This window comes from Castor canadensis, chromosome X, assembly GCF_047511655.1.
Source record: "Castor canadensis chromosome X, mCasCan1.hap1v2, whole genome shotgun sequence".
NCBI classification, from domain to species: Eukaryota; Metazoa; Chordata; class Mammalia; order Rodentia; family Castoridae; genus Castor; species Castor canadensis.
In genome coordinates this window covers 1833366-1903608 of record NC_133405.1, presented here as the reverse complement: position 1 = coordinate 1903608, position 70243 = coordinate 1833366, and the positions used below count along the sequence as shown (strand labels likewise).

General features: G+C 50.3%; 2 protein-coding genes and 1 long non-coding RNA gene across 9 annotated transcripts in view; 2 read left to right on the top strand and 1 right to left on the bottom strand.

Moving 5' to 3' along the window:
• The window catches only part of Atp2b3 (ATPase plasma membrane Ca2+ transporting 3), a 70543-nt gene extending 36177 nt beyond the window's left edge, over positions 1–34366 (top strand). For 2 of the 6 annotated variants that reach the window (XM_074064413.1, XM_074064412.1), the window contains 11 exons: positions 2942–3176; positions 6751–6930; positions 7047–7134; positions 7626–7732; positions 8828–9019; positions 10700–10913; positions 11210–11421; positions 12669–12776; positions 15372–15554; positions 20531–20617; positions 31352–34366. In XM_074064413.1, the coding sequence (XP_073920514.1) occupies positions 2942–3176; positions 6751–6930; positions 7047–7134; positions 7626–7732; positions 8828–9019; positions 10700–10913; positions 11210–11421; positions 12669–12776; positions 15372–15554; positions 20531–20617; positions 31352–31672 (1927 nt within the window). In that variant the 3' untranslated portion in view covers positions 31673–34366. Of the gene's footprint in view, positions 1–2941; positions 3177–6750; positions 6931–7046; positions 7135–7625; positions 7733–8827; positions 9020–10699; positions 10914–11209; positions 11422–12668; positions 12777–15371; positions 15555–20530; positions 20685–31351 lie in introns of all 6 variants that reach the window. The other 4 variants (XM_074064416.1, XM_074064417.1, XM_074064415.1 and 1 more) reach the window with 2 other exon arrangements.
• Positions 34367–39205: 4839 nt separating this feature from the next.
• On the bottom strand, positions 39206–51576 carry Ccnq (cyclin Q). 2 transcript variants are annotated; one of them, XM_020156486.2, is made up of 5 exons: positions 51327–51576; positions 48285–48468; positions 46487–46619; positions 43774–44001; positions 39206–39740 (listed from the first exon to the last, which is right to left on the bottom strand). In XM_020156486.2, exons 1-5 carry the CDS (start codon positions 51442–51444, stop codon positions 39651–39653), a joined length of 753 nt encoding a protein of 250 aa, XP_020012075.2. In that variant the 5' UTR covers positions 51445–51576; the 3' UTR covers positions 39206–39650. The 2 variants fall into 2 exon arrangements, with proteins under 2 accessions (XP_020012075.2, XP_073918558.1); XM_074062457.1 differs by having other exon boundaries at positions 39206–39680.
• A 33-nt stretch (positions 51577–51609) lies between these two features.
• On the top strand, positions 51610–67366 carry LOC141419542 (uncharacterized). Its single transcript, XR_012444189.1, has 3 exons — positions 51610–51756; positions 57924–58048; positions 66920–67366. It is a non-coding gene; the product is annotated as an uncharacterized lncRNA (long non-coding RNA).
• The last annotated feature ends 2877 nt before the right edge of the window (positions 67367–70243 follow it).

Here is a 70243-nt window from a genome sequence, read left to right as displayed (position 1 = left end):
GCCTTGATAATTTCTGAGATTCCCTCTAGGCATGTTTCTTATTACCCAATGCAAACTACTTGACCTCTTTTCAGAGGCACTACACAACTGCATCCTTCTTGGCTGGAGCCTTACAGTACTTCCTTTCTGGCCAAACCACAAGTTTTCCACTCTGTTCCTCCTTGCTCCTGATTCTCACAGTAAATTTGGTTAAAAGAAGCCAGTAGTACCCATGCCGTATTCTGAATGCTGTGCTACCTTGAAATTTCTTCCACTAGATAAACTAGTCCATCATCTTTAAACTCGGCCACAAGTCTCAAGGCATAGACAAAATGCAACCAAGTTCTTGGCCGGAATGTAATGCAAATGGCATCTAGCCTAATTCCCAACTGAGTCCTCGTTCCCATCTAAAGTCTCATGAGCACAGTCTCTACTGTCTGTATTCCTGTCAGCATTGTGGTCTTCTGAGCCCCACCAGAACTATCTGTTAAGCTCTGCTTACAGCATTCTAGGCTTTCTCTATTGTCGTCATTATTATTATTATTATCACTCTTGCCGTCCTAGTGGATGTGAACTGGTATATCGCGGTGTTTCCGATTTCCTTTTCCCCAGGACCAGAAGTATCGGTGAGGATGAGAAGTTAGAATTCTTCTCTACTGAAGGGGCTAATCCGATGAAAGTACAATATACGCATGTGTGAACTAGCAAGGCAAAGCAACCCCCAAAGAAGAATCCTTCTACATTACTGGGGAAAGCAAAATGGTGCACTCGTTTTGGAAAACAATTTGATGGTGCTTCAGGAAGTTAAACAGAGTTACCATGTAACTAGCAGTTCTACTCTTAGCTATACGTGATGGTTAATTTTTTAGTGGTCAACTTGACTGAATTGAGAGATGCCTAGAAAATTGGTACCAAGAAGTGGGTTGGGATGGGAGTGTAGCTTAGTGGTAGAGCACTTGCCTAGTGTGCTCAAGGCCCCGGTTCAATCCCCAGCACCAAAAAAAGAAGAAGAAGAAGAAGAAGAAAAGTAGAGTCATTGCTGTGGCTAGACCTGATGATATTGGTGGTGGGAGGAGTTTGGGACAGTTCGGAAGAGCAGGCTAGAGAGTTGGGTCTTTTTATTGCTGGGTTTGAAGAGTTCCTTCTGTGTCCTCAGTGCTAGCTCCTTGTCAGATGTATGACTTGTAGTTCCTCCCATTCTGTGGGTTGTCTTTTCACTCTCTTGGTAGTGTCTTTAGAAGCACAAATGTTTTAAGATTATGATGAAGTCCGACTTATCTATTGTTGCTGTTGTTTATGTGTGACTCCTTTTGGTTTGATTGGGTTTTTTGTTTGTGTTTGTTTTTGAGACAGGGTGTCACTATGTAGCCTGGGCTGGCTTCAAAGTTGCAGTCCTCCTGCCTCAGTCCCCCAAATGCTGAGATTACAGGCGGGCACCACCATACCCAGCATGGGGTTTCTTTTAGAGGTGATGAAAATGTTTTAAAGTTGACTGTGGTGATGGCTGTACATGTCTCAGAATATACTAAAAGCTATTAAATTATACATTTTAAATGGTGAATTGTTTGGTATGTGACTTGTATCTCAATAGAGCTGTTTCAAAAACCAAAGGGGGAAGCATGCAGCCTTGCTTCTGAGCACCCCTGCTCCCCCTGCACACTTCCCCTTGACCTTGGTCTCTTTTTTCCCTCCATTCTCTCTGCCCCACCCACATGGCTCCTCCCATACCCTCCTTGTGGTCCTTGGGAACAAAGTCCTCAACAGGACGCACAGGATTCCCTGCGCTCCACGCTCAGCCTGCCCCTCGTTCTCAGCAGACCTGATCATCAAATGTCCCCCCACCCTTGGCTGCCCCATCCAGAGCACTCTCCCCCTAGACAGCCTAGGCACAACCTCTCTGAGCCACGGCAAAGACCACCTCCTCCCTGAAGCAGTTCCAGCTGGATTGGGAGTAGAGGCTGGACTTGGAGACCCCAGACTTCTTTCTGTGCATCTTTGATTGTGGGCCACAGGGCCACCATGGCTAAAAGTCCAAGGTCAGTAACTGGGACTGAACTCCAACCCTGGCTCTGCTGTTTGCTGACTGTGTGAACGTGAGCGAGTTCCTCCCCCGTCCCCTCCCCTCAGCTTCCTCTTACGACATGGAGACCACAGAAATATTGACCTCCTGGGGGTGCTGTGCGAATTACATGGGTGAATCCATGTAACTGGGAAAACGTCAGTCCATGCCAGCTTTTGTTGCTATTTCCTTCTGCCCGACTCCTGGCCTTAACAGCCAGTTCCTCGTTCATCAGTCTCCCTTATGGTGCCTGCCACATGAGGCTCCTTTCACTTCTTCCACCACACCTGTCTCTGTGGCTGAATCTCCCTCCAGTCCTGTCCCTTCTGAGGAGCCCTTAGGGTCATCAGAGCTTGGGCTCTGATGGTTGCCACTGCCTTGTCTTGTCCTCGTTCTGTGGCATTTAGCTTTTGTCTGTGTTTCACACCCCAGCCCCATAGAGTCCATGAGCCTTGTTCTCCCATCTCCTACCACCCACCTTGTTCTCTTAGCCCATCCCAGTGTATGACTGTCCTGAGAGTACTGGAACAAACACTCCCAAACCTGGTAGCTTAAAACAACAGAAATCTATAACCTCACAGTTCTGGTGACCAGAAGTCCAAAGTCAAGGGTGGAAAGGGCTGCGCTCCCTCTGAAGGCTGGAGGGGAGGATCCTTGCTTGCCTCTCCCAGATTCTACTGGTGGCCAGCAATCCTTGGCACTCCTTGGCTTGCAACCACATCACTGCCATTTCTGGCTCTGTCATCACATGGAATTCTCCCCTGTCTGTGTGTCTCTCTGTCCTCTGCACTTTTTATAAAGACACCAGTCACTTGCTAAGGCCCCGAATCCAGTGTGACCTGCTGTTCCCTCTTGTTCCCTTCCTGCCTTCTTTTCGCTCCACCACCCCTCCCCTTGCCCCAGGTGCACCAACATCCTAAACAGCAATGGTGAACTCCGAGGATTCCGTCCTCGGGACCGAGATGACATGGTGAAGAAGATCATTGAGCCAATGGCTTGTGATGGCCTCCGTACCATCTGCATCGCCTACCGAGACTTCTCCGCAAGCCAGGAGCCTGACTGGGACAATGAGAACGAGGTGGTGGGTGACCTCACCTGCATAGCTGTCGTGGGCATCGAGGACCCTGTGCGGCCTGAGGTAGACACTCCTTTTCTGGGAGCTGCCCTGGTAATTGTGCCCTGGTCCCAAGGTTGTCCATTGGGTGGCAGGGTGGCCTTTTCCCACATCCAGCCTCCACAGTGTAGGCTTTAGCCACCGACATACATGAAAGGGCCACTTTCTCCTTGCCTTCACAGCTGACACACCTCTTCCTGCCCAAGTTACAGGTAGAGCAAACCAGCCAGCTTCTGGAATCTGTAAAAGGTGGTTAATGGCTGAGGCTCGGGGGCACGCCACATCAGGCCTTCCTCAGTACACTTGACCCCCTCGCTGGGCCTCCTTGCCCTTGCCTTACGTAGAGGTACTGTGCTGTCCACTGAAGGCCCCCTTCTGCTTGGCCCCTGAGAAGACTCGGGTTCCACCTGAGAGAGGGTGGCAGTGAGATCAACACTTGTAAGAGCAATGGACTTAAGGGGGTGATGAGGAGGGGGAGGCCCCATGTTCTACTGAGCTGGGAAGCCCGAGGGGATGTAGGTTTGGGGACACGGTGCGAGGTCTCAGTCGAGGGTTTGCTTGGGTCTGATTGAGGTTCAGGACATCCGTGTGTCTCGAGATGTTGAGCAGGCAGGTGGCCATAGAAGTGGAACACTCAGAGGAAAGGTTCTGGCTGGAGAGAAATTTCAGGAGCATCTTTATATGGGTGATGTCAGCGGGACAGTGTGTAGCTACAACAGAGGCCAGACAGGGAGGGAAAACCTCAAGACCATGTGAGTGAAGCAAACACAAAATGAAGGAAGACAAGCTATCGCAGTCATGGCCTTGACATTGGGAGGTCATTGGAGACCTCGACCTGACCAGGTTCTTTGCAATGGTTGTGTTTGTTGGCCTTTAAAGATGGGAGAGCCTCAAGAGAGGCAGAGTCTGGAAGGGGTCTCTGTTCCCAGATCCTACCCATTGGTGCCCACCTCACGTCAGAAGCAGGGCCACTTTGCCCATTAGCCTGAAAGCACATCATTGTAGGAGCTGCCCTGGGGCTGTGGGTGCAGCAGGGCAGGAGAAGACAATGCTCGCCACATCTAAACAGCAGCCATGTGTCATATCAGTGGAGCAGCCCTGTGCTCCGCATGGTCTCTGTCTGGGGGAAAGAACTGACCTGAGAGAAACCGACCTGAGCCTGGCCTGGAGAAGATAGGTAGATGGAGAGAGAATTAAAGTGTGAGCAAAGCAGGCCCAGGGAAGGCTGGCAGTGGGAAGAGCCCCTGGGTCAGCTGTGCAATATTATTTTTTTTGTAAGTTTGCATATCAGAAAATATCAAACACAGGCAAGTCATGAGAAGGATTCAGCAAAGACCAGCTTTACTGCGTGCCATGGTGAAGTAGCAGCTCAGGGCAGTGAGAGGCCATGTCCAGGCTGGGTGATGGCAGAGGGTCCCAGGGAACAGCGTCTTTCTAGCTTGAGAGTGGCTGAGAGAGAATTCAGGTGACAGATCACAGTGATAAAGCTAGATGGGGAGGCCAGGCAGACCCCCAAGGAGACCAGCCAACTGGGTGGTGGCCAAGGAAGGAGCACAGTGGGCACAAGTGAAGCCTTCATGCCAAAAGCAGACAGAAGGGCACAGGCCTTGGTTAAACCTGATGGGTGCTTGGAAGCATGGGGTGACTGCAGCCAGACGGTGGCTGTGCCCACAGGAGGCTTAGGGCCAGGCAATATTAATGCTGGAGTGGGGCCTGGCACTTTTGAATACCCAGCTTGCTGCCATGCTGTGGGGCCTTGAGGAGAAAGCAGAGAGCAGGGCTGAGCAGACAATAAGGGACAGCCTGTCCCACGAGGTGCAGGTCCCCCTCTGGAGGGGGCCTTCCTGCCAACCCGGCTGGGGGGTTGAGAGTCCAGAGAAGCCTGCTGCTCAGCGCTGGACGCTCAGGCTCCTCATGGCCACTAGGTGGCAGCAGAGGAGTGCTGTCCAGCCGCTTCAGGGAAAGGAGCTACTCCCTCACTTAAGAGTTATCTCTTTGTAACCCGTGGTCTTATCCAGGACCCCAAGATCCCCAATGAGCAGTAAATGACCCTATGCTGGGAGCAAGGTGACACATCACAGGGACTCAGGGTGCACAATCCTTCCTTGTGGCTGGACTCTTCCCTACCACCTTTGGTATGTGCTTTGGTGATCATAGAGTCACCCTGTCATAGCCTTAAGTGATGGTGTCTCTATTCTTGCCCCCCATTTCTTCCCTGGCTGCTCCCAAACTGCCTTATGCCGCCCCTTTCCCTGCCATCTTGCCTTCTGCTCCTGTGTACACACCCTATGCCAGCTCCCTAAGCCAGGGGACTGGGCCAATTCTGGGCGCCTGCACATTCTTGTACTCTCCTCGGGCCCAGTAACTGTCCCCAGGGCACACATGATCAGCCCATCAGTGCTGACAAGGAGCCCACTGAAAAATCAGCAGCTCAGGCCTGCCTTCCTCACCTAATTCCTCCAGCTCTAACAGCTCCCCCTTCCTGTTCCGTCCTCTCCCCTCCCCTTAGTCTCCTCTATGCATCTTGTCTCCTTTCCTCCTGCCACAGCCTCAGCACTGAGGAACCACATACTTTATTTGTCCTTTCTGTCCTCCCATAGCTGGGATGATGCCACAACCTCCTGGCTGGTCTCCTGGCTTCCCGCCCTCCACCCTGATTGGCCTGTTTGCACTAAATGCTAGGCGTTCTCCTTCCTGTTCCCTTGCTCCAGAATCTGACCTTTGGAAATGAAATGCATGCTATATAACTAAGCGATGCTCTATTTCTCCTACTGAGTAGATCGTGTACAAGTTACAGCCCCAAGAAAAAAGATGAATTCCTGAGGGAAATGGCTTTGGTTTCATATTGTAAAAAAAACTGACAAATGAGAGGAGCCCAGAGCTTGGCCACAAGGCAGATGACAGCCAGATGCCTACCCCCTAGTCAGGGCCCCAGAGGGATCAGCCTGGGCCAGGAGACCCCTTCCTCATTCTTTTTTTTTTTTTTTTTGAGGTACAAAATGACAGTTTTATAAGGAAAGGAGAAAGGAAAAAGGAAAGGAAAGGAAAAAGGAAAAGGGAAGGGAAAGGAAAAAAGAAGGGAAAGGAGAGAAAGAGCAGAGGCTCTCGTGTGTCAGGGACTGGAGGAAAGCAGTCCAAGTCCTCTCTCCTCATTCTTTAGAGTGCAGTCACCCTGCCAGCCCACCTGGGAACACAGCTGGTCCTGCTCATCAGCTCTGGGCTCAGTTTCACATCTGGAAAACAAGATTGACAGAGCTGGGTGATTACTATGGCCACCCAGGTGACCTTTCCACACAGAAGCTTCCAGTGGCTTCTTTGGACCCTGCTTTTGCTGCCAGGGCCTGGGTCTAAATCATCATTGCTTCCTGGGGCCAACAAGGAAAGAGGCACTGTGGAGGCGAGCTGAGGGACCAAGGGGGGCACCTGCCCACTGCAGGCCATACTCTGTGCCTCCTCTGGCTCCCTCCTCCCAAGAGTCTGCACTGGGCCTACAGACTTGGCTTTACCTCAGGGATCTGCACATCTAGATGTTGGAAAGGACTCAGCCCAGGCACAAAATATGCCTTCCCTTTCCACCCATTTTCCTTGTCCCTTCCAGGTTCCTGAAGCTATTCGCAAATGCCAGCGTGCTGGCATCACAGTCCGCATGGTGACCGGGGACAACATCAACACAGCCCGGGCCATTGCGGCCAAATGCGGCATCATCCAGCCAGGGGAGGACTTCCTGTGCTTGGAGGGGAAGGAGTTCAACCGGAGGATCCGCAACGAGAAAGGCGAGGTAGCCCTGCCATCTCAGGCCTGGTGCTGGCTGCTCCCCACTCTGCCCAACCCTCCCACCCCACCCCTACCTGTCCATCCACCTTGGCTCTGCAGCATCCATGTGCTTGCCCCCAGATAGAACAGGAGCGGCTGGACAAGGTGTGGCCCAAGCTGAGGGTGCTCGCCCGGTCATCTCCCACTGACAAGCACACTCTCGTCAAAGGTAACCAAGCATACACACCCTCTTCCCAAGGTGGCTGGCACCAGTGCCCCTGAATGTTGTGTCATTGCTCCTGGGCACTCTAAGCCACACTCCCAAATGAGTCTCTAAGGCCTGCCTAGGAAGCAGGGACCTTTGTTCTAGATCCATTGCTTCTAGAGACTGGTAAATAGAAAATGCCCAAGGAAGAAGGGCCCATAGAGGCTGCCCACTCACTGGACTAGATGGGGAAACTGATGCCCAGAATGGGGAGATAATTATCCAGCCACACAGTGCTGGACCCTTCCATTCTACCAAATCAAACCACCTTGTATTACTAGGTGAAGGACCTGGGTGAGAGGCGGGGCTGGGCTGTGCTATTAAGGCCTGGGTCTTGATCCTGAGGGTGACCAGGAGCACGGAGGCAACCCAGCCCTGCAGTTCCTTTGACCAGACCACAAGGAGCTGTGATAACAGATGGTACCAGTCTTACCCTCCTTTGTTCTGTATTCCAGGGATTATTGACAGCACCACTGGCGAGCAGCGACAAGTGGTGGCCGTGACCGGAGATGGCACAAATGATGGGCCGGCCCTCAAGAAAGCAGATGTGGGCTTTGCCATGGTAAACCACCCAGTTCCAGCCAGTTGATCACACAGATGACACCTTGTGTCTCGTGGACATTAGCTTTGTTCCAAAAAGTAGGAGCCAGTGTAGGGCAAATTGCAGAATGCTTGAAGGTTCTTTCACATCCTGGCCACTCGGGCCCATATGGGCTCTTCCTATTAAGGGACGTGTGTATGATTTGTCTCAAGACATTTGGTGCGATGACTCCTGAAGTGACAGTGGGAGCCAGCTACACCATTAAGAAGGGAGCAGGATGCAGGGCTTGTCGATGATGTCACTCAAAATAGACTCTTGGCCCCAAATGTGATTAGCACTCTCTCGTGGGCTCTTCCTCTGCGCTTCTTTCCTGTTGCTCATATATAGCTAGTTCTTCCCTTAAAACCCTGATCCTCCTGAGCAGGGTGGCTGCTAGGCGCTGCCCATATGAGCTAGCCCTGGCCCCACAGGAAGCTGAGTTTAGCTGATGAAGTCAGCAGCTTGGTGGCCCCTATTCCCACCCTAGCAGAAAGGAGCACCCTTCACTCACCTCGTGTACAGTGTAGCACAGCAGGGGTAAAATCTATTCTTCCCAGATCCCCAACCTGAAGGGGAGACCAAGCAGAGCTTCTAAGGGCAGCAGCTTTCACAAGGTTAGGCCTGGGGTGGGGTGGTGGCAGGGTTGAGCAGCCCTGTAGGGCTGTAGCTGGTTCTGCATTTGTGTATTGGAGCAGCAGGGCGAGGATGGGTTCCTCAGCCTGCCAAAACCATGCCACTGGGGCCTTTTGGGGCCTCCTTAGATAGCCAGCTTCTGTAGCATGCTAGGAATAGACACAAGGCTAGTGAGTGGCCACTTTGCAGCAGCTGGGCCTTGTGTAAGGCTGTGTGAGTAGCCATGTCAGCAGCTCTGTGCTTCTGGGCAAAGCCCCTTCACAGTGACGCACAACCACTTGTTTGTAGCACAAGAACGTATTGGATAAAAGCGAGTGCTGTCCACAGCTGGCAGGGCCTTGTTTGGTAGGAAAAGGCACACAATCAGCCCAGGTGGGCTGGATGGTCAAGTAGGGCCAAGAAAGGGGCCCCACGGGCACTCTGTGTGTTTGTGTGCCACCCCAGGGCATTGCAGGGACTGATGTGGCCAAGGAGGCCTCTGACATCATCCTGACCGATGACAACTTCACCAGCATTGTCAAGGCCGTCATGTGGGGCCGCAACGTCTATGACAGCATCTCCAAGTTCCTGCAGTTCCAGCTGACAGTCAACGTGGTGGCTGTGATCGTGGCCTTCACAGGCGCCTGCATTACTCAGGTGGGCACCCGGAGCTCTCCCTCCCACAAGCCATAGGGCCAGCAGGAGGCAGCTGGTTTCTGAGGGCAGCGGCTTGGTCTGAAGAGCTCAGGCCTGAGGGCTGGGTTGAGCGCAAGTTTTTCTTTGCTGTTGATTGTTTTAACTGAAGTCAAATTCACATACCAAAATTCACCATTTTGGGGGTGCACAATTCAGTAGGGTTGTTTTAGTATATTCAGTGTTGTGCAGCCATCACCTCTATCTAGTTTCAGAGCACGTCCATCAATTCGAAGGGAAACTTTGTAACCATTGGCACTCACTCCCCATCTCCCGCTCTTGGCCCCTGGAAGCCACCAGTCTGCTTTCTGTCTCTGTGAATCTGCGTGTTGTAGACATTTCACATCAGTGGAATCAAATACCTGTGGCCTTTTGCATCTAGATCTGACTTAGCGTGTTTTCAAGACTCATCCATTTTGTGAGATTGGGCCGGTACTTCCTTCCTTTTTAATGGCTGCACGATTGTCCGTGGTATGGCTATGCCACACTGTGATTATCATTTATCAGCTGATTTCCACTTTGGGGCTATTGTGAGTAGTGCTGCCAGGAACACTCACGTCTGAATTTCTGTATGGACATATGTTTCCATTCTCTGGGGTCAAGGTCACACATGAATGTTAGGTTTCACCTTTGACAGCAACTCCTCCCTTTCTCAGCTGTCCCATTCTTCCTATTGGTAAGGGTCCAGAATTTATTTCTCCCCTGGTCAAGTTTGTTGTCAAAACATAGTTAATTTTTTTTGCTGTTCAGTTTGGTCCCATTAAAGACTTGTTATTTGAGATCTAATTTATATGACATAAATACACTGTAATGGCCGTTTTAACCTATTTTGATAGTAAAGTGCAGGGCTTTGCACTTGCTAGGCACTTGTTGACAGTCCTACTAAGGGGGCTTGAGCCACACCACCAGCCCCATTTTAAGCATTTTACAGTGTACAATTCAGTGGCTTTTAGTATGTTCACAGTGTTGTGCAACCATCACCACTGTGTATTACCAGAACATTCTACCACCCCAAAAGGAAACCCTGCACCCATTAGCAGTCAGTCCCTATCGTCATTCCCCCAGCCACTGGCACCCCTTCATACACTCTCTCTTTATAGACTTGTCAGTTCATCTCATTTCATTCGTGACACGTGGCCTTGTGCGTCAGACTTCCGTGAGGCTGATTTTTTTTTTTTTTGGCAGTACTGGAGTTTGAACTCAGGGCTTCACACTTGCTAGGCAGGTTTTCTACCACTTGAGCCACTCTGCCAGCCCTGTGAGGCTGATTTTTTAAGAGTAACTCACAGAGGATGATGAGAAGGCAGGTCGGGTTCAGAGTGTAAGAGATAAGGAGAGTAATCACTTCTCTGTGGTCCCAAATGGCAGCCCCCTGTCATTGGGCTGTTTCAGAGGCTGGAGTAGGTAACTGGGACTTTGGACCTCACTTTCAAGATCACTGATAGTCAGGAATCTGGAAGCCCAGATGAAAACCCTGCTAACCTAAAGGAAACCTGTGGGTGGAGAGGTTTAAGGGAGCAAAGTTCTGGTAAATTAACCCCAAGCGGGATTTCTTCCCAGGAGCTGCAGGGTTCCCATGGCAAGCCTTCCCTGTGCAGGCCCAGGTGGCTGGCCCATGGAAGACTGACTGTCCATTTTCTGCAGGACTCTCCTCTCAAAGCCGTGCAAATGTTGTGGGTGAACTTAATCATGGACACATTTGCCTCTCTGGCCCTGGCAACGGAGCCACCCACCGAGTCACTGCTGCTGCGGAAGCCATACGGCCGGGACAAGCCCCTCATCTCACGAACCATGATGAAGAACATCCTGGGTCACGCTGTCTATCAGCTCACCATCATCTTCACCCTGCTCTTCGTCGGTAAGTTGGCCCTGGGACACACATTCTCAGCTGCTGTGGCCAAGGCCTCATGCTCGGGCATGTGTGACACACGTCATCTGTATCTCCAGCCCAGCACAGGGCGAGACACAGCAGCTATTGATGGAATGATGAATGAAAAAGGAACTGGCCTGTTGCACCCCCTTAGCCCTCACTTCCCTACTGCCTTCTCTGCGTGTGCTCCAGTGGGTGTACCAGAGGCCGATGTGGTGAAGGACAGTGGTCACTGCTTCTCAGAGCCCCTACCTCCTGAGCCCCCACCTCTCTCCTCCCTCCAGGAGAGCTGTTCTTCGACATCGACAGCGGGAGGAACGCACCCCTGCACTCGCCGCCCTCAGAGCACTACACCATCATCTTCAACACCTTCGTCATGATGCAGCTCTTCAACGAGATCAACGCCCGCAAGATCCACGGAGAGCGCAACGTCTTCGATGGCATCTTCAGCAACCCCATCTTTTGCACTATTGTCCTGGGCACCTTTGGAATTCAGGTAGGAGAGGCAGCTCCACACTTGGCCTCCGCTACCTGCAAGGAGCAAGGACAGTGGGAACCAGAGCCCCAGGTCTCCCCCCGCCCCCCCCCCCCCGTACTGGTCTGTCTGTCTCCATTCACAGAACCAGTCCTGCCCTTCCTGACTTTCCCCTAACTCCTGCCCATGCTTCACTCCTGAACAGGCGTTCTTCATCCTCCAAACATCACTGAGCTCACCCTCGCATAACCAGGGGTGTGGTGTGCCTTTTCCTCTCACAGATGCTAGAAGTACCCCTCCCCTCCCACCCCCCACGGATCTGCCATTCCATTTCTAGCACCTAATTCCTACTGCTATAACTCTAGAAGGTTCTTTTGGAGACGTCTGATGTGTCCATGGCTGCCATGCCACAGTATCATGGAGAGGCTGGGCAGTCCAGCTCCCCAGGAGAGGCTGAATGTTCTAACATAGAGTGTCGTCAAACAAAACTTGAGGTATAGTTAGATCCATAGATCAGGAGATGAGTGCTGTTGAAAGATAATTCATTAATCACAGATCCTAAGAGCAGGACCGTGCTATATCATTGGGACCAGACAGAAATGCCAGTCAGGAGGCACAGTGGGGGAGCTTTGTCCTGGTTTCCACAGGACAGAATGAGTGACATGGAGCCAGTAGGCTTAGGATTGGCTAGTGAGAACCATTTCATCCCACTCTAGGGCTGCGGGGCTGTGGGTGGTGGCCACCACCTGGTCCTGGGAAGGATTGGGGTATGCTCGGGACTGGTTGGCTTGTACTTGAAATGCTGCCCCCTCCTGAAGTGGGGAGCAAGAGAAAGGTAGAGGCCAAGGAAAAGTGACCCTTATGTTATGGGGTCATCCAGAACGAGGGTGTCTGGCATGCGCAGGCAAGGTGGGTATTAAACATCAGATTTGCAGAAGCTGGAAATATGGTCAGTACAGCTGAGTCACACCTGAGGGCTAGAGTCAGTGGGTGCTTGGCACCTAGAGAAAAGGTGGGGGCTGGCATGTAATGGAGAAAGGAAGGGAAGGAACCCCAAGAAAGGAAAGCCAAGCCTCTCCCCAGGAAATGGCTCATCTGCCCAGGGGAGCCAGCAACCCGCTGACTCCGACCAAGATGGCCTGGCTCCCAAGAGGTTAGGCTGGTCTGGAAGGCAGAGTGGGTAGAGGGCTGGGCTGGATGAAGGGCAGCCAGGACCTGTGCTGGTGGTCTGCTGCTGCTAGACCCACCCCTCCCATCCGCCTCTGCAGATCGTCATCGTCCAGTTCGGTGGGAAGCCCTTCAGCTGCTCCCCGCTGTCCACAGAACAGTGGCTCTGGTGCCTATTTGTTGGTGTTGGGGAGCTGGTCTGGGGACAGGTGAGTACCAGCCTAGTCAGTTTTCTCACCCTGCCCCCTTCCAGTTGGCTTTGCTGATGGCACTTGTAATGAGCAAGATGCCAGGAGTCTTGGCCAACCCAGGGCTCCACTGCCCCAATTCCCTGCTCTGGAGCCTTGGAGCTTGCACCTGGGAAAGCACGTGACATCTTCAGGTGGACAGCCCTGCTCGACAGGGCTCAGTTCTGTGGCATACTGTGACAAGGTCACATGTGACAGCACCAGCAAAGAGAACACAAAAGGTGATTGCTGGGATGTCACAGGGCCCACGAAAACCACCCACTGCTCCTCTTTCCATGATGGTAGCCACAGATTTTTCCTTAAACCTGGGTGGCTTGGGGGTGCAGCTTGGTGGCAGAACAATTGTTCATTATGCATGAGGCCCCACGTTCCCTCCCCAGCATCAAAAAATCCCTACTAAATAATCTGGGTAAAGAGAGGTCTTGAGAAAAATTAAGAATTACAATTATTGTGACCTGGTGGAACGTGACAGAATCACACTACCAGACCTGTGGGCTGCAGCTGAAGCCACACAGGAGGCAGATTATAGTGCCCAGTGATTCAATCAGGAAGCAACAGCCTGGGTAGCTAGAGCCAATCAGAACCCAGGCATGGAACCAGCCCCACCTGCCACAGGTTCATGGGAGGGCTCCAGAAGCATTTCTCAAGAGTTCTGGACACTGGCATAGGAGTTGCGTCCAGGATCCACTTCTCTCTCTGTCTTAGCTTGGGCTGCCATAACAAAATACCATAGATCAGCCAGGTGTAATGGGCAAACCTGTAATCCCAGCTCCCAGGAGTTGGAGGTAGGAGGATTGCAGTCTAAGGTAGGGCCAAAGCAAAAAGCTCAAGATCTTATCTGAAAAATAAACTAAAACAAAAAGGGCTTGAGGTGTGGCTCAAGTGGTAGAGCACTTGCCCAGCAAACACAAATGCCCTGAGTTCAAATCCTAGTACAGAAAAAATAATTTTTAAAATACATCATAGATGGCAGCTTACACAACAGCCACTTATTTTCTCACAGCTTTGGAGGCAGAAAGTCTAAGATCAAGGTTCTAGCCAGTTCAGTTTCTGGTGAGGGCCCCTTCCCTGCTTATAGCCAGCCACCTTCTCACTGCATACTCACAGAGCCAAGGGAACTGGAGGTCTCTGGTGAATCCTCTCATAAGGGCACAAATCCAGTGGGATCAGGACCCCGACCTGATTACCTCGTTTAACCTTAATTATCTCCTTCTTCCCAAGTACTGCCACAATGAGGGTTAGGGCTTCAACACAGGAACTCAAGGTGGAGTGGGGGCAGAGTTTAGCCCATAGCACTCTGGGTTTTGTTTCTGAATCCACTGGTGCCCCGTCCCCCCTCCCAAGCTGGCTGCTGTGGATGCTGGCCTCTGTTGGTCCCTGGCATTAGTCCTCAGGGACAGTCTGCCCGATTCCTCCCTCTCCTTCCACTGCTGCACCTCCCCTTTCATGCCCACTCATGCCTGATTGTCCCATGGAGTCCCTTCACTTCCCACAGCCTGGACTCTACACATCCCACACAGTCCTGGTGGTGCCAGTCTCTTGTTGACTTTTGGGCTTCTAGTCCCTGGGACTTCAGATCCACCCCCACTCCTGCACCACTGCACATGGTGCCAGCCCCATGCGTAGCCCCTTAGGGCTACAGACTAGCCTTTTCAGTCATTAACTTTTTTCATTTACAAAAAATAAAACATGTTTCAGTGAAAAAAATCCAATGGAATGGAATTTCTGTGAAAAGGTCCTCAAGTCTGCTCCTGGCTGTGTTGATAGACTTCTGCTCAGATGCATAAGATAGACAGGATCCACCGTCCTTCATCCAGACAGAGAAATGCAAAGCCAGCACTTGCCTTCACTCCTACCTGACTCTTCCCCCTCCTGCCCTTCCCAGCTGCCACCCTCCTTGTCACCTCTCCCTCCTTGCCAGCCCTCGATCATGGGCCCTTTGCTAGGTCCTTCTTCCTCCAAGAGAGGCCAGGCATGAGCTTCCAGGGGTCTCCCAGGGAGTGGTACAGTCAGTGCTTGTTTCTCCCAGCAACCACGAGGGACAGCATGCATGGGGTATTGTCAGCTAGGAAGCCCACCCAAGCTGTGGTGTCCAGGGTTTTTCTTTGTCTGTCACCTGGGCATGCAGTGCCTGGATGGCTGGTCTCAGTGTCCATACCCTCTGTAGCCCAAGGCCCCCATCACAGATCACAATATTTGCATAGACTAGCAGGTGGTCCACTGGCCCCTGCGATCTACATGCCACTTAGGCGGGGTATTCCAAGTGCTGGCAAAAAAGGCCAGACCTGTCTTTACCGCATAGCACTGGAGAGGAGAGGAGCACTGATAGGCTCCTCTAGCTGCTCCCCAGTCCTTTGACTGGAGGAGGCTCAACGGAGGAGGAATGTGCCACAGGGACAGGGCAGGTTAGGAAACAAGAGTCTGCCAGGTGCAGGGGGTCAGCTGGAGTGTCAAGCCTTAGCTTGTGTTGGCAGGAGATGGGGCCTCTTCCTAACCGCAGCAGAACCTGCTCTGACGCCACCTCTGTTTGCTGTCCCTCAACTGTGGCTCCACCAGGTCATTGCCACCATCCCCACCAGCCAGCTCAAGTGCCTGAAGGAAGCAGGGCATGGGCCTGGGAAGGACGAGATGACCGATGAGGAGCTGGCCGAGGGGGAAGAGGAGATCGACCATGCAGAGCGGGAGCTTCGCAGGGGTCAGATCCTCTGGTTCCGGGGCCTCAACCGGATTCAGACGCAGGTAAGCTGCCGGTTCGTTTGCTTACCCTGCTGTTTCTGCCTTGAGAGGGTAGAACGCAGGCAAGAAGTGGAGAACGGGCTAGCAGAGCTCGTGACCAACAGGGAAGCCCCAAAGTCTTGCTGCCATGGGCACAGAGGCAGTTGCTGGTCTCCTCTTTGCCATCTGGGCGTGCCTGTCACTGGCTGGGGCACTGAGCTCTCCTTTCCCTGACACCGTCCTCGGGGCTGGGGACGGTGTCTCCCTACAGTGGGCTAAAGGTGTGTGCTGGTGACTAGTGGCTGTCTGTCAGGGGCCCGGATCAGCACTGTCCCCTTCACTTGGTGGGACTGCTCCCAGGTGGTGGGCAAATTGCATACTTGGGAAGAGACTGTCCATTTCAAAGACCCTTTGATGGGCTGGGGTTGTGGCTCAAGTGGGAGACAGCGCCTGGCTAGCAAGTGCCGTGCCCTGAGTTCAAACCGAGAACCACCCAAGAACCTTTGGTAAGCTCCCAGTTCATTGCAGTTTGCTGTAATTACTGTGCGAGGGCTTCATTTAGGAAGTGGATTCTGCCACCAAATTGGTCCTTTCTGTTCACCCAAATCTCCATAGGGTAGGGGGGCTGGTCAAGGCCAAGGCCATCAGCTACAGCTCCCTGTAAAGTCAGATGGCCACAACTATCACTCAGTAATAGGCGCTTGTGAAGGCTTCACAAGAGCCATGTGTCAGAGCCACCCTCCTCTCTGCCCCCATCTCCTCCTAGCCAACCTTCCTGCCAGAAGGTTCCATACTCACTGCCTCGCCACATCCTTCCCGTGTGCCTTCTCATGCCCACCACTCACAGAAACAGCTCTCACGCCAGCCTGCAAGACCTCCTTCCCGCTCCATCCTTACTGCTTCCCATTTGCCCTGGTGGCTTGCTGTCCCTTCAGAGTCTGCTCCTGACGACCCCAGTCTTCCACTCTGCCCATGCTTTGCCATGCCCCAAATCCCACAGGCCTAGTAGAGAGGGAATGAAGGCCTACCGGGGCCTTGCCTGAGCCCCAGCCCCTCCATCCCACTAGGTTACCAGCCCCGTCCGTCCACTGCAGCCTCCTGGCCTGGCCTGGCCCCTAGGCAGTTCCCCATAGCCCAGCCTCCCCTGGCATCCTTCAGATGATCTTGGCACTCTCACCACCTTGTCCTTATCTTAGGCTCTGGCCACCTTCTCTCAAGTGACAGTCCCACTACCTCTAATGTAGGTCCAATCACTTCTCCTCCTTAGGGTTCCACCAGCTAAGGCAGGACCATCTGGCTGGGTCCTCCTTGGGAGTCTGTTTGGGCAACTTCCTGGGGCAGGACCTAAGGCCACACCCCTCCCTGCCTCCAGCCTGGACTCCAAGCTGTCCTCAGTGTCCCGGGTCCCACTTTCCTTTCTAGTGCACACAGCTGCTCCCATACAAACCTCTGGGTCTGATGGGGCCCAGCCTGGGGTGCCCTTGCTTTTTTCCTGGCTGCGGCCCAGCCTCAGGAAACCCCAGTTCAGATCAGGCTCTGAACTCCCAGCCTCCTACCACTCCACTTGCTCTGCTCAGCTCAGCCTCTCTGACACCATCTCCACACTGGGGCCTTCAGAGCCTCTCTCCATTGTCCTGAGGATGAAGTCCGGGTTCCTGAGTGTGGCCATTCAGGCCTCAGCCTCTTGGCATCACCCTACTCCTCTCCACACCCCTGTAACCCTGGCTGCCTTTCCAGGTGTGCGTCTGCTCACCCACACTGCCATGCCTTCCTGCTTGCTGCTGTGTCCCCTCAAGGTCCTCTATTCATGCTTCAAAAGCCACCAAGACCTGTGAATCCTTCTCACATGGCTCCCTCCTGCCATCATGGGCCATCTGTGTACCCAGCCTAGGGCACTGAGTCCAAGCATGTCAGTATGCCCTGGGGAACTTTCCAGAGCTACAGAGTCCCCAAACTCACCCCCAGGGAAATGAGGCCTGCAGGGCTGGGTGAGGTGGCACCACAGAAGTCCATGTTGAAGGAACTCCCCAGGGTACCAGGGGCTTTTCCAACTCAGAACCAGGAGGCTGGAGTAGTGCCTTAAGCACCTGCCCCAGTGTAGCCATGGACGAATGCCCTAGGTCCACGTCTGAGTAGCGTTACCTTAGCTGTGAGCTGGACAGGATGCAGAGGGAGCCCAAGAGAAGAAGGGGAGTAGCTGTTGGAGCCATGGCCTGAACCTCATCTCCCAAATGAGAGTGCTGGTACCTCATGCACAGTGCCCAGGACGGGCCACGGGTACAGCATAGGGAGTTTTTGTTTTGGTTTTTTTTTTTGTTCATTCCCTGCAATAAGTATTTATGTGCTACATTTAAAGTACATCAAATGCCAGGGAACGGTCCTCATATCTTCCCCAGTGCTTATGTGGCCTCGCAACCGTACCTTCTAGGAGACTGTGGCCGTGGGTCTGCTGTCCCCGTTCTTGCCCAGGCAGGCTCTTGTGCTCATACCCTAGTTCCGCTGCAGCGCCCAAAAAGGGCTACAGCAGGATCTTGCTCCCTAGCCGCCTATTTCATTTCTGTCAGTGCAGTGCCAGGCAGTGTTAGCTTTCCTACTAGCTGAGACAGAAGCCCTGCCTCCCAGCTGAGGTGTCACTGGTTGCCTAGCCACCTGTACATGTCATGTTTTTGTATGCCTGTAGACTCCTGGGCTTGCCACTGCCGCCTGACTAGCAGAAGTGGGTCCCATCAGCTGCAGTTGTGGTGTTCTGTGCCATTCTGACTGCTGGCACCCTTGTAGGTACTTTACAAGCAAGAAAATGGGGCCCCAAGGGAAGGGACTGGTCCAAGGTCACTCCATGAGAGTCGGGGCTACGAGGGCCCAAGTCTTTCATGACAGTTGCCCAAACACATTGCTTTCTCCCTCAGTAAAGCCACTGTGATGCCTCCATGGGATCTTGACCCCCGTGGCTTTTCGGTTTGACTTTATCATGTTGTATTCACCATGCCTTTCAAGAATGCGGAACCAATCGGTTATTTTAGCTCAACTTTTTAAAAAGTGTCTGCTCTTTTCGATTCAAAATACCGGCTGAAAAACCAGAAATAAAGCCTGGGAGAGGCCCCTCAGGTTCCATCCATTTTTCTAGGCAGCTGGCTCCAGATTTCTGGATTCTGTGAACCACGAAATTGCTCCCCAGATTTCAGAGGCCTGCACATTTTCTGTTGCTAAGTAACCTACTTCCTTCTCTGTTCCACACTACCAGTATCAGTGCACCAGATGCCAGGGTGTCATTCCCGAATAAAAGCAAGTCCGTCAAACCCAGAACATGTAGCTTTTTGAACGCTCGTGACGTGGTCCTTTTTGCATTCTGTTGTAAACCCATGAGAAGGTTCACCAAATGGGCCTCGTTCCTGGCCCAGTTGCCTGGGCTTCTGGTGAGGGTGGGGGTGACTGATACGGTTGTCCCATGGGGATGCCGCACGGAACCAGGAGACACCAATGTAATCTGAGGCAGGAAAGGAATATTTCCCATTTCTTGTCACGATAAGTGTCCTCTCTTGAGAGAGACCTATCTCCATAGCCTAGATATATTTAAATCTGGGCAGGAAAGCCCCACAAGGGACTATGGCACCATCACATCAATCATCTCCCCGCCATGTGCCGACGCACAGTGCAGAGCTATGTCACCATGTGCATCACAGCTGCAGTCACAGCCGTGAGGCTCCCCTTCTCTCCCCAGCAAAGGAGTGAGCGAGCAGGTCGTGCTGGGCAAAAGGGGTGCTGGGAAGGCCCAGTAGAAGGATAATGAGGCTTTTCCATATCGCGTCCAAGGTCAAAATGACATCCATCTGCATTTCGGTTGGGGGAGGGTACAAAACAGTTTAGCTATCTTCTTCCAAGAAGCCCTGGCCCATGTCAGACACCTATCTGAATCTGGGGGGGGGGGGCTACATGTAACCGACTGCAGGCCTTGGGGTGCAGCAGGTAGTGAGGGTCCTTTCAGGCTCCAGAAATGCATGCTGGCTTTGTTGTGCGTGTCATCCAGTGAATTACATGGTACTTTCCAGAAGTCAGATCCACACTCCAAGAACAAAGAATCTCCCAACTGATGGGTCATTTGCTAAAATGAGGCCATGAGTGTGCCATGCTGCACACTCACGACCTAGGCAGTTGGTCAGTTGGTCTACTGATGTAGCCACTTGGCTGTAGTTCCTTGGGACCCCACTGCCTGTGTCTGCTCCCCAACATGACAGTCAAAGGTGAGATCAGGAACTCCAAAGCCGGGGACGTCTGGTGGGATTTATCCACAAGGCTCTCCCAGGGGTCTTTCTTTCCATAGACCCCACTTCCCTTTCAACTTCTAGGAAGCTTAAAAGGTGGGGACAAAGCAGTCCCCAGTCCTCCCAGCCTCTGTGCCTGTGGGTCTGACAAGACTAACTGCATACTCTATCTGAGTCCATTCTTCTACTGAGGGTCCCAGTTACCTGGGTAAGCTGTAGAAGCCAGTAGGAGCAGCAGGCCGGCAGAGGGAGAAGCAATAGGGTCCCTGCTTAGAGTAAGGGGAGCAATGATGGCGATTCCCAATGGGCCCAGAGAAGTGCGGCCACATCTTCCTAATGGGAGCATGTCATATCCCTCAGGTGTGCTGGGGCGGAAAAAAAGGTTGAGAACTCCCGAAATAGGATAACAAACTATTGCCAGCCGCAGGTACTTACTGACAAGTGGTTTGCAATGAGCATATTGTGAATGCAAATGACTCCTTCTGAAATGTTTGCAGTGTGCCCCCATCTGTAACCCTCCCTCCCGATCTCATGACCACTAATCATTTGCCCAGCAAACCCTCTCTTGGTCACAGCCTGATCAAAAGCATCAGCAGCTCCCAGTGAGTGGGGCTGACCGAGTTGAGGCTTTGCTGTCGTGCTATGTTCCCAGCGCGGCCCCTTGTCCTTGCCCAGCCCCACCTCCTGCAGTCGCCTGGACCTCGGTGCAAGCCAACTTTTATCTCGTTTTCTCTCCCACAGATGGAGGTAGTGAGTACCTTCAAGAGAAGCGGGTCATTTCAGGGTGCTGTGCGCCGGCGGTCTTCGGTCCTCAGCCAGCTCCATGACGTAACCAATCTTTCTACCCCTACTCACGTAACTCTCTCTGCCGCCAAGCCCACCAGCGCTGCTGGCAGTGAGTCTTGACTTCCCTTTTCTCTCATAAATGGCATCTCCGGGGAAGATAAAGCCTCCCCAACGCTCCTCTTTTTTCCAGTCTTGCGTTTCTGCTCACCGTGGCTTTTCCGTTCCTTCTTTACCGCCCTGTCCAGTCCTTCCCGCCAGACGGTGTCTCCAGAGCCATGTTCTCTCATGAAATGTACCGAACCCATGGCACTGCCGGGCCCTCCGTCCTTTGCTTTGTTTGGTTTTTGGTTTACGTTTAGTGCTCCTGCTGCCATTGGCTTTCTTTTCTTGAACTTGTCCGCATGTGCCAATGGTTCTTCATGAACTTAGGCCTCTTCCGGTGGTGTCTGGTGTCGGCCTGGGGCCTTTCTCGGTGTCCTGTGGTGAGTGTCAGGGAAGCACACAGCTTGGGGTCACCCTCCTGAGTGAGGCAAGTGCCCACCGTGTGGCATCATTTGCAGCGGAATCCAGCCCAGCTCCTTGGGGACCAAAGCAGCAGCTTCCAGCATTCTTCTTGAAGTGGCTTCCAAAGAATGCCACTGTCACCTGTCCCCAGGTGGGCTCAGCGGTGGCAAAGTGTTCCTGCGCAGCTGGTGGCTGCTCTATAGGGCCTGCCCCAAGCCATGCATGGACTGTTAGAGGTGTCCTGGGTACTGTAACTCAGGAGCCGCAGGCACATCTCTGTTCCTGAAGCTCCTCGCTCTTTCCAAAACAGGCCTCAGGATGGGAAGGTCTTAACCCAATCCCAGGAAAACTGGATTCCCTTCAGTGCAGTTCAGTGAGAAGTTCCCACCAGGCTGGTCACATTTTAAAGAGAAGCCAGGGGCTGTCCTAAGTAGGTAGAAACTTCCATAATTGCTCACATCTTTTTCCAAAGACGAAGGAAAGGCCACTAGACTGCTGAACTTGCCACCCTGTTGGTTCCCCCAACAGGAGAGAACGCAGGCAACCATGTGGGGTCCCCCAACCCCACCCAGGCAGCCTGCCTTTTGTAACAAACTCGGGAGATTTCAAAAGCCAAACAGTAAACCTTGAGTATGAGCCCAGAGCCCCTGCCGGGACGGTTCAATGCTACCTCTTTCCTTTCCTTCCAGTGAGCCCCCGCAGCTCCCTTCGCGAACACGCCACTCCCACGCAGCCGGGAGTCCTTAACTACGCCTTTTTCCCATCACAGACTCTTCAAGTTTCTTTTTGCTTGATTTCTTTCTGTTCTGTTCTTTTCTTTTTTTAGGAACTGGTGAGAGGTCCCCGGTGGGGGGCACCCCTCCTCTTGCTTAAGCTGTCCTTTCAGGCCAGTCTGCCCTTTAAGGAAAGGACGAGGGTCACCCCAGGAACAGCATGAGCGAACGTGCACACACACGCCCCCTTCTCCAAACCACAGGCCGCACACATCTCCAGCTTGTTCCTACACCCACTGGACCACCAACCCGGGCCACAAATATTGGCTGACACCGGTCACCATTGGTCTGAAAAGCAGTCAGAGCTCCTGGCACACTTAGATGGGACTCCAGGAGGGCCTCACTGCCACTCCACCCAGAGAGACCAATCGGAGGCTCTGCCAAGTCAGTTAAGGACAGAAGTGGTGCGTGGTCTCCCGGGACACATTGGCCAGGACCTGGGTGGGCAGCAGCACCTTCCTTCATGGGACTGAAGGGACAAGAGTAGGTATGTGTGCCCCCAAGGGGCACACATAGATCTGCCCAGCCCCTTCCTCCCCCATTTACTTCCTCCATACTTTTCTTTATCACCTCTCTCTCTGCGCCTCCTGTCTGTCTGTCGGTTCATCTGCCCACCTGTGACTTCGGGGAGGGCAGCTGACGAGGCCCTACTCCATCCACTCCTCAAAGCCTTCTCCACAGCTCTGGCCTCGCCCCACCTGGGGCCAGCTGGGCCTCTGCAGCCCCTCCCCACCTGCCTCCACGCACTGGGGTGAGGCCTGCTGGATACCTCCCACTTCCTCCCTGGGGGCTGCCTCTTTCTCTTTTCTTCCTTGGCTCCCAGCACCTTCCTTTCCTCCCTCCCTCCTTCCTTTGTGCTCTCCACGACCATCTGCCCCTCCTTCCCATCTCCAGAGCCCAGCAGCACCTGGTAAGTAACAGTGGGAGAGACGCCACCCTCCTGCTGTTCACAAGTCATTCCAGGGGGACCTGAGCAGTGGTGGTGAGGGTGGGGAGCAGGGCCTTCTGAGGAGGGTGCTGGTGTGAAGGCACAGGGGGCCTGATGTCCCGACTGACAAAAGTGGGCCTAAAAGGCTCACCCCCATTGAGCAGTAGCACCTCAGAAAGGATTCACTATGGAGGAAGATGCTGGTTGGGGCACCTGGCAACTCCAAGGGAGACGTGCTTTGCTTCTGGAAGCCACTGACCAAAACTGCTTCTGCCACCATCACTCTGCAGCAGATTGGTTTAGAGCTCAGAACCTAACTCCCACTCAGTTTCAAGGACCCCAAGAAATCACTGAGCCTAGCACTCTCATCTTTTAAATCAGGGAAGGGCAGGTGCCCACAAGGGTCAGGACCTGCCCAGCACCACATAGACAGCCAGGCCTGGCAGAGTAGGGACTAACCCCAGTCATGCCCATCTCCATGGAACTTTCCAGAGGATCAGAGCTGCTTGAAAAGAAGGCAGGGTAAAGGCCATAATGGAGCTCCCCTAGACAAGAAGCAGTGTGTGAAGGCATTATGGCCACAGGCTGCCCCCACTCACCCCAAAGGAATGCATAACTCAAAAGGTTTCCGAGGGAAAACCCACAGTTACTTAAGTGAGAAATTTTCTGGCTGGTCACCTGCTCAGGTCAGTCTGCCTTTCAGACCCCTTGGAGTCAGAGGACTATGCCTGTAGCTCTCAGGGTACTGGAGGAGCTTCCTGTTCAAAATCAGTCCCACTAAGGACCTCTGACTCTCTGGGGAGAAGATCCATTCACTCTGTGCCCCCCCCCCCGGGCCAATGCAAGAATTGGCCAGAGGACATCCTCCAAGTCAGAGGAGAGGACGGCCAGGATCCTTGGGACTCAGTGTGCCCTCCCATCCTTCCTAGCCTCCCACACCACATGTGCACATGTGTCTCTGCTGTTGTGGACTCAGGTGCCATCCTCACTTCCTCCTTCACCCACAGACAGAACTGTCAGACTACACTGGCCGTGACCTCCCAACTCCTAGTTCCAGGATCACCTCTGCAGCCTCCTTCCCGCTCAGAGCTATGTCTCTTCCCCTGCCCAGCCATGAGCTGCCTCTGTCACAGCCACTTCAGTCACAATCTCCCCAGCCCAGGGTGTAGTGCCTTTCTTTTCACAGCTGCCACCTCGTTCCATGTTACTTTGAGGCCTTCCATCTGGATGGCTCAGGAACAAGGGGACAATGAAATTCTAGTCCCTGGTGGGGTCAATCACCCTCCTCCCCATCCCAACCAGACACTCACACAATGAGGCTGCAGGAAGCCGAGCATCGCTCTTCCAGTTGGTGACAATATCCCCAAAGTGTGGCTGTAGATGGGGTGTTGCAGTTACTCAGGTTTGCTAACAAGCAGCAAGCCAGGGCACTGCACATCTGCCTCCTGCTGAGAGCAGGAGGATATGTGATCTTCGGGAAAGATCCTGGGTCCTGGTTCCACGAAAGCCTCACTGCAGGCTCTGGTGGTCAAGAATCCTTTTGTGTGTCTGTTTTCCATGAGGAAACACAGATATACCCTGGCACCTAAAATCTGCTCCCCAGAAGCTAACCTTAATGGCCCTCCCATTCCGACTGGCAGCCAAGCCCAGCCCACCCTTCCTGCAGCAATGCTGGGCCTCTGTACTCGAATGTTTACTATTGGAATAGTTCACGACGTGGGTCCCAAGCCAGCCCAACAAAGGGGCAGGGGTGACTAGTGGGTTTGGTCCCATGTGGTCAGAAGGGGCTCCTTCCAGACATTTAGTTCAGGTTAACCATGTGGAGACAAGTCACAGCAGTTGTTTTATTTTCATTGATTTTTGCAACATGAAAATCTTTCATCCAGTGTGACTGAAGCCAGCCAGGTGAGCTCACACCTTTGCTTGGATAGAACTTTCCAGAGCCCAGAGAGGCATGGTCATCGCACACTCACAGGTAGAAGAAGCTCTCAGTGTTTTGTGGAGTTTGCTGCATTGTCAGGAAGTTGATTGATGTTGAGCCAAATCTCCTCACTTTGGGTTTCTGGAAATAGTGTATTGGCATTTTTTCGTAGATATTCGATAGTGTGTATACTGCCCCCACACGGAAAGCATCAGTACCCCAATAGAGGCCCACCCTGCCAATGAGCCATCCTGGAACCAGGGGAACAGCCTTCCAGGGAATTCTTAAATCACACAGCAGAACACAGCCTAGGGAAGATTCCAGAAGCCCTGGCCTGAGCCCTCCCCAGTAGTCACTGTGAGTGCTGACGCTCAGGCCACGAACGAGCCGGCGACTGAGAGCTCGTGAGATTTATCCCAGGCGCCGCAGCTAGTAGGAGAGGCAAGAGCTCAGACGTCTGTGTGGTCTGACCACCTGAAAAGCCTGAGCTCAGCGACTGATGTTCGGAGCAAAGCCCGGGCTCTCAGAATCGGGGGATTTTCACAAAAACTCGCCAGCCGATTTGCGTGTGTCGGCCTGCCGACATACCGAGAACCATGTCTTTCGTTTCTGCTGTGATCCCTTGACGAAAGGGCCACCTCTGTGGTTTGCATTATTTTCCAAATTCAAGCACGTGCCATCCTCATGGGGAGGAAAGGGGCTTGCCTCTTGTTTTCCTGTAACAGAGAAGTGAGGCCAAGTCCAGCTTTTCCTCAGTTTCCAGACTTTCTGATCTTGGCTTCTCAAGCCAAGGCAGCTGACAGGTTCCATCTTCCAAAGAAGGTTCTGGACTAGTGGTTGACACAGAGCAGTGGAAAGGCACGGAAGGAGCCAGACAAAAGAATCTGAGCTCCATGAGCCTTAGGGGCTGAGACTGAGTGGAGAGCACGGAGAAGCACCTGTGGCTGCTGGTCCACAGCACCCCAGCAGCAGTGGGTAGGTTGGGTTTATTTCTGCCAAGGAATTAGAAGCAGGAGGCAGAAGGTGCCAGGCAGTGTCCATTGTTACTGTCATGATGGTAGTTCAGGAGCCTTTGCTTTGATTTCTCTCTCCTTTTCATTTCCTTTTTCCATTCTTTTTACCGAGGTGAACTTCCCTCAGTCCTTTGCTTGTCTCCCAGCTTCTGCATCCCTGCTCCCCGCCACGCCCCTGCATTGAAGGCCTAAGCAAGGGCACTTGCAGCTCCTGGAGAGGACTTGGAGCCCCCATTAGTGGCACAGCATGCTTGCCATCTGCTGCAGCTTGGGGGCCGGGGTGGGTGTTGGTCTGTAGCGTCAAGCCCCTTAGGGCTCACAGAATCCATGCACCAGGTCAGCAGCATGTGGTGCCCTAGTGCTCCGGCTGTCTGAGGCACACACAGGCACAGGGCGTCTCCTCCTGGCAGGAAATGATGAGCAAAGGGAGCTAAATGCAAATGGTTACAGGCCTCAGAAGGAGAGAGAGCAGACAAGTAGAAACATTAAAGGGTGCTATCCTGGGACCCTGGCTGTCCGGCCCAGCCTCTCTGAGTAAGGATATTTGAGCTAAGTTTGGTGTGAAAAGAAAAGGCCAGCTATGAGTCAGTCTGGAGGAAGAACAGTCTAGGACGGGGGCATGGCCCAGCAGGGAGGAGGGCTTCTGTCTGGGATGTGCCAGAACAACTTCAGCTAGCTGGTTGCAGCATGCTGGATAGATGGCCTCAAAGAGGGGTGAAACTCTTATGGGGGATGGGACCAGGCTGGTAGCAGACATTTTGCAAGCAATCACTGAGTTCTTGCTGGGCACAGGCACCTTGCTAGATGCTGGGGCCATCTGTGAACCCCACAGACAAATCCCCTCCTTCAGGGGAATTGTTCCAGTGGAAGGGAGAGAATAATTGGGGTGGAGGGCACTTTTGAAGGGAGTGGGTGCAGGAATGCTGGGAGCGACAGGGAGGGCTCATTGAGGAGAGAGTGAGGGGCCCTGATGTGCACTGAAGAAGAGGGAATTTATGGAAGAGGGCACAGCCAATGCCAAGGCCCTAGGACAGGAGTGTGCCAGAAGCTGGACACAAAGTTAAGAGAGACAAAGGGTTTGCATTAGGTGGAGACCATGACATAGCTTGGCTTTCACTGGAAGGATCACTCAAGCTGCCGTGCTGAGAACAGATTGCGGGAGGTCAGGGGGAACAGACAGCAGGGAGACAATGGAGGAGACCCTGCAACAGCCAGCCTGGCCTGGTGTGGTGATAGTGATGGTGGCAGTGTGGTAGAGGGATGTGAAGTGGCAGATTCTGGATGTCACTTGGAAGGAGCAGTGGGGCTGTTGGGGGCTGGCGCTGGGATTGGAGGCCAGTTAAATTTGAGATGTGAGCTTAGACATCCAAGTCTGGGGCTGGAGATAGGACAGTCGTTGGCAGACAGATGGAATAGAAGGCCTTCGGATGATAGGGAACAGTTAAGGGAAAAGGAGGAGTCCACAAAGTGGCTGGAAAGGAGCCGAGGGTAGGTAGGGGGAGCATCAAGTGCTCTGCTATGTCAAGAAGGAAATAAAGTATCGACAATCCTCTCAGGACCACTGGCTGTGACAGAGGGCAGAAAAGTGGGTAGCAGCTGGAGAGGACTGTGGGACCCAAGAGGGGAGGGTATAATACAAGACAAGTGAGTGACCTGGACAAGGGTAAAGATAATGGCAAGAGTAACACCCTTGAGTGGCTGGCGGGGGGCGGGGCAGGTGGAAGTGAACCACATTGCCTCACAAGGGTGATGAGAAATTATTGGCGATCCCCCTGCAGCTCAACCTGACCCCTTTGGTTCCCAGAAGCCTCAGCCATAGTAAATGTAGGACTCATCTTTCTTCAACACTGCTTTTATTTTTTCTCTTTAAAATTTATCCTACAAAGGTGGGTGTAGTGGCTCACACCTGCAATGGAGTTAGGACCCATTTCAGTTAGGACCCAGTTCAGTTCCATCACCTGCTAGAATGTTTACAGTCAGGTGTGAGCGTGATCAGGTCTCCCTCAGTAGTCAAGGGAGCCTGGAAATACCATCTGGAGAAAGGACAGCACAGGCAACCACAGGGCAACAGAGCCTTACTCAAGAGCCTTATGCCAAGCACCAAGGAAGGACTGAGGCCTCAGGCAGACAAGGTCTGAGGATTGTGAGTCCCCAGGGTCCTCCAGAATCCTGGCAGACATGGCGACAGCAGTGGATGAGAAGAGGCTCTGACGCAGAAGATGTTTTGCTATTAGGACCTACCAGACCCACTGATGGTGTACACACAGGGGTGGAATGGGGAATTGAGGTGCCTCTGAGGTTTGACCAGAGTCCCGCACTGGGATGGGAAGAGAGTGAGGGGCAGTCCTTGGTGAGGATGTGAGAGGTCCAGTAGGCATCCAAGGGGAGGCAGCAGGAGCAAAAGTCTGGCAATCTGGACAAGGGTCCTGGCTATAGATATGAAGCTGAATGTGGTACCAATGGCCCTGGTGGCGTCTAGGTGATCTGATGGGGCTGTAGTTGGTATTCCCAGCAATGAGGGTGGCGAGGTCCCCTTGGGAAGAGTAGAAATGAAGAGGCATCCTGGGCTGGGGAACATTGAGGAAGCCAGTTGGGAACCTGAGATGGAGAAGTCAGTGCAAGCTGTGGCACTGGGACATGGCACAGGATCCACTCAGGCCAAGCTGTGCGTTTCCTAGGAACACCAAACTCCAGACCTGGAACCCCAGAGGGGTCCACAAGCACCTGGGTACAAGCCCAGTCCTCCAGGATGGGCCTCTCTTATGACTGTTTGCTGGGTTTCCACAAACCAATTTCCCCGGAATTGCCTGTGTCCTTCGGCCTTAGGGTGGGCTAAAAACACCCCATCATAAGACCAACACCAAGCTGGAGAAAAGCTGACTCACTGTCATATGTTAAAGACTCACCATGACTTGAGCCAGGCTTCAAACCCACAACAGCCAAACACCAGGTTCAGATTGCTCGTTCATGCCTGCATTCCCCAAGTGCCGGCTGATCTGGTCAATTGCTCTGTGTCTGACTCTGGCAGTAGGCAGCAAACAAGGCATTTGCCTCCTCCCAGGAGGTGTGCCTGTAGGGCCAGGGCAGCAGTAGCTGTAGAAGCAGGGAGGGGTACGTGAAGGCTGCCCACAGCCTTGGCTATCCATGGAAGGGAAGCACTTGGCATTTAGCCGGGTGCAGTGACACCTGTGGGCAGGTTTGAGCAGGGGTCTGGCCTAATCATGTGATCTAGGTCCAAATGAGGCCACCAGCTTAGCAAGGAGAAGGGTGTAGCCAAGGTTATGGGTGCATTGCCAGAAAACCTACTGAACACATCCCCAGGGTCAAGGGCAGCAATGCACAGCCTTTTCTCTTTTCTGTGACTTGATGGGTATAGCCAACAGCTGGAGCAGGTGCTGTCTGTCTCTTGCATCAACACTCCAATCCTCCATCAAAAAACCTAACTAATGAGGCATCATCTGAGCTGGCTACAAAAGTGAATTCTGTTGTTTTCATTAAAAACGTCAAATGATTCTCCGTTTCCATGTTAACCCTACTTAAGAAACCAGTCTGGAATAAAGGCCTGAGGGAGAACAGCTGGCCATCTGCCATCTAGCAGATGTGGCTCCACCAAGTCCAGAGAAAACCCTAACCAGATTTCAGATGTGAACCTAGAAAACTCTTTTCTGGAGCTTTTGGGCTCACTTTTTTGTACTCCAAAGACTATGAGGTTTGTCTCATTTAAGCTGATTTAGGAGTGCTGTGCTTGCCCTGGCTGAATTGTCAGACCCAAGGTCCAGACTGGAGAGCTGAAAGGAACTCATTGTAGTCAAGGTGATTCACCGTCTAAACTAAGGGCCAGCCAACTGTCCCTATAAAGGGCCAGTGAGAAAATATATTTAGCTTTTCAGACCAGGTCTCTGGTGCAACCAAACAACCCTGCCCTTGCAGCTTGAAAGCAGCCATGGATAGTCATAGATGAATGAATGCGCATGGCAACGTGCCAATAAAACTTTACTTACACAACCAGTAAAGGGCCAGAGTTCGCTTTCTGGCCACAGATTGCACATACCTTATCTAAACCAAGAAACCCAAATCCTAGCTCCTTGGATCTAGAAATGACATTAGAATTCATAAAATGTCCTCTGCTTCACAAGGGAGCCCGGGCTGGGGTGCCAGGAAGGGAGCAAAGAGGCAGCATCGCTGTGGCTTGTAAAACTGCTAAGACTTAAGTCCATGTGTAAGTGACAGCGGAAAAGCCAGAGGAGGGAGAGGCTAACATGTGAGCAAATTCTTGAGCAGGCCCTGCAGGAGGTACAGACGGTTCGAGGGAGCATAAGCTTGGCTGGGGGCAGAGGACCACAGTGGTGGGGTGGTCTGGGGCATGGTAGGAAGCTTTTCCCTACAGGAAGTCATGCTGATCTGAAGACTGGAAACAAGAGTGGGGATGGCCAAGAAATGTGTAGACTTATCCCTGTCTGAGTACGGAGTGAGGAAGAGGAGGGTATAAGGGGAGACAGGCCAGAAGGGCAGGTAGAACCAGATTGCAGAGGGCCTCCAGCGGCCCCAAGCATGCAATCAGACACATGTAGCTATGGCACAGGGTTGTAAGGAGGCCACAAGGACCCACTATGATAGACCAGGGGCAGGATAGATAAGCAGGGCCAGGCTTGGTGTGTGCAAATCAGAAATGTGGCCATTTTCAGTCTTGGCCTCTAGGTGGGGACCAGTGGGCTCTTAGACCCAAAGCTCTGAGAAATCTGGGCCACAGTCCCTGGTACTATCGACATAGGCCCCAGCACTGTGGCCAGGAAAGGGAGGTGTGGACAGACAGGAGGAGGGACAGGATCAGGTCAGATCTGGGGTACCCCAGAACAAAGGAGGGAGCAGTAGAGGAGGTGGGATCAGAGCAGCTGGTGAGGTAGAGAAGGGCCAAGCAGCAGCAATGTCAGGGAGCCTTGAGAAGTTTCCAGAAATGGAAGGCCACCTGTGTTGAGTACCCCTGAGGGATGGATTAAGATGAAGATAATCTAAGTGGGCTTAGCATCAGGAAGACTGATGGTCAGACAGATGGAGGCATGGAGCATCTTGGCTGCAGCTACAAGAGCGAAGTGGATGTAGATGAGGTCCCTAGAAAAGATTTCTTTCCTACCAAATTGGAGTTCAGACTGAAAGGAGATCCCCCAGGGCCACCTATGCCAGTCCTCCCAGCTCAAAGGAAGGGAAGGTAGCAGGCAAGAGCCTAGCATTCCAGAACATCTGCTCAAGTCAGCCATGTTTCCTGCACGTAGATCAGTTGATAAGACTAAGGCCCAGAACTGCAAACCCTGATCAGAACCCAATAGAGCTGCACCACTCCCTATTAGCTCCCCAGTGTAGGAACATTTATCACATGATGACCCCCCAGCCATTGATGTGGGTAGAACTCACCAGCACTAGACACATTGACTGTCTCCTTTCCTTTTCTTTCTTTTCCCTTTCTTTTCCTTTCCTTCCCTTCCCCTCCCTTCCCTTCCCCCTCCCTTCTTCTTCCCCCTTCTCCTTTCTTCCCCCTTCCCCCTCCTTTCACCTTCCCTTCCCTCCCTTCCCTTCCTTTTCCATCCCTTCCTGCCCTCCCTACTCCCACCTTGGATCCTGTCCCTCCATCTCCTGCTCCAGATCCGGGTGGTGAAAGCATTCCGTAGCTCACTCTATGAAGGCCTGGAAAAACCGGAATCCAAGAGCTCCATCCATAACTTCATGGCAACGCCCGAGTTTCTGATCAATGACTACACCCACAACATCCCACTCATCGATGACACAGATGTGGATGAGAACGAGGAACGCCTGCGGGCCCCACCGCCCTCATCCCCCAACCAGAACAACAATGCCATAGACAGCGGCATCTACCTGACCACGCATGTCACCAAGTCAGCTACCTCTTCAGCGTTCTCTTCCAGGCCCGGGAGCCCACTACACAGCATGGAGACATCCCTCTAACCAGAACTTCTCTCTGAACATGCACACACACGCACACACACACTTGGACCCACATGCAATCACATGCCTGCACACACACACACACACACACACACACACACACGCACACGCACACCTGCCAAAGAGGGAAACCACTAAGGCGGCTAAAGACTTCTTGTGTGGTATTTGCAAGAAGCCAAATTCGTTTGATAAGGGCGCAGTCTGCCAGGCTTCTTTTCTGGGACCCAGGAGCAGGAAGAAAGAGTGAGAGGGACAAGGGGGATGGGGGAGGCTCTTCACCCAAATGGGAAGAAGGAGAAAGGAGAGAACGAGAAGAGTTGTGCTCCCCACCTTTTTTCTATCGATGCTTTCTTTTTCAACAAACACTATAATTCCACCGTGTGTCACCATTTGGGCTATGTGGCGGAATGGGGGCTGGTTTGAGTTTCTTGGGAGCTTTGTTGCACCATTAGGGAGCAACCAAAAACAGGCCAGTCCATTGCAGGGCCAGGAAGGATGCTACTGCCAAGACCAGCCACCAGAGGGAGCCACCTACAAACGTACCTGCAACCCGCAAAGCAGCAGCTTACCCTGAATACAGTAGATCCATCTGCAGTACGCGTGCGTGCGCGCGTCTATATGTATGTGTGTCTACATGCATATACATATATATTGACAAGATGCATATTTAAAGAATAAGGAACCATTAATTGGCATGATATTTTCACTCTTATCAGGCATTTTCCTTTTGAAATTTCATTATTGAATGTAGTAAGGCTTTTTCAGGGAATTAGACTGTGAGAACATGTTCTCAGTTGATACATTTTCCTCCCTAGCCCCTAGCCTGGTGCTCCCCATACATGGCCCTGCTGAGATTCCAGAGGAGAAAGTCTGGGGGAGGGACACTCGAGGCCTGAAGGCCTTATAATCAGAACATTTGCACTTTGAGACCCTCGCCTATAGAGGAGAAAAACCTTTCAATGGAATTGTGTATTTCAAAGGAAAATACCAAAGTACTGGTGGGAGTGAACCCCTCCAGTCGGTGGCAAGGGAAGTTTGGTTTCCTTCGGTTCCAATACCAGTTCCAACTCTTTCATTCTGGCTGGTGGCTTTCTTTGTCCACACCTCAACTTTGACAGCATTACACACGGTATGCTAGGTGTGGGTCCTGCTGCAGAGATGGAAGCCCCCAATGCCAGCCCGACTCCCACAGAAACTGACTGAGCAAGAAGAATCATCAAACCCAAGAGGCTGACTAGGGGAACCGTCCAGACCCCATCACCCTTGGCACCTCTGGACTGACTCCCATCTTGTGTTTTGGCAAATGCCAGAAAGTGCTCGCTGAACCACCTCGGTGTCTGCCACAGCAAGGGTAGTGTCACCCCCTAAAGCATGCTTCCCGCCCCGGTCATCTTATTCAGAGGACAAATATAACCCACAAAGGCAACACTGGGGAAGCAAAACCTCTTGGAGAAATGGCATGTCATCACTGTTGCTGCTGGACCAAGTCTCAGTTTCCCCTGAATGAGTGATAAGCTGAGAGGAGGCAGCAAAGGAGATAAGAGTCCCAAAGTCTGCTGCCTTACCTGGGAAACCCAGACAGACAGGCCTCTTCCCAGTGGAGGGCCAACCCTCCTAACCTTCTGCTCCCACATCCCGAGTACGGACACCCATGATGACACCAGTGAAATGGGCAGCACTTTGCCCATGAGGTTTCCTTGACTTTCTGAACTTCTGGGTGTCACACTTAGCAGAGAGGTGGCTGGGTCTCGGCACAGTTCCCACATATACCTGTTGCTAGGGCCTGGGGCTCAGCCACCAGGAGATGGATGGGAGCTGAGGGATGTAGGATGAGGATGAGGCTGTGCCTGTCAAACCCGGTCCCTCACTCACTTGTGGCAGGCTTGTCTCACCTCCCACACCCACACAAAGCCAAATGGCTTAGTTCCCACTGTTAGCATCAGTGCCATGTCACCCCTGAGCAGGAGTAGTCAAATCTCGGGCAAAAGAATTTCGGTTAGAAGAGAAAATCCACTTTAAAATGCCAGCTACAGAAAACTTAAAGCCATCCCTTTTTCTAAAGGGCACATTGAGAATGTTACCCATTTGTAAATTGTTCCCTGATGTCCTCCTTGTTTAAACCACAACAAAAGGGCAGCTCAATTTGTTGAGGGTCTTTGTGTTCTTAAACAAAAGTAAAATTCCAAGTGTTTCACTTGGAGGAGGTCAGCTGTGTGTGGTATGGCTGCACTCACGGGCTTCTTGTCATCCTCTGTTACAAACACATCGATAGAGCAAATGGCCGCTAGATATTAAAGAGCAAACCCTCACTGCTGCTGTGTAAAGTTGCCTGATGTCAATGTCGACTATATAGTCCCTAGGCTGCCTTTGTGCTGGGCTGTGGGGTTGAGGAAAGGGGCACTGTGAATTCGCACCTTTGCTCCAGTTCTTGTACAGTCTTCAGGCCATGGGCCTGTCTCATTGGGAAGCTCTTCTTTATAAAAGCATTATATTATACGGAATGGCTTGGTCAACTGTGTTCAGTTCATAAATATGTGTTACATTTTTATCTGCCTGTTATAAAGATGAACAAAAATATCTTAATGAGAAAGACCACAGATGCATAATAATTTAAAGTCTGTAGTTGAGTTTCTTAATTTAAAAAATAGACCAAAATTTCTGTGTATAAAAAAAATGAAAGGCTCCTACAATCTTGGTCTGGGTAATTTGTGTGATTTATTTGGTGAGTGCTCAGATGGAACCAAACAGATGCCTTCATGGCACTGGGCCGTCTCTCCCCACTGGCAAGCTGTTACCCTGCTGAGTTCTTAGGCCAAGGAGAAGTGGTATGGGTGAGAGGTGCCCTGCTCCCTAGATATTCCAACTGGCTTGACCTGGAAGGGCCCGCAGTGAACATCCAGGCTAGTATCTTCAGATGGGAGCAGGAGGTGGTGGGGGGGAGGAGGAAGAGGGGGTGACAACGTGACAATTCAGCACCAGCACACCAAACCTAACTCCAGAACCCAACACACTCACAAACTCCCTATTTTTTTGTTGAGGTCAGACATATATAACAGAAAATTTGAACATCTCAACCTTCTTTTTTATAATGCTAGGAATTGAACCCGGGACCGCACACATGGTAGGCAAGTGCTCTGCCACTAAGCTACATCCCACCCCTCAACCATTTGAAGTGCACATTCACAGTGTTGTGCAACCATCACCTCCATCTGTCTGCAGAACTTTTTCATCTTTCCACAATGAAACCCTGTGCCCGTCAACCATACACTCGCCATTCTTCCTCCCCGGTCCCTGGCACCTACCATTCTGTCTATGATTTTGGCTATGGCATTCTCATATAAAGGCCCTCATAGAAGTGGAATCTGGACGGTATTTGTCCTTTGTGACCGTTTCATTCACCGAGCATCGTGTCCTCAAGCGTCATCAGAATTCCCTTCCTTTTTAAGGCTGAGTGATATTCCACTGTGTGGATGGGCACATTTTGTTTATCCACCTATTTGTGAAAGGACACTCGGTTTGCCTCCACCTTTTGACTGTTATGAATAAAGCTGCTACGAACCTGGGTGAACAAATAGTCTTTCAAGACCCTGCTTTCAATTCCTTTGAATGTATATATAAAAACCAGCAGTGGGATTGCTAGATACCATGGTAATTCTATGTTTAACCTTTTGAGGAACCACCAGACTGTGTTTCCACAGCGACTGCACCATTTTGCATTCCCATCAGCAGTGTATAGGGTTCCAGTCACAGACTTCCTCTTTATCTCAAAGCCATAGCAAGAAAGCCCATCATTTCACTTACTCTACAGGCCTCTTTCCTGTCTCCCCGGATTCCTCCGAATATGTGCAGGTGGACATCTGTGCTCCATAGCACCCCACTCTTGGGCCAGGAGGAAGAGCCAGGCAGATAGCTCTGGGGTCCAGACTTGCAAATAACCACCACAGCAACGGCACTAAGACTCCCCTTGCCTCATTTTATGATATTGCCACTTTTCTGCTCCACACATTAGCCTTTTAGACTTGCCATTTTCCATGGCAGCAGCCAAGAAAGGAGAAAAATGGCTTCAACACTCCCTCGAACCACGAGTCTATACTTCTACCACAGGCAAAAAGACAAATGGAACCCTTGTTTTGTTGCTTTGTGAGTACATTTTGAATCATAAGGCTCAGTAAGTGTAGACTGGCCAAATTCCGTATCAAAACAGCTGGCACAGAATGGATGTGTGTCCATGACTTCTTTTTCCTGCACACTTCTGTTATCAAATGGGACAACTGTTCGCATGGGGAAAAGTCTGTACTTAGGCTAAAGGCTTGGAGCAATAAAGCACCACGGCAGCAGAGCCTGGGGAGTCTGAGGAAGGGTCACATAAGTGTCCTGGGCGGCTCTAACAGACTTCCCTAAACTGGGCAGCATGAAACAACAGAAATTTATCCTCTTACGGTTCTGGAGGCCTGAAATCCAAAATCAAGGTGTTAACAAGCTGAACTTCCTCTGAGGGCCCTCAAAGAGTATGTATTCCAGAACTTTCTCTCAGCTTCTGTTGTTAGTTGGCTGGTAGCTGCATCACTCTGACATCTGCCTCCATCTTCATGTGGTCTTGTCCTCTGCGTGTATCTATCTGCCTGTGTCATGTCTTCTAATGACACCAGTTTTTGGATTAAAGGCCAACCTAATGGTCTCTTCTTAACTTGATGACTTGTGCAAAGACCCTATTTCCAAATAAGGTCATAATTGTAGGTTCCAGGACACAATTTAATGGATCATAGCCAAGAAGGAAGAGACAGGCCAGGTTCCTCCCAGGACCTGGTTGCTCTCCTCCTCCTTCCACTGGGTTTATAGGCCAAGTAAGGCTCAGCCATTTGCCATGTTACAGTAATTAAGGTATGTTCTGCACTAACAGCTCCTGGAAGTTTCAGGTTCTAGAATATCTTATATCAGTTTCTCATTGCTGACCTTTTATATCTAAAATAAAGGAGATGGTTGTACCTTTTTAATCTCAATTTTTTTTTTTTACAAAATTCTTGGTAATAGGAAGCAAAAGAAAAACCTCATGCTATAACAGTGACTCTTGTTTTTTTTTTTTTACAATGCTTAGAACAAGGCCTCATCCACATTGTCCCACAGGCCCTGACAGACACACACACTAAATGTCATATCAGGAAAAATACAGACAATCCAAGCAACAAGCGCTAAGCTGACAGGCCCAGAGGCCAGCGCGCAAATAACACCAAGCAGAGCCAGCCAGTCTCCTGGACAATATGACAGGCACAGAAGCACGTGGCAGGATTTTGTAAAATAGCAATCAATCAGATTATTTGGTACAACCTGCTCAATTCACAAAGTGGAAACTGAGTCCCATGGAGAAAGAGGAACTTGCCTGCTACTCAATCATCATGAAAGGAAACGTCCCATCTTCCAGGGCTGTGGGGTGTTGAGCCAGGGGATAGGCATGCTTGTCCCAGTCCCCAAGGAGCATTATCAAACTATCTCCCTTCTTGCTGCTATGCCCTGGGGAGGGACTGGGAAGAGGGGAGGGGGACACACTGAAACAGAAGCAGGTGGAGAGAGCCCTCTGGAGGCTTTACAAGAGCTTCTCCACCCAGCCCTTCTCGTCTGGAGGGGAGGGTAGTATGTCTGGGAACCGAGAATATCACTCTTGTAGCCCAAATGAACTCATATCATGTGTGCAGCTACAGGGCTGGGGATATAGCTCAGGGATAGAGAGCTTGCCTAGCAGCCAGGAGACCCTACGTTTGGTCCCCAGCACTGCAATAAACAAAGGAATAAATAAATAAATGTATTAGCACAAGCAGCCTCAATGGAAGCTGAAGCCTAAGGAGGACCCCAAGGAACTGTTAGGGAAGATAAGACAGAGGCCAACAGTGAAATTTCTGTTTCTGAGGTCTATTCAAGTCGGCAATAAGTACAGGCCAAGGGCAGTACATAGTTGATGCCAAACAGCAAGATAGGCAAGGCACTTTGGAAACAGCAGAAGGCAAAAAGGACAGCTGGAACCCTCAGCTGCCCGCTGCCTTGGCCCTGCCCTCCCACTCTGTACTCAGAGACCCTGCCCAGCTCTGGGTCTGGTGACTGTGTCCTCCAGGGGCTCCAGTTGCACTGGGAAAACAGGTATGGAAACAATGCAGTAGGAAAGGGACACTCTGGAGGAAGTGGAGCCCAAAGGAGGTACCGCTGGCCTAGTCTGGGATGACCTCTTATCTAAAGGCTAAGTAGGAAAAGGTAAAAGAACTTGAGGGTGGAGAGCTGGTGGCAAGGGAAGCAGAGCAAAAGAGCACAGCATCCTTGAGAAGAGGAGGGATAGATAGGATGCCACTTCGGAGGCTACTGTCCATGAACCATGGCAAGAGTGCAGTGTGGCCAAAAGAGGCACTCCTCCCCTCATATTTTCTGGCTCACCTGGAAGAATTGCCTGTGACTCCCAAAGCAAGTAGTACATCTCTGAACTGGTAGCCAACCACGTGGTGAGCAACTACACTGTGCTCCAAGCCACTACTTAGGAAAGTAGTTATTTGGAGAAGCTCGCAGTCACTAGGTGTCCAGGAGGGTCTCAGAAAGCATCTAGTTCCATGCCCTCATCAGTAGAAGATGGAACCCTGTGCTCAATTATTTATTATTTATGAGAGACCTAAGCTCCCTCAGTCGGAGCCTGCTGCCAAGCAGGTGCTCTGAGAAGCAATGAACAATGCTGTGGACCATGTGTTCACTAGGCTGGGCTGGGGACATGTGCTGGGCCTGCAGGGCACTGAGGCCTGCCCCATCTACTGTACCTCTTCCTTTCGTTCACTACCACAATACTGGCTCCCTCCCAGGAGGGCAAGGAGTTTCAACTGCTTGCTTGCCTGCAATGCCCTCAGCTGAGCCAGGAGTTGGCACACAGCAGTTGCTCAATAAACATTGTTTCATGACTTCTTGGCCTCATAAGGCTTACAACTGAACCCACATTAAGAAGTTTATCACCAAATCTCGTAAGGCAGTTCTACGAAATGGAAGCCAGGCCACCTGGAGAGGCCTGCCCACGGGGAAGGCTGTGACATCTGCTCAGCTTCCTTACCCTGGGGACAGATAACACAGTTACTTTGTAAGGTCAAGCAAGCCCTTCTGCTGTCTTATCAGCTATGTGACCACTTCCTTTTCCTCTGCCTTCCACAAGGGATGACAAGTGATGCCTACGTGACAGGAAGCTCTCACTTGAAGCCCATGGAAAACTCCAGGCATTACCCCAGCCCACAAACTTGTGGGTGCCAGAGCCCACCCTCCTGTGGTCACAACCTCCCAAATGAGCTGAATGTGCACCAAGCCCCCTGAGGGGCTTGATGCCAGGCTGCTATTGGTCACACACCAGACAGACAGTCTTTTTAAAGGGGCTTGAGAAGGATGAGAGGGTGCCACAGCTTGGCATCTCTCTGAACTCCACTTCTAGACAGTCTTGACATAAAAACCCCACTTCAGGACTTCCTGCTACATTGTGACCACGTCTAGCAGGGACTGCAGAGCAAAGACAGGGGCTCTCTGTTGATTTGCATCATTTTTATTACAGAAAATAAAATCCGTCTATGTTGCACACTTATACTTTCTATAAATCTGGCTTTTAAAAAATTCCTAGGGGTGCAGTCCCATCTGTTCTTCAACCCTCCTGTCAGTGATGTCATGCCTCAGTTGCAGTTGTAGTCATCTCAAAGAGCAAAAGCAGATGTGATGTGGCTGCCCCAGGGCAGCCACACATTGTGAGCTCCTGGCCTGCCTGCTGGAGGCATAGCTCTTGACATCGCCTGGGCCAGGCCTGCTGGGGACAGTCAAAGTGGCAGCATGGCATCACCTTTCACCAGCCCATATCCAGCAGCATAACCAGTCCTCCCAGCTGGTCCTCTGGGGACTGGCCGTCACAGCGACATGGTGGCACCGTCCCCAGGCAGTCGACCATCCTGGGCTTCTCTTTGGGAAGGCCTGGGCCAAGGCCTTAGGGGATCTCTGTGTCCATGGTATAAATCTGAATGAGATCAGACACAATATTATCAATGATTGGCTTGGTAAGGTCGTCACTAAACACCTAGAAAGGAGAAGGAAAACAGGCTCAAATTAGACTCCCACTTTTGTTAAATGCGGCGGCACTGACTACTAGCACAGAATGGTATTTCCCAGGTGGGACGGGGGCATGGGGACTTGGCAATCTAGATTATGGTGGCTCTCCTGACAAACCAATTCGGTTCCAGCCTGCTGAGGCTGATCGAAGACTTTCAAAGCAGAGAACAATCCAGATGGAAGAGGCCTTGGTAATCAATCATCTGATCTAGACAGGAGAGGGGACTTGGTCAAGGTCACACAGGGAGTTGATGACAGAACTGTGCCCAGAACACAGGCTCCTGCCTCCTGCCTGGGGTTCTCTCAAGTCCAGGGTTTCTAGGGATGTTGGCTACAGGAGAAAGGCTGCATTGTTTTCCAGAAACTGTCAGGCTAGGTAACCTGGACTCCACCCCCCTCCACCAGCTCAGCCCCTGAGGAACACCTAGAACAGATATCCAGAGTAAAATGGCAGGAAGGCTCACAAAACTGAGGCACATCCTTGGGGTCCTAAACCAAGAATGGTGTGCAAGGCCAACTCACGGGCCTAGGGGCCATACCTTATACCTCCCAAAGGCAGGTCTGGGTTCTACCTGGCTCCCGGAAAATCATCTAAACCCCTAGAAAATCCTGCCTGCTGAGTGTCCTGTTTTACCTGAAGTCTAGGGCCCTGCCAGGTAGTCTGTGCTGGTGCCACAACACACATGGGGGCACAGTACCAGCTGGACCTCAGGGTAGCTGGGACCTGAGCAACGTAGGTCAAGCACTTGGGCACTCCATGCCTACTGTGCCTACATGACCAAACCCAGTAAAAAGCCTGGACACCAGAGCTCAGGTGAGCTTCCTGGCTAGTAATACTCTGTGCATGCTGCCCCACATCACAGATGGCAGTTGGAAGCTCACGCCTAGCCTCTCCTGGCCCCCTGTCCTGGGTACCATACTTGTATCTTGGCTAATTTTAACCTGTATCCTCTTGCTGTAGTAAACTTTAACTGTGAGTATGGTGGCTTTTCTAGAATCTGTGAGTCCTCCCAGAAATCAAGCCTGAGGGTGCTCTAGGGGACCCATCCACACAAGCCCCCAGTGGATGCGAAAGCCACATTGCACCAGGGAGGTTGCTGCCTGGGGAACAAAGGTACCAAACAGGTCAAGGCCTTGAGCTCAACAAAAGCAAGAACTACACGTAAGTTCACCCTTTTCATCCCCCTCCCAAAGAAAAGTAGGCCCCTCCATGGCCTACAACATCAGGTGGGAGACGTTGACCTGGAAACCCTCCAGGCCTCTCTCAGTAAGTATAGCTCTCTCACCCTGGGCTCTATATTCAAAACTATAGGCTTGCTTGTCAGGCCTACTACCTGTGCACTCCTGGGAGACACCATGTTGACATGACCATTAAAGAGCATCCAGGCCCAAAAGGTGGGAGCTACTCAAGTATATCTATAGATGGACAAATATATGGATAAATACTACGTGGCCCCTCCACACAATGGAATATTGCTCAGCCTTCAAAAGAAAGGGACTCCTGATGATGCTTGAGGATATGCTCAGTGAAATGAGCCAGTCATAGAGGACAAATACTAGCTGGGTGCCAGTGGCTCACACCTGTACTCTAGCTACTTGGGAAGCTGAAATGGGGAGGACTATGGTTCAAGGCCAGCTTGAAAAAATAGTTCATGAAACCCCCATCTCCAAAATAATTACAGCAAAATGGACTGAAAGCACGGATCATGCAGTACAGCACCATGTTTGCAAGTGCAAAGCCCTGAGTTCAAATCCCAGTCCCACCAGTTCCACTTCTGTGTGGTTCCTAGAGTAGCCAAATTCATAAAGACATACAGTAGATGGTGGGTGCCAGGGGCTGGGGCAGGAAAATTGGGACTTAGTGTTTAATGGGGACAGATTTGCATGAAAGACTTCTGGGATGGTTGGTGGTGATGGCTGCATAGCAATGTCAATGGACTTAATGCCACTGAACTGTGCACCTAAAAACGGTGAAGATGGTACATTTTATCTCAGGTTACAACTTAAGAAAAATAGCCAGAGTAGATGACAACCCTGGGGCACCTGTCAGAAAAGGGACACATCTCTAAGTTCCCATGATGACACTGGACTAAGAGGGCCTAGCAGCTTGATTCTAACTGGCTAGGGATGTCAACTTCTTATGCACAGATGGTCTGCCTATCTGTATGACAAAGAGCAACAGTGGCTGGAAATAAGAGAGACCGCCCTACTTTTAGGGAAAAGGGTACAGAGAGCCCTGGTGCAGCTCTGGATGTGGATGACCTGCAGCATTTCTGAACCCACTGCCATCCTCAATCGTCTTGCAGGTCAGACTCGTGCGTCATGTGCCCAGAGGCTGGCACACAGCTTCAGCATGCACGTACTCAAGGGCAGTCAAGCTGTTTGCAGAGAAGCATGTTGGGCTCTCATGCTAAGCCCACAGCCAACAAGTGACAAGGGAGGCAGGTGCAGCAAAAAGAGTGGCAGTGGAGAGCACACGAGGGGGAAAGTGTTTCAAATATCAGACCTGAGCTTCCTAGCGTCCGTGCAGCTGGGGCCATCCCAGGAGTGGCTCATCCCAGGCAACTGGCCCTTGCACCTCACCAGCCCAAAGGGGCCTCCAGATTCTGGAAGCTCCCAGTGCATGCAGCCCTGAGCCATCCAGAAAAGGTGAAGTCAAGTTTGGCAGGCTTTAAGAAGAGCTGGGTGAACATGCGTCTGCTGCCCCCAAAAAGGCAACTTCTTCCCAAGCTGAGCAATTACTGAGTGAGTCTGTGTTGCCCAGAAAACAGCCTCATGGCAGGGCCACTTTCCAGCTGTGCTGGACCAGTGTGGTTGGAGCTCCTCTTGGGAGGGCTGGGAGCAGAGGTGGTGCTGGTGCATCAGGAGAAGTTTATAAACTAGTGAAGAAAGAATAGAAAAAAAGCAAAACAGGGGAGGCAGCACAGTGAGAAATAAGACAATTGCAGATCCAAGCAGCTGAGAGACGGGGCTATCATGCCCACCAGATGTCCTCAGAGAGCAGAACCAGGAAATGACAGCTTCTTCTGGAACCACCTGATTCTAACCAAACAAGGCCACTGCAGTCCTATTATCTGACAGTCCCTGATACGATGGAGCATGGAGTAATACTTACTCCACACAGGTGCCCAGTTACCCCCACACAACCTTAGAGGCATGCCTGATCTGAGACTGTGACTCCAGCTGTGTGTACTCAAAGACTCTGAGCACCAACTACATGCCAGGCCCAGGTAAGATTGGACAGAAAAGAAACCAGAGAGGTCAGGTCTCCCATAGAGGACAAGCAGGCCAGGAAGGTATGTGTCAGGAAGACATGGCCTTCCTCAGAGTGGCACCTGTCATCCTCATAGCTCTTCCAATGGACAGATTTCAACATGCCACCAAAGACACTTTGATTCATTAAGTCTGAGTGAGGCAGAGAACTTGCCAGTTACCCACCCATCTACCTAGCTGCCAACTGCCTCATCCGTCCATCTCATCCTATCTATTATCTATCCTCTATCTACCTACATACCATCTACCTATTCTATCGTCTATCTACCTATTCATCCCTCTATATGACCTATCATTTTCCTGCCTATTGTCCACCCACCCATCTTTGCCAAGAAGCATGTGCTTCTTAGGGGAATCCAGGTTTATTAGCCTCTTGATCTATGTCAAGTTCCTACTCAATTTAGTAAGTGATGCTCTTGGCTTAGCTCGCTGGTTCTCAACTGGGGCAACCTATACCCCAGGACATTTGACAGTGTCTGGGTAGAGGCCAGAACTGCTGGTCAACATCCAACAATCCCTATCACAAAGAATACCTGGCCCTAAATGGCAATAGTGCCAAGGGGGAGAGCCCAGTCGTAGACTATTATAACAGGATATCTTCAAGCTGCAACATTTGCAAGTGGCCAATAGCTTTCTTTATGGATAATAGAAAGAAACTGGTGAGCACCAAGTTGAAGGACTTCTGAAAGGAAAGGGACGCTGTCCAGTGCACTAAGCAATCACCTCACCTGCCACCACGGCTTCTGAGTCCCGGCCTCAGCAGGCACCTCGACCCCGTAGACCTGTAGGGCCAGGTAGAGCACTGCCACAGCCAGGTGCTGAGCCCGGAACCGGAGGCACAGCCCCCCATGGTAGCTGTCCCGCAGCAGGGCCCAAGCTGTGACAGAGATGGGGGTCCGCTGCCAGCTGTAACGGTTCAGCCAGTTCTTGAGGGCAATCAGGTAGTGGAGCAGGTACTGCAAAGACATGTAGGTCAGCTGGTCTGCCTTCAGGGCCATGGCCCCACCACCTGCCTCCTCCTGCTACACCATGGTCCCTCCACCCGCCAGCCACTGGAGCTAAGCTGTCGCAATCATGCCCACCAATGACATCCATGTCATTAAGAAAAAGCCATATGCTAGCTGCCAAACCCTGTCTTCTTCTCTGGCCTCATCTCTCAGTTCTCACCGTGAGAATGCACCAAGTGCACACCACTTCTGGGTCTCTGCACTTGCCACTCCCTCTGGTGAAATCAGTCCCTAAGTGCCTGCCACTGTCATCCTCCAGCCCCAGCACCAAGGGAACCTGCTCAGGCCACTCTTGACCACAAGCCCCTCCATCTCAGACCTGTACTCAGGCCAACATGGGAAATCACTTGAGGCCTGGGGCCCCAGAGAACAGCACCCTTATCTGAAGAATAAAAGACACCAAACCCCGTGCACCTGGCCTGCTGTGAGGGTGCTGCTTTCAGCACTAGAGACTACTGACTGTGTTGTTCCAGTTCATTCCAAGGACCTAAAGTAGTGCAGGCCTCAGCTACATCTTTATGACCTGCCAGGAGGTCAGTCCTGCTCTCAGCAGACAAGATACTTGGGTCAGGCATGATGGTGGCTCATGCCTATAGTCTCAGTTACTCAGGAGGTAGAGAGCAGGAGGATCATGGTTCAGTTCAAGGCCAGCCTGGGCAAAGTTAGCAAGACCCCCATCTCAAACAATAACCTGGGCATGGAGGGGTGTACCTGTCATCCCAGCTATGTAGGAGGCATAGGTAGGAAGACTGCAGTCCAGGCCTGTCCCAGGTAAAAATGCAAGACCCTATCCCAAAAACAAAGCAAAATGGACTGGGGGCATGGCTCAAGTGGCAGAGCACCTGTCTACCTGTCTAGCAAGCAGTAAAGCCCAGGGTTCAAACCCTAGTAGCTCCGCAAAAAAAAAAAAAAAAAAAAAAAGGACAGCCACTTGGCCCAAACCTCACACAGTGCAGAAAGACACCAGTGAGCACCTGAACAGTCTTAACAGGTCTATGGAGTTGAGGTGCTTGCCAAGGCCAAGAAGCTGTGGTGGCAACTGAAGTGGCTGCATGTGACCCAGGCACACCTTGGAGGGGCAACTCATGTTACTTAAACTGTCACTCCGTCTAGAGGAAGGGGGGAGCCACAGGATCCCAGCAAGGTCTCCTGGCCCAGATCTCAGAGCCTCCAAGGCCAGAGTGCTGCTCCTTCCTAAGGCTCATTGCCTTGACAACTCCACTTTGCAGCTGCCAGAGTAATTCTAAAACCTTCTCCTAGAATGCTGATAGGCATTCTGCTGACTCAAAGCTACTGTGTGGAAATCAAAGACCAGAGGTTTCCGGGTTCAGGAGAGATGTGGAAGGGCCGAGGTAAGATTATAAAAGGTAACCAGATGAATGCTTATGAAGGTATTGTTTTGCACTTGGATTTGGTAGTGGACATGTGAACACAGACATGTGATAAAATCATATAGAAATGAATACACACAAAACCAGTGGACTGTATTGGTGTAAACATCCTGGCCGTAACACTGTACTACAGTCTAACAAAGTGTTCCCACTGGAGGTGGCTGGGCAAAAATTGCATGAAATCACTGAATTATCCCTTACAACTGCATATGAATCTACAATTACCTCAATAAAAATTCCACTTAATTGAGTGTGGTGGCACATACCTGCAACTCCACCACTTGGGAGAATGAGGCAAGAGTATCATGAGTTCAAGGCTAGCCTGAGCTACATAGTGAGTTCCAGGCCAGCTTGGTCTACATAGAGAGACTCTATCTCAAAATAAATAAATAAATAAATAAATAAATAAATTCTAATTAAAAAGAACAGAAGTCCTGGCCCAGAGACCCAAGCCCTAGCTCTCCCATCTCTTCAGGCCATCCTTCCAGCTTCCAGCTGCCTGCACATAGACCTGAGGTGCCACAGTGGCACATTCTGAGAGTGGGCCTTCCCCTGTGCTGCTGTTTGAAAATGGTCTTCTGTTGAGACTTCCATGTCCCTAGAAGTTAAAACGGTACAACTTCACTCAGCAACTTGACTTTTCTCATACGTTTCTAAGCACAGCTGAGCTGAATGGAACAGCAACTCAAGGGGACAGGGACTCCACCAGGTTATAAAAGCAGCCCTGCTTTCCTGAGGCTCAGTGAACAGGAGTTGCAACGGCTTCAGAAAACCAGAGAAGTCCCAGCCTGTGGTCACAGACAAGCAAGCAGAAAGGCAGAGGCTGAAATGAGAACTGTCTGAGGAAACCTCCAGGGTAGAACAGGGGACAACAGCTGACCCATCACTGAATGTGGAGTCAGGAGCCCCAGTTCCTAGCTTCCTACAGCCCTTCTCCTCCTCACATGCTTAGGCACATTGGGGGGACGCACTTTCAGGTTATGGAACAAAGGATCCTGTTCAAGCCTCTGGACACAGTCACCAGCTCCCCAGTATGCACATACCTTGTGTGGATGCTGGAAGGAGACCTGGAAGCGCAGAACTCTCAGCATGAGGAGCTCACACTGCACGATGCTGTCTCGGAGCTCCCAGAAGCGTGAGTCCAGCTCCAAGGGCTCGCTGCTCGGGTTAAAGTACCTGCACAGAGGGACCGTGCTGCTTACCACAGCCCCAAACAACGGGCAGCTCCAATGAGCCAAGCCCTTAAGACACACAATGTCCAAATACAAACTACAGTGTCTTGCAATAGATTAATAGGTCATTTTATTCATGTTCTATAAAATAATTCATCTACATGTGTAGTGTACACAATGGAAAACTATGACAGAACAAAGAAGCTGGCTCCTAGTTTTAATCCAATGGGCCATCCAGTATCATTCAGCAAGATTTCAAGCACAAAGTTTGGCTCTCTGCAATAGCTCCAGAAGAACGGGAAGCTTTAGCACACCGAGTCAGTTGTGCTTCCTGTCACAGGCAGCATGGCATTGGGAGGGTCTTCATCACCTGAGGTGCAACACCCAAGGCTCTCACTCTGAGCCCAAGGAACGTATATAGAGCCTGGGAATGTGTATTCTGAAAGACGAATGTTTTCCAGTTTTATATTTCTTGTATTGTCTTTCCTTCCTTCTAGATCTTTCTGTCCTTATTTACACTCTGTATGTCTACAACGTCCCCACCTATGAAAGCTCCCCAAGATGTATATGAACAGGGTTCACACTCAAGTGCTCAGAACTACCTGCCATGACTCATCCTTCCTAGCTGCTCACTCATTTTCCACATTCCCTGCAGAACCCCCTAGCCTGTGCCCACGTCTAATTAGGGCTCCACACAATTTCCCCTTCTGCTGCTCCTCCCTGCCGGGGGCCAGGCAATTACAGGTGGACTCCAGCTGCCATCCCTCGGCTCTGTGCCTGTTTTTATCTTAATCTCTCCCTGGATACTGTGAACCTGTCAAGCTCAGGGGGTGGGGGGTGCTTTTTCTGCTACTTGTTTATTAAAGAAAGAAGAAGAACAAGGTAGTTTTCTTCCTAATGATTAGAGTTCCTGGAAATGCCCATGACACACAGCTAGTTAGTAACTTTCCGTAAATCTCAAGACCTGTGTCCTGGGCCCCAGGTCTTGGCACAACCTGCCAAGTGGCTGAGCCCCTGCCTCTTTCCCTAACAGGAACACAACTGCTTAGTTCAGCTGTGCTGACCACCACCCATAGTAGGGGCAAGACAGGCTTCATAGGCTACTGGAGTCAGTTTCTTGCACCACCTAAATATGATTACTATCTAGCTAGCTCCACATTCTCTGTGGGCCACACAGGTCTGCCAGGCTTCACAATCCAGAGGAGGAGGAGAAGCAGGAGGAGGAAAGGGGGAGGAGGAGAAGGGGAGGGAGGAGGAGAAGGGGAGGGAGGAGGAGAAGGAGAGGGAGGAGGAGGAGGTTTTTCTCCCATGCTGTTTTGCCTCCAGCCATTACTGGTTCCCTGTCCAGGACTCCACACAACTCTTCTCTGACATACCTGCCCAAGCTAACCTCTGCTCAAGCCCCAGCTCCACCCTGAGTGGCCTTCAAGGCTTCATGTAGTATGGCCAAGCTTCCCTACCACAGAGCCTCATGGGCACCTGACTCCAGGCTCCTTCCTGCCTTTGCAGCTGAAGCTTTAGGGCTTGGGTCAAGGTCATGCAGCTGCTTCCTTCCAAGTTTGACTGCTGGTGCCTGGATGGCAGAGCCCAGGGATACCTTTTCTGCCCTCCCCACCAGGGTGGACAGCGGGACACCCTCCTACACACCTCAGCCAGAATATCAGTGTACCTGTTGGACACATTGATGATGTCACGAGTACGCAGGTGTTGCTCCTCCACTTTGCCGGCCAAGTAAATGGAAGACATGGCAACCAGGTAAGGATCATAGGCGTCCAGGTTGATCTCACAGAAGAACTTATGGTATATGGTACAAGCAGTGGCAATGGGAATGGACCGCATCCCTAGCTTGACACCTACAGAGAGAAGGCAGGCAGGAGGGTCCTTCAGTTCAGCACTTGCTCACCCACTGTTCAAGTGAGGAAAAGCCACTGGACTGGGACCTAAGGGTGCACAACCTAACTGCTCCTGCTGCTGGATCTCTTGCTGGGTCTGTGGGCTTCTCAAACTCCAATTGGCAAGCAAAGCCAATTGCTTTGTTGTACTGTTCAAATACAATCACCCCTTCAAGAGGCCTGAGGCTCTAAAATTCTGCACTTCTGAAAAGCCTCTGGGTCCTGCCCATGCTATGGTGTGCAGATCACCCCCATGAACAAGGGTTTGGGCTACTGCTCAGTTACCAACTGTCACATCAGCATCTACACAGACTCTTGAAAAGGACCATAGACTGTCATGTGTCTATTTTTACCTGAGCATACACTTAACTAGAGGTCACCCATTCCACAGCTCCCCTAACCAAAATCCTATCAAGACCACAGGAAGAAATAGGTCTCTGAGCCATCTAACAGATGCCAAAAGTCCCCCAGTATTGTAATTAAAGATCACACTCTGCACTGGTTTCCTAGTGCACAGATTAGAAAAGGTGAAACAACCAAGTGGGGAGACTGATTAGGGTGATCATGGCAGAGCAGAGAAAAAGCATCATTTATGGCTATGGATAGGCACCAGAGAAGGAAACCAACATTCTGACAAGTGAGTAGAACTCAAAAACCAGAGCACGGTGGGATGGATTTATTTAGGGGTTATAGCTCAGCCCCACCCTACCCTTGAACAGCTCCTAAGGTTCTGTGTTGGGTCACAGAAACAAAACCAATTCACAATGACCAAGGTTAACAAGAGATGGTTAAATGACATTCACTAGACTGATGAAAGAATGTAGAGAGCCACCCGGTCCATCATGGTCTTTTGGAACTTCTTTCCTTAACCTTTAATAAACTTTTATAATCACCCTCAAAAAAAAAAAAAAACAAAGAATGCGGCATGCAACCAGTTATTAACCATTCAAATTGCGTTCAGCAACCTCTACCTAAGAAAGTGGATGGTCTCCCTATGGCTACTGTAACAAATTGCCCACACTATGGTGTGCTGAATTGAGTAGCTGAAAATGATACATAGTTATAATCTCACAATCCTGGAGGTCAGAAGTCTCAAATGAGTCTTAGGGGGCTAAATCAAGGTATCATCAGGTCTGGCTTCTTCTGGAGGTTCTAGGAAAGAACCCACTTCTTGGCCTTTTGTACCTTCTACAGGCTGCCTGCATCCCTCTGCTCCTGGCCCCTTCCTCCATCTTCAAACCTAGTGGCGCAGCATTTAACACTGCTTCCATTGTCATATGGCCTTTTCTGGCTGACTCCTCCTGCCTCTCTCTTATACAGTCAGGGCAGTGACAATGGGCCCACCCCATTAATTTAGGGTTATCTCCCCATCTCAAGGTTCTTAATCACATCCGCAAATCCCCTTTATTATATAAGATGATATTGACAGGTCTCAGGGATTAGGACAGGGACATCCTCAGGGGACCAATATGTAGCTCCCACAAAGGCTGAGGGTATATACAATCTGTTTTATAAAGAAGTTGTCAGAGCCAGGCGCCAGTGGCTCACGCCTGCAATCCTGGCTACTCAGGAAACAGAGATCAGGAGGATCCTGGTTCAAAGCCAGCCTGGGTAAATAGTTCTCGAGACATGTCAGTTCCACTGACATGTTGCTGGGCCCAGCCTGCTTACATTTTAGGTCATTTCTCTAGGGTGTTTTAGGCTTATTTCTTATATTTTAATATGGGTTACTTTTTGTGTGATTTAAGATACTTTTTTGGATTCAATATTACGTTTTTGAATGTTAAACCAAAAGTTATAACTTCCTAGTTTTGGCGCCTGTTAGACTTTACCCTTTTTTATTTTTTTCTTAAAGAAATTCCACTGGCTGAGAGAGGGCTTTCCCTATTAGTGCACACCCTCCCCCGTGAGGTTGAGGGGACCAAAGGTGGCACCTGGTCAGGCTGGGGGGTGGGTGGAGCCCACAATACCAGAAGAGGAGACAGACCTTGCCTACCACCCATGCCTGCCCAGGTTTTGTATTTGTCTTTTGTACAGTTGTAGACATTTAGGAGCTGTCTTCGGGTACCTATTTTCATTGTAAGATGATCTGAGTATTAAAGTTTAGCTTTTCTAAAGAAAAAAAAAAAAGAGACCCTATCTCAAAAAAACCCTTCACAAAAATAGGGCTGGTCACACTCACCCATGCCTGCCCCCCAGAAGTGCATGCAAAGTGGTAAGGAAGTAACTGTCTGCCTGCTGAAAGAGATACCGCTGATAGAGAAGAGTGTTTCTACAGAAATCCCAGTGGCTTCCTTGCCTCACCCTGGAAGCAGGACGCCCAACACTATTATGGTCGCGCTGGCAGAGTTCAGAACAGTGTGGGTCCCCGGTATGACGGGACCTCCTCACAACATGCTCCAAAAGAATCTGAGTGACCAGGCGCCAGTCTCCCAGTATGCAAGCATAGGCGTGGCCGAAGGCGTGGCGGGCTTAACAGAGCCGCGGGCGTCCTGACTCCGGCCCCCCTTAGCTGGAGGCCTGTATCTAATCGCATCCTCTCTTTGGGACTACGCGCCCTTCTGTGAAATGGGGATACCGGCGTCTTGGTGCCGGGAACACGGGGTGGGACCGAAAGGCAGAGGACCTCAGTCCTGAGCCAGGCCTCCCAGCCTCTGCTAAAGCGGATCACGCTAGGAAGGCCTGGTTTCTCCCCTCAGCCCTGCCGCGCGGGTTCCGCGAAGCGGGTCTCCGGGCCCGCCGGCACGGCGCAGTGATTCATTGTGCACCTCCGCGACCCCTGTCAGCGCGGGAACTGCCCTTTCCCTGGCAGCGGTTACCTGCCTCCATGATGAACCTTGTCACTCGGAAGTGGACCCTCGCCTCGGGCGCCGGCCGCCCCTCGGCCCCCAGCACCGCGGCCTCTTCTCCGCAAGTATCGGGGTGAACTGCCTCCATGAGGCCCCGCCCCGCGGCCCCACGACCCCGCACCAGAAGGAGAGGCGCCCCCGGCGCGCCGGCCTCGGGTGGGGGGAGGGGAATCCTCGTGGCGGACACGACCGCCCCGCCCCGGTCGGGCCGCCCCGCCCACCCAGGTGAGCGCGGATGCGCAGCGACAGGCGGCCCAGCTGAATGCGCAGGCGCAGGCGCAGAGGCTGACGGGACGCCCCGCAACAGGTCCCAGAGACTTACGCCCCGCCTCTGGGAGGCACTCCAACCCGGAACTTCACGGCCTCGTTCCCGGGAGCCAATGCCCCGCCCCTGGGAGAGGTAAGCTCCGCCCCTGAGAGTGGGCATCCGAGGGGCTGCTCCACTAGGGCGCAGCGAGGTCGCTGCTGAGGGTTGGGGCCACGAAGGCGCCTTGAGACACCAGAGCCTCAACTCCTCACGGTCCAACTAAGGTCTCGCCCCTAGCTGATAGCCCAGCGTAGCTTTGGACGGGGAGAGCTGGCAGTCAGCGTCTGTCAGACCCTGGGCGAGGGCGATTTATGGGCATTCTCTTTGAGGCGTCAGTATCTGAGCTGCCACTAATGGGAGATGTGTTTGTAAAGCCGAACTCCACATTTGGAGTTCAAACGTGCGCTCAGACCCAAGGAAAACGCTGTGCAAAATGTGCAAAAATTTTTAATGGAAGCCGTAAGGGTGTTTGTGTCTGGATTTAGCAGCTGCCCAGCATCTGTTGGTGTTCTTGCTCACCTTTCAAGCCTGGTACACAGTAGGAGCTAAATAAATGCTGTTGAATGAATGTTGAATATCAAACTCACATACTTACCATCCCATATTTCATTCCTCTCTTCCACAAGCAGGAAATTGGACATCGGGTATTAGGGAGCACCAAAGGAACTCCCAAGCTAGTGATGCTCACTCAAGTCATTCTAACACATTCTGATAATTGCCCTGATTGGAGACTGCTAAGCCCTTCCTACCTAGCTAACTTGATCTCATGATGATGCACAAATCTCCCCCTCCTCATCCTCCAACCTGCCCAGCCTCTCTCTCCTTCCTTAGCAACACTTGCCTCCACGGAGGTCCCTAAGTCCTCTCTCCATTACCAACTGGGTTAGTGTCTTGGGACTGCTGCAATAAATGTTCACAAATCAGTGGCAAAAACATAGCAATGTATCCTTTCACAATTCTGGTGGCCAGAGATCTGAAGTCAAGGTCAACAGGACTGTGCTTCATCCAGATGTTCTGGAAGTGCAGGATTTGTCCCTGCTTTTCCAACTTCTTGGGGCCTGAATTCTTCTGGGGCTGTAGAAGCATCGCTCCAATCTCCACCTCCATCATCACCTAGGCTTCTCCCCTATGTGTGGCAAAGAGGGTGGGGTGGAGCCATGAAGTCCCAATGAGTGTGCAGAAGGCCTGGGAGCCACAGGGAGGACCCATTGCTTGGGCTTGGTCTCAGGTGGGTTACTGAGGACACCAAGCTCAGGGCAGCCTGGGCTCTCAGTCACCACCTGCTCTTCCAAAGCCAACTCTTCTTGCCAACTTCCAAGGCCTTTCCTCTGCACCTCCCACTGAACGACCGCCTCACACACCCATGCCCAGCCCTGCCCTACCCTGCCCGTACCCAGGAAGCCTATGAGGATGGGGGCGGTTAATGGCACACAGAGCTGGCCCAGACCTGGGTCCAGCTGTAAGGTGACAGGGGCAGGAAGAGACAATGGAAGGGACAGGGCAAAGAGAGATGATATGCTGTCCCCAGGACTGCCATCACAAATCACCAAAAACCGGACTAAAACAACAGAAGTGTGCTGGGGGTGTGGCTCCTACCTACCAAATGGAAGGCTCTGAGTTCTCTGAGTTCCATTCCCAGTACCACCAAAAAGAAAAAAATCCTAAAATAGAAGTAGATTCTCTCCCAATTTTTGAGGCCAGAAGTCTGGAGTTCAGGTGTTGGGGAGTGTGGTCCCTCCAAAGGCCCTACAACATGAACCTTCCTTGCCTATTCTACTTCTTGTGGCCCCAAAATTGTTTCTTGGTATTATGGTTTGAATGTGAAATGTGAGGGTTTGGTTGGCAGCTTTTGGGAAGTGATTGGGTCCTGAGGGCTCTGACCTAATGAATGGATTGAGCCCATCATAGACTCAATATATGGCACTATTGGGAGAAGGTGGGGCCTGGTTGGAGGAAGTAGGTCACTGGCGGGCAGTCCTAGGGTGCTCTATGTTGCCCTGGCCCCTTCCTGTGTTCCTTTTTCTCTGCTTTCCATCTGCCATGATGTGAGCTGCTTTGTCACACCTCCCCAAAACCTCTGAACTGTGAGTTAAATAAAGCTTTCCTCCTTTTAAGTTGTTTATATCAGACATTTTGTCACAGTGATGAAAAAGCTAACACACACTTGGTTTGTGGCCACATCAGTCCATTGTCTGCTTCTGTCTCCACACCACCTCCTTCCCTCTGCATCTCTGTCTTCTCTCTCTTCTGTCTGTTTTTCGTGCACTGTTCATTGGGTTAAGGGCCCAAGTAATTCAGGATGACCTCATCTCCACACCCCTACCTTCAGTACATCTGGAAACACCCCTTTGCCAAATTAAATCACATTCAAAGGGTGTGGGGATTAGGACATGGATACATTTGGGGGGACTGTCATTCAGCCCATGACACCAGCCACCAGAGTGGGCTTCCCGAAATTCAAGGGTGAACAAGCTCTGCCCTGCCTAACATCCTCTAGGCCCCTTTCCCTTCAGGAGAATGCCCAAGGCCTCGGCCTGATGTGCCAGTCCTTATAGAATCACCCTGTTGACCGGCCAGCCTCAGGTCTCCCCACTTTGCCTGTTGTGACAGGGACCTCAGGTATCTCCCCTAAGGTGATGGTCTCCCAGCTCAGCATCTTGGACTGGTCAAGGGATTTCTGCCCCATGTCCTTCTGCCCAGCTTGCTCTGGTCTTTGTGTGCACGTAGGTGCATTGGTAGAAGGGCTCAGGGCCTCTAGGCCTTGTGCTGTGCTGCTGATATTTGTCATGCCTTGAGCACTGTCTCAGCTATCTGTCCCTAGGCTGTGAGCAGCCCCACTCTTTCCCCTGACTGAGGCTGAAATTTGGTCAGTGCCCAGAGCTCCTGCCTCCCCTCAGCCCAGCCAGTCAAGGCCAGGTCCCAACGCTCCACTAGACAGTGCCCTGGGATAAGCCAACAACCGCTAGAAGTGGTAGGTTCAATCCACACTCCCTCAACAGTCTATAGCTCTTGGGGGAATCAAGCTGCTGCTTCTCACCATCTCTACCATACATCCATGTTCACTATACCCGCAAGCACACACATCAACACGCATTCCAAATCATATGGCATATTCCCCTGGCCCTCTGTGCTGGCCTGCCAGTTAAACAGAGCTGTGTGAACTCCTCCTTCTCCCCTGGGCCTTTTGTGGTGTGAAGTCTGGGCTCAGCAAGTAATAGGTGCCTGGGAATATGAGTCGAGGGAATGACTCAATGAACACATTAATTTTTAAAGCCCTGGGTCACAGGGCTCTCTCCTGGCAAGCAGCCTCAGCACAGTGGTTGATAACTGGATAATTCATTCACAAGCCACCTATTGGAGTCAGCAAACCTCTAGGCAGAGCCTTCTCTCCACCCCCACTGCAGGGGCCCTCACTTCCCTGCCACCTGTCACCACTGTCCCAAATGTGGCTTCCCCCTCTCATCCTCCTGGTCCCTCACCCTTTGCTCAGATATGAATTTCTTGAGGGCTGAGGCCTGGGTTTCTTCTCCAGGCCCAGCACAGAGAAGATGCTCAACGAAGGTGGGGTGGGCAACCCCAGTCAGAAGTGTGATTGTAGCGTATGTGCCAGTTATTCCTTATCTAATTCTCGCACGCGTTCTCTTCACTGATTAAGCCACTGCTGCCCCCTCACAATGGTGCTGTTATCAAATGAGTGACTCATTTCAAGGAATCAGACTCTGAGGCTGAAGTGCAAAGGATGAGGCAGAGAAAGGAAACGAAGCATTTGGGTGCACAGGCAAGGCTATGCACAGACAGGATCATGGGAAAATCCATGTGCTCTTGAAAACACCTCACCTCCTTTTCCAGCAGTCTTTCCTCATCACAGTCCAGTGCTGCCACTTACCCTTGGAACCTCTTCTCTACCTCACAGCCTCTCTTCCCCTGCTTGACTCAGTGTCATGCCTTCTTCCTACCTTTCCCTTCTCCAGAGCCTTCTGGTCAAGCCTGACTGCCTCCTCTATCTCCCTCCCTTCTCAACTCCCCATCTCTGTAGCCACCATGGCCCTAAACTCTATAGCCCCTGCCCATCCCCATCTGGCCCTCACCTGCCCTGCAAGACACCACTTCCTCCACACAGTAAGGGCCTGCCCCACCCCAACTGCCTCTTCCCCCGAGCCCTCATTGCAGTTGGACAGCTGGAGTGAAGAGTCTGATTCGCTCTAAGGTTGGATGCCTGACTGCTATCATCTTTTAAGCCTCATCCTCCCTTCCTCTTCTGCCCCACATCTGAGCAAGCTGAGAAGAAAGCCTTAGCCCTCACCCAGGAAAGTACCAACCATGCATGGCAGCCCTCAACCTGACCCCATCCCTGACTCTGGGAAGACCCATGCTACTCTCCCTTCCTTGCCTTTTCATTTTGGCAGGGAGGGGGCGGGGGGGAGGGGCAGAACTGAACTCTGGGCCTTATGCTCTGCCACTTGAGCTCCAGCCCTCCCTTCCTTGCCCTCTCAAGCCATTTGCAGACTAGCCTGAGAGGCTACCCTCCTCCCCTCAGAAAGCCTCATTTAGTGAGCGATGAAACTCTATAGCCTCTGACAGGGTGGGAAGTGACACCCTCTTGTCTCCATAACCAAGTCAAATTTCAGACAGGGTCCACCCTGTTCCCGTAGAGGAACAACCCACTCCATCATGCCCCAATACTTTCCCTTCATGGATTCCAGGGTCTTGCTCTCCTGGATCCCTTCCTAACCCACTGGTCACTCTTTCTCAGCCCCTGCCCACTGGAGGGAGCATGCCTCACCTCATGTATTCAGGGACTGCGAAGCCCATGCACATGCATGAGCCCTAACCTTACCCAACCTGCAGGCAAGACCTGACACCTGCACATCCCTACATCCATTCACATTCATCCTGCTCACCTGAGCCAGTGCCTGTTAAGCTAGGCATGGGGCCTGGTGGTAGGAACACAACCGTGACCACTAGCAGGCAGGGTCTCCCTTCAACAGCCTCACCCTCCTTTCCCACGCCCCACACTCCACACAGAGCAACCTTTGTCAAACCACAGTTTAATCACAGCCCTTCCTGCTCCAAGCCCACAGCAGCCATACCAGCTGCTAGGAACCAGCTCTATTCACCTGGCGGTCAGGATTTGGTTTTACTGGAGAAGGGGGAAGTTTCCTTACAAGTGGAGCACTAGTGGGATTGAAACTTCTTGCTGAACCTACTAGTAGGGGTTATTTTCTTGACATACTCAAGTAAAAGGGGCTCCATAGAGAAAAATACTAGCACAAGCTCTGAGCACACACACGATCACATGCGTGTGCATGTGGGATGTATGAAGTGCTGAGAGCTGGGCACAAGGGGCAGCAATAGATGTGTAAGAACAACTGCTATGAACCCAGAGAGCCAGGAAGGAAATGTGAGAATTGCCAGGGCTTGAGGAGGTGACTGCTAACAGGGACAGGGTTTCACAACTCTGAATACATTTTAAAACTATTGAATTGTACAGTTTAAATGGATACATTTTGTGATATGTGAATTATAGCTAAATAAAGCTGTTGTTTTAAAGACTACCCTATGCAGTTGTGCCATCAAGTATAAAACCTCCCCAAGGAGATGAGCTGCCCTGCAAGGAAGCTGGAGGGCAGAAGGAAAGGCAGGCAGGTGGGCAGGGGGCCCAGTCATGGAATCCCACGGCTCTATGTAGACACGTGAGCTCAGACCCGAGAAGCCATGGGGCATCAGTGGGAGGACAGCAGTGAGGGCAGCAACACTTTGCCACCAGGGACAGTTGATGGCAAGGAGGTGGTGTGGGGGGCCAATGGGGGGGAGTGTGTCCTGAAATAAGACTCATCGTGCAGAACCTCCTGGGAAGGGAGCTGGGGTGGATGGTTAGAAGTGGGAAGTCCCAGGTGTGGGAGGTGCTGGTAGAGGGCTCTGCACACCTGGAGCCCGTCCTGTGGTGATTTCCCTGGTCCCTGAGTGCATTGTTCCAAAGAATTGACTTAGCAGCTGTAAGGATGCCCATGGTGGCTCCTTGGCTCAAGGAATAGAGGCTCCTACAGTAGTAGGGACCATGTACAAGCTATCGCCCCACAACCCCATGGTGACTCCACTCACAGCTACTGGTCCCACCGTAATCCTTCAACTGGTGCAAAGCAGGAAAGCCCCTAGTAAATGATTGGTACTTCCATTCTGATAAACAGAGAGCTCCAGAAGCTTCCACCTATCCCAGACAGCAACCTTATGCTGTTCTTCTTATGTTCTCTTCTCCCGAGGGTATTTCGGCTCTCTACTCCATCACACACGCCTCGCTCTTGCTGGTCCCCTGGACCATTCCATCTATGACGACATGCTGACAGGACCCCGGGACCAGGACACCCCCGGGCCTGCAAATGCCTTGGTAAGACATATGCGAGACCAGCTGGAGTGACAGAAGGTGGTAGTCAGGGAGGGAGAGCCATGAAATTGAGACTTGGAGGCACTGCACTTCTCGGTAATATGAAGTCTAGTCATGGCCATGGCAGCAACTGGCTGAGAAGAGTGGAGGTCCTGATTTCCAGAAGAGAGGGAGGTTGTCTATTAGCAAATTTCCACGTGTTCACATATCTCTAGTATTTGTACAAAGGTATCAAAGTACAGATATATTTATTTCTGTATGAGTTTCCTGTGGCTGCCACAACAAAGAGCAAATTTAGTTGCTTAAAACAACAAAAATGTGTGCTTTCACAGTCTGGAGATCCCATGAATAACATTGCTAGCTAAAGAAGTACAAATCAAAACCACAATGAGTGGCCATTTCACACCCAGCAAGTTCGCTCCTATGTATATACCCAAGAGAATTTAAAGCGTGTGTCCACACAAAATCTTTTGGGGGGCAGATGCTGGGGAGGGAACCCATGGCATGAGCTATATGTCCATGAGCTATATCTCCAACCACACAAAATCGTACATGAATGTTCTTAGCAGGTTTATTCATAATATCCAAAAAGCAGAAGCAACCCAAATGTCAATCAATAGATGAATAGATTAACAAAATGTGGTCTTTCCATACAATGGACTATTATTCAGCCATAAAAAGCAGTGAAATACTGATGCACGCTGCAACACAGATGAAAACATTATGTTAAGTGAAATAAGCCAAACTCAAAAGGCCACATAGTTTATGATTCCATTTATATGAAGGATCAATTGGGTAAATCCACAGAAACAAAGGAAATTAATGGTTCTTCAGGCTTGGAGGAGAGAGAAAGGGGAAGTGAGTTATTAGTGGGTACAGGGTTTCTTTTGGGGTGCTGAAAATCTGAACAAGACAGAGGTGATGGATGTACAACTCTGCAAATAGTCTAAAAACTATTTAATTGTACACTTTGAGTGAATTGTGTGGTATGTGAATTATATATCAATAAAACTTTTTAAAATGAAAGCCCAGTGGGAGCCCCTAAATTATTACTTTCTTGTGGCAACTCTAGCCTAGAAGGTAAAAGAGGTTACCCCGAGTGGAGGCCACCTACAAATCTCAGTGGCACTGTGTAAAGACATAGTACAATGACCTCAGGAGCCTGGTTTTGATATTGCATTATAGTTCTATAAGCTGTCACTACTGGGTGAAAGGTACATAGGAGTTGCCTTCACTATCTTTGCAACTTCTCATAGTCTATAATAATTTCAAAATAAAAACAACCAAACGGGGGGAATAAAGGAGAATGGTGGAGGGGGGGGTGAATTCAAGTACAATATATCTGATATAGTGTAAGAACTTTTGTAAATGCCACAATGTACCCCCCACCCAGCACAATAAAAATTATACACATACATATAAAGGTGTCAGATGAGTTGAGCTGCACCTACGGAGGCCCAAAGATCCCGTGCAGATGTTGGCAGAATTCTGGTCTTTGAGACTGTAAGACCAAGGTTTCCATTTGTTTGGCCCGTGGCCCTCATTTTATCTTTGGGCCAGCAAAGGCTGCCAAGCACTTCCCGTCGTGTTGCAATTGGGTGGCTGAAGGAGCCAGTTTCTGAGATAAGGAGCAGCTGCAGGAAGATGAGTTTGATGTTGACATGTGAGGTTTGAGGGGCCAGTGTTTCCCCTGAAGTTGTCCCTTCTCTTGGGGTCTGGCAGCCATGACAGGGACTGAGCTCATCAAGCAGAGAATGGCAAGTGAAAAGAGTTGCTGAGCGAGCCAGCAGCTTCAAGCCCCTTTTGGGATCTTCCACCCCAGCTTGGCCTGCGGCTTTCTCCTTGCACCCAGCATCAAGAAGACCCCAGTATCCTCTTCCTTCTCCTTCACCTCCAAAGGCCCCCTGGAAGGAATCCCAGTCTGAATCCCAGTGCGAGACTGGGGCGGCCTGCCTTCCTGAACCCTACGTGCTGGCCACAGCCTACCACTAGGGGGCAGAGTTGTTTATACCAAAAACTACCCAGCTGAAGGGTGTGCTTGTGTGTGCAGGTGTGTGTGAGCTCTGGTCACTGAATTAGAGAAGTATGCTGACTCATGGGACCGTGGCTCCCTACACACATACACACATGCACGCAGACACGCGCACACCGCAGGGTTCCAAGCAGCCTCCTGGCCTGGCAGCTCCAAAAACTCCAGTCTGCTGGAAACAGGAATGTAGAGTCCTCAGAATGAGAAGGGCTAAGGCAGGGAAGGAATGACCCCAGTGGATTCTGACCCTGCCAGCCCCAGTCACCCCAAAGCACCTATCCCTCCCTCTTCTGGCTAAAGAAGAGGTCAGACTGTGCTCTGAAGGTTTGTGTGGCAATGCAAAATGGCCTGGGAGAGGTTGGGGACAGGATTGACTCTAGAAAGGAGGAAAAGGAGGGCATTTATCCACATTCCCTGTCTCAGACCCAGAGCCCTCAATGCTATCTCTCCAAAACTGAAATTCACAGCAAAATACACAAGTAGTGAATAATTGGGCTCAGGTCCCAGAAATAGGCTGCCCTTTCTAAGGGGTAATGGGAATATCCTCCCTGCTTCCTGTTGCTATGGTTTCCACTCAGCTACCAAGCAGCCTGTTGCATGGAAGCCATTTGCCATGATGGGATGCTGGTGCTAGCTGGGTGTGGAGCTGTTAGCTGCCAAAAGAGAGGGCGAGGGTGGCAAACACCCTGGTCCCAGTGACCCGAGGGCCAGGGAGGAAATGGTGGGCATCACATTTTCTTGAGCTCATAGATGAAAAGGACTTGAAGAGACAGCACAGACAAAATTGACAAATGCTAAAGTCAACACATGCTCATACAAAAACACACTGTTGATTTGAGCATGGGATATGGGTTTTCAAAAGTGAGGAGCCCATCTTCTCTTCTGGCCAAAGAATCATAGCAGAGGGGTATCTTCTTGAGAGGTTCTGAGCCAACTCAGCAGAACGGAGCCTAGAAAATTGCCCATAGGTCTGATGTTGGCCCACTGCTGCTTCTCTGTCAGGGCTTGTCTGTACCCCATGGGCGCAGGGCAGCAGGCTTGCCCACCTCTGCACCTCTGCTGTCCTGCCACCCTCCCAAGAGAGCAGAGACAAGGATCTGAGCCCCACTAGTCCCCAAACCTATCGGCTGCTTTTGTGCCAGTTGAGGGACTCTCTCTCAGCCCTGTGGTTTCTGTTTGCCTCAATCTATCCCTACCCAGCCTCCCAGCCTCAGTTAGTTGGAAGTATCTCCTGGGGTCACAGGGCCACAAATCAACCAGCTCTTCTTTCCAAAGGAGAGGGCCAGCCATCCTTGCTCTGCTGCTCCCAGATCTGTCCTGTCTGGAGCGGAAGGGATGAGGAGGCCAACCACCCTGGGAGTGGGGATCACACCTGAGCCTACAGCCCCCTCCAGCACTTCCTGGGTTTCGTGGGCCATTCCAGACCTTTCCTGTTGGTGTAACTCATGACAGAGTTTGTTTATGCCGGTCACTGTGTATTCTGGCACCTCCCCCATTCCTGCTTATTAACTTTTCTGGTCCTTTTCAGTGATTAAAATTCAGCCCAGACTCACATCCCATTGGAAGTTTCCCCTCCCCATCCTCGGGACTGGAATAAACTGGTATGGAGAGGGAGGTGCCCTGACCTCCCATCCCTGTCCTTCCAACCCCCTCCTTAGCTGGGGCAGGCAGAGCTCTTCTTGTGCCAAAGTCCGGGGTAGAGGTGAGGGGCACCCCATCTTTGCCTGGGTTTAAGATGCCTGCCCCCTTTTCGGGGCAAGCTCAGCCCCCTCCTTGCTAAGGACCCTTTGGGGCTGGGCAGCCCTGTCTTCTTTGGGCCCCACCATGTTTATAGCCCAGCCCCACTCCAAGTAGGTTTCTCCCTCCTGGCCCTACTCCGGCTTCTGGTCCCATGTGTTGGGCTGCCAAGATGGAAAGGAGCTGGGGTAAGGATGACCACCCTTTCCTTCCCAGCACCCACCATTAGTCCTTCCCAGTTAGCCTTCTGCCTCCAGAAACTCCAGTTGGCTGACGAAGGTTCCCACCAGAGAATCCAGCCTGCACTCCCATTTCCAGGAAGATACACCCAGCTCCCCCATACTCCCCCCATAATGTGCTTCCCATACCTTACTCCCCATGAGCAGATCCTGCACACTGAGAGCCGGGGGGGCAGGGGGCTTCTCCTTAAGTTGACATTCTCTCACTGGCCTGCAGGTTAAACCATTAACAGAACTCTGTGTGGGACAGTGAGGGGCAGAATAAAGGACCCAGGCCCCACCCTGCAAAGGTGGCAGAATTTTAGGGGAGGCAGGATCAGAGATTCTAGCTTGAGTCCTCTAGGCGGTGGAGTTGGGGTGGGGGCACGGGTGTGAACAAGTCACCAAGTGGAACAGGCGGCACTTGGCTACTGTTTCAAGGGGCAAGGCTAGGCACAACTGGAGACAGCCCTGGGCAGCCCCAGGTGCAGCTCTGTCTGCCTCTACATCAAGACAAGATTTTCTACCAACTTCTTGTCATTTTACAGATTACAGAGCAAAACAGAAGAAAGCAATCCTGTAAGAGCAGCCTGCTTTCCCCTATGCCTCTGATGTAGTGAGCAGTGTGACATGAGTACCAGCTTCCCAGCAGGCATTGGGGATCACTCACCCCGTCTACCTCCCTGTGGGAATGTGTTGCTTCCCCCCCACCACCAAGTGACAGAGGACCCAGCGAACCAGCCACACTTAGTGCATTTGTGACATCTTACCTTGTCCTTTGCTGTTTTCTCTATTCTGGAATATTTAAGGACTTTTTGTTTGTGGTATAAAGATCTTTTTCTAAGGTTGTTTTGTCCTAGGAGGAAGTACATTTTATTAAGACATTTTGTACTTTGTTTTGTGTGTTCTAACACAGTTTTCCATTCTGAGTTAGATACAGTGTGCTGCCCTCTGCCTCACTCCTCACAGAACCCAGCATGGCAGGGCTGCTCCAGGCAGCCCCACCAGAGAGGCAACACCAAGGCCAGGGTGAGTGGGCAACTCTGTGCCGAACGCTGTGGTGTGGAGACATGTTTATAGCTGGACACATCTACTTTGAAAGGAAGGAAAAGAAAAGGACCCCAGGAGAGGAAACAGGCCATAACACAGCTGAGGTGACATCTTTGCAAATACAGCACAGGCAGAAGGGCCTTCAGTGAATTGGATTCAAAATGCTTAATTTTTTTAATCAGGCAAATTGATCATTAAAGAACTGATTAAGCCAGAGCTGCTGTTAGAATAAAAGGTGAAAATAAACTCCCTCATTTGAATTCCAAATTTGGGCTTACAGGTGACCTGGTAATGAGGTAAACTAGTCATTAAGCGAACTGGCTGAGGGTGGCCGGGGCGGCGCACTGAGCCGGTGGGCAGACGTAACCTTGAGTCTTCTCTCCTCTGCAGGTGTGGGTGTTGGGCCTTGACACAGAGGAGGGACCCCAAGGATGCAGTGCCAGGGTGGCCCAGACACAGAGCCATCCGAGAGCTAGATTTCCAAGTACCACTACTGTGCCCGAAAGGAGCCATGAGTGCAGGATCAGGAGGGGCTAGGGTGAGGGGACAGGAGTGACCAGCTGCAGTTTTCCAACAGGTGCTGAAACACTTTGACATTTTAGCTACAGGCCTGGCCCCACAACCAGCTGCTGTGCCCAGAGATATAGGGGGCAGAGCCAGGTCTCAATACCCTAGATTCTCCCCTCATCTGCTATCTGGAGGAGTCACTAAGGTCCAATGAAGACTTTTGAGGGAAACCTTTTCATATATAATTCAACAGAAATCTTACTTCTTTTGTTTATTTATTTTTTGTTGTTGTTTTTGGTTTTGGCGTTTTGTTTTGTTTTCTTGGCCAGCACTGGGGTTTGAACTCAGGGCCTCACGCTTGCTAGGCAGGCGCTCTACCACTTGAGCCACTCTGCCAGCCCCAGAAATCTTACTTTTAAAAGTTGTGTCATTAGCTGTTGAGTAGAACATTTACAACATACTTTGAAAATGTGTGTAAGTATAAAGAATGATGCAGTGAATCCTCATGTTTATCACCTTTTCAGCTTTCCCAAACAATATGTCTTTAGTTCTGCTGTGCGAGACTCAATTACAGCAGAGTCGGCTTAGTGACAGGCTGGTTCTTCCTTCCTACTTTTTACACTATTAGAAGCATTCCAGTCTGGTCACAGTGGCTCACAATTGTAATCCTAGCTAACCTGGGCAAAAAGTTAGCAAGAGAAAAAGAAAAAAAAGCTAGTGAGACCCTATCTCAACCAATAAAAGCTGGGCATGGTTGCACGCTTGTCATCCCAGCTATACAGGAAGTTAAATAGGAAGATCCTGGTCCAGTCAGGCCCAGGCAGAAGTGCAAGACCCTGTTTGAAAAATACCTACAGCAAAAAGGGTTTGGAATATGGTTCAAGTGGTAGAGTGCCTGAAAGGACATAAACATAGTGTCAAAATGTCTCCCCACAAAGGGAAAACATAGCAACTTGAAGGTAGACACACCTGGCAGAAACTACCTTAGCCAAGGGATTGAAGTGGCATCACCAGTGATGCAATGCGTGGGAGTGACACCATGGACCTCCTGATGCGATGCACTGAGAGGAGCAAAGCCCCACAGAGGTGCTATTCCTCCCCAAGGTACAAATCCTCAAATCATGAGGAAATGTCAAACGAGCCCCAGTGGAGGGACACGCTACAAAATAACTGGCCTGTGCTCTTTAAAAAATGTCATAGGCACAAAGAGCAAACAGCTGCTCGAGATTTAAGGAGACCAAAGAGAGGCTAACAGTGTGTCATCAGAGAAGCTGCTTTTCTAGAGAGGACATGAAGGGACAACTGGCAAGCTCTGAATAAGGTCTACAGATTATAGTATTGTACCAATGTTAATTTATTGGTTTTGGTAACTGTACTGTGGTTATATGAGAGAATGGCCCTTGATTTTAGGAAACACACACTGATGAGGGAACATAATGTCTCAATTGACTGAAAAATTTCAGGAATTGTGTGTGCATATGTATAGGTACATGGAGACAAGAATAAAGGAAATGTAGTAAAATGTAAACATTTAGGGAATCTACTAGAAGGGTACAAGAGGATTCTTTTTAACAGCTGTATTGAGCTATAGTTCACATGCCATGTAATTCACCTATTAGGTATTTACCTATAAGCAAAATTTTTGAGCAACATGGTAACTCTAACGTTTGGAGAAGCTGCCAATTTTTTCCAAAGCAGCTGCTCCATATTACATTCCCACAACAATGTACAAGGATTTAATTCTCTTCCTCCTCGCCAATACTTGTTATCGTCTGTCTTTTTTGGTGATAGCTATCTTAGTTGGTGGGGAGTGGTATCTCATGGTGGTTTTGATTTGCCTTGCCTAATTGGCAATGATATTGAGCATTTTTGCATGTGCTCACTGACCACTGTGCATCTTATTTGGAGAAATATCTATTCAAATTCTTTGCCAATTTAAAAAAATTGGGTCCTTTGCCCTTTAATTGTGAGGTCAAGAGAGCTCTTTATATATTCTAGACACAAGTCCTTATTTGATATGTGATTTGCAAATCATTTATCACATTCTGTGGGCTGTCTTTTCACTTTCTTGATAGTAACATTTGCAGCACAGAACCATTTAAATTTGAAGTCAAAATATGTATTTTATCTCTGTTACTCGTGTTTTGATGTTATAGCTAAGAAATAAATAATTGCCTGGTCCAAGGTCAGGAAGATTTATGCCCACATTTTTTTGGCAGTACTGGGGTTTGAGCTCAGGGCTTTGTGCTTGCTAGGCAGGCACTCTACCACTTGAGCTACACCTCTAGCCCAATGCCTACATTTTCTTCGAAGAGTTTTATATTTTTAATGCTTACATTTGAGTTTTTTGTTCATTGTGTGTTAGTTTTTATATATGGTCTGAGATATGGGCCCGATTTATTTTTTTGCATATGGATATACAATTGTTCCTGCACTGTTTGTCAAAGAGACTATTTTTTCCTATTGAATGGTCTTGTCAAAATTAATTGACCATAAATGTATGGTTTTACTTCTAGTCTTTCAATTTGATTCCAATTAATGTATAAGGACTGGCAGAGTGGCTCAAGCAGTAAGAGCATCTGTCTAGCAAGCATGAACCCTGAGTTCAAACCCCAGTGCCACCAAAAAAAATTCAAGCCAATTGATCTATAAATCTATCCTTATGCTAATACCACACAACATTGATTACTGCAGCTTTTTTTTTTTTTACAGTACTGGGGCTTGAACTCAGGGCCTACACCTTGAGCCACCCCACCAGCCCTTTTTTGATGGATTTTTTTTCAAGATAGAGTCTCCCAAACTATTTGCCCAGGATGGCTTTGAACCTCGATCCTCCTGATCTCTGCTGAGTAGCTAGGATTACAGGTGTGAGCCACTGGTGCCCAGCACTGTAGCTTTATCCTAAGTTGAGATCAGAAAGTGTAAGTCTCCAACTTTGGTTTTTTTCAAGATTATTTTGGTTATTGCATGCTTCTTGCATTTCCACATGAATTTTGGAATCAGCTTAACCAATGTCTGCAAAAGTTTCAGCTATGATTTTGATAGGGGTTAAGTTGAATCATAGATCAATTTGAAGATTACTGTCATCTTATTCATCCATGAACATGAACATGAGATTTCTATTTATTTAGATGTTCTTCATTCTTTTTCAACAATATATTGTTATACAAGTCTTGCCCTTATTTTAAAATTTTTATTCCTAATTATTTTATTCCCTTGGTGCTAACTAGAAAAGTTTTGTTAATTTCACTTTGGGTTATATATATCAATTGATTTTTATATTGATCCTGTATCCTACAACTTTGTTGAACTTGTTTATTCCAAAACATTTAGTGGCCTTTCCCCAGCCCGATGCCAGGAGTTAGTTGAAAAGACGTAAACCAGCAGGAGTTCCTCAGAGGTTTTGCAGCCTTTCTCAAAAAGTCTGGGAAGCTGAAAGTTCCTGAATGAGTGGACAAGCATAAAGAGCTTGCTCCCTTCTACAAGAACTGGTTCTACACAGGCTACTTCCAAAGCACGCCACCTATACCTCCAGGGTGGCACTGGGGTTGGCTCCATGACCAAGATCTACAGGGGATGTCAAAGAAACAGTGTCATGCCCAGCCACTTCAGTTGAGGCTCCAAGGCTTCAAGAGTGTGGCCCGTCGTGTCCTCCAAGCCCTAGAGGGGCTGAAACTGGTGGAAAAGGACCAAGATGGGGGTGCAAGCTGATACCTCAGGGACAGATCTCGACAGAATCGCCAGACAGGTGTGGCAGCCACCAACGAGAAGCATTAGAACAAATGATGCTGTGTTAATAAATTGTATCATTCATAAAACAAAAACAAAAAATTTAGTGAATTCTTTATTACTTTCTATAATACAAGATCACATCATCTGTGACTAGAGAAAGTTTCACTTCTTCCTTCACTATCTGGATGACTTTTATTTATTTTTCCTGCCTAATTGCCCTGGCTACAATGTTGATTAGAAGTGGTGAGAGTAGGCACCCTTGTTTTGGTTTTGATCTTAGGGAGAGAAAGCTTTCAATCTTTTAATAGTATTATGTTAGCTGTGGGATTTTCAGGGATGCCCTTTATTAAATTGAAGATGTTTCCTTCAATTTATTTCTATTGTTGTTGTAACACTTGTGTAAATTTGAAATTATGTTTTAAAGAAAAGTGTTTTAGAAGATATTAGTCAGGCTGGCAGAGTGGCTCAAGTGGTACAGCACCTGCCTAGCAAGTGTGAGGCCCTGAGTTCAAACCCCAGTACCACCAAAAAATAATAAGAAGAAGATGTTAGTCTTCCAAATCCATGAGCATAATTTATTTTATATATATGTTTTATTTTGTTTTTCATGAGGTGTGCTTTGAACCCAGGATCTTACGCTTGCTAGGCAGGCATTCAACCACTTGAACCACGCCCTGAGTCCTATTTGATATATTTTTTTAAACCTTTTCTTCAATGTCTTTTAGGGTTTTTTTTCTTGGCAGTACTGGGGTTTGAACTTAGGACTTCATACTTGCTAGGCGCTCTACCATTTAAGCTGCTCCACCAGCCCTTTTTTGTGTTTCTTCAATGCTTTTTAAACTATTATAAATTTCCAAAAAATAGTCTTGTCTACATTAAATTTATTCTGAAGTATTAATATACTTTATGCTATTGTAAATGTTATTTTCCTTTTATTTACCAATCGTGTTTCTGTTGATTTTTATATATTGATTCTGTATCTGCAATCTTTGCTAAATTTTCTTATTAATTTGAATAATTTATCTACAGATTCTTCAGGGTTTCTTTTGCACTATCATATCTTTGGGAAATAATTTCTTTTTTTTTCTACATACTTTATTTTTATTTTTATTTTTATTTTATTCATATGTGCATACAATGTTTGTGTCATTTCTTCCCCCTTCCCCCCACCCCGGGAAATAATTTCTAAGTCTTTTTTTGGGGGGTGGTACTGGGGTTTGAGCTCAACGCCTCACACTTGCTAGGCAGGCGCTCTACCACTCCAGCCCTCTAAGTCTTTTTTTTTATTATTTGCTTTGCTTTACTACACTGGCCATGAACAATGTGAAGGGCTGGCGGAGTGGCTCAAGTGGTAGTGTTTGCCTAGCAAGCATGAGGCCCTGAGTTCAAACCCCATTACTGCCAAAAATTAAAATAAAATCTTCAAGAACAAAGTTAAATAGAATTGGTGTTAGCCAGTCACCTTATCTTGTACCTAATCTCCAAAGGAAAGCACTGAACATTTCACAATTAAGTAATTTGGTTTTCAACAATTTTATCCTGGTAACCTAGGTATACATTTCTCTTTATTTATTCTGTATAGCATTCCTGAATCTTCCTTACTCTATAGTTTGATGCTTTCTCCTAAGTTTGGAAAGCTCTTGGTTATTACCTTTCTTTGTTTCTTTGTTACCTTCTTTTTTTTTTTTTTTTTGCTATTTTTTGTGCAGTACTGGGATTTGAACTCAGGGCCTTGCACTTGCTAGGCAAACACTCTACCACTTGAGTCATGTCCTCAGCTGTTTTGGCTTTTTGGAACAAGGTCTTGTTATGCAGCCCAGGCTGGCCTGGAACGTACTAGGTAGGCTGGGTTGACCTCAAGCTCACAGTCGTCCTGCCTCAGCCTCCTGAGTGCTGGGGTTACAGGTGCGCACACCACACGCAGCCCTTTATGCTTTTTAATATTGCTTGTGTCCCGTTCTTTTTCTTCTCTTTTTTAGAGACTCCAGTTACACACATATTAAAGTTCATTGTATTCTCTTCCTCTTCATCGCTCTCTCCTTGTATTTTCCATCCCTTTGTCTCTCCTTGCTTTATTCTGAACAGTTTCTTCTGACTTTTCTTCCAGTTCACTGATACTCTCTCCAGCTGCATAAAATATTCTAATAGAGCTCTCCATTGATTTTTTAATGAGGGTCACTGTCATTTATAGTTCTAGAATTTGAAGTGATTGTTTTTCAAGGTTTCAATTCTCCATCAAAGTCATCGATACTGCCATTTATCTCTTTGCATACTGCATGCCTAGCCACTTCTGTCAAAGTTTGCATTCAGTAATTCCAATACCTGGAAGCTCTGATGCTTTTTCCCTGTTGCCTGCTGCTGCTTTTCATTCATATTGCCTTCTCTCTTCATTTGTCTAATTATTTTTGTTTGCTGCATATTGTAAGTGAAAAAATTTCGGACCAATAACTTGAGGGCAAGGATGTTATTAGCATTCTGTGGCGATTTCACTTGGAGCTACCACTAACAATCACAAAGGTCACCGCCATCGAGTTTGGGGTACTGAGAGGATAAAAAGCTAGCTAAGGTATTAGCAGACTCTTCACTCCTACAGAGTAGCTCTACCGGCTCCCAACCAAAATGAGACTCACCAGGGTGCTCCCTGGGCAGACCCTGGATTCCAGTGTCAGTCCTAGCCCCCATGAAGCCATGAAAAGCCCTATACACTGTGTAACCAATCCACTGTGGAATCTGTAACGGTCCTGTGGGATAAACAGCTCCCAAGGCTCCTGTCTTCCTTGCAGATCCTGGTCTGAACATTCTTCATCTGCTTTTTTGTCTCAACGATGCCATCAAGCAAGTAATTTTACTATTTTCCTGGCTTTTCTAATTGTCCTCATTAGGAGGTAAGCATGAAGTAACTAAATTATCATTGCCACAAGTGGA

Coding starts and splice junctions, on each gene's coding strand:
- Ccnq (XM_020156486.2), bottom strand. CDS start 51,444: ATGGAGGCAGTTCACCCCGATACTTGCGGAGAAGAGGCCGCGGTGCTG. Junction 46,620..48,284: donor ATCATCAATGTGTCCAACAG/GTACACTGATAT, acceptor CCCTCTGTGCAG/GTACTTTAACCCGAGCAGCG. Junction 39,741..43,773: donor CTCAGAAGCCGTGGTGGCAG/GTGAGGTGATTG, acceptor TCTCCTTTCTAG/GTGTTTAGTGACGACCTTAC.